This window comes from Adiantum capillus-veneris, chromosome 29 (genome assembly GCF_014529385.1).
Source record: "Adiantum capillus-veneris isolate H3 chromosome 29, ASM1452938v2, whole genome shotgun sequence".
Taxonomy (NCBI): Eukaryota; Viridiplantae; Streptophyta; class Polypodiopsida; order Polypodiales; family Pteridaceae; genus Adiantum; species Adiantum capillus-veneris.
In genome coordinates, this window is record NC_140959.1 from 126,398,616 (window position 1) to 126,470,380 (window position 71,765).

General features: G+C 43.4%; 3 protein-coding genes across 4 annotated transcripts; 2 read left to right on the forward strand and 1 right to left on the reverse strand.

Moving 5' to 3' along the window:
- The first annotated feature begins 7,113 nt into the window (after nt 1-7,113).
- LOC147419898 (uncharacterized) lies at nt 7,114-9,351 on the forward strand. Of its 2 annotated transcripts, XM_086505879.1 has the most exons (6): nt 7,114-7,513; nt 7,592-7,983; nt 8,077-8,232; nt 8,359-8,456; nt 8,867-9,009; nt 9,128-9,351. In XM_086505879.1, exons 1-6 carry the CDS (start codon nt 7,243-7,245, stop codon nt 9,271-9,273), a joined length of 1,206 nt encoding a protein of 401 aa, XP_086362005.1. In that variant the 5' UTR covers nt 7,114-7,242; the 3' UTR covers nt 9,274-9,351. The 2 variants fall into 2 exon arrangements, with proteins under 2 accessions (XP_086362005.1, XP_086362006.1); XM_086505880.1 differs by lacking the exons at nt 8,867-9,009; nt 9,128-9,351 and adding an exon at nt 8,601-8,854.
- An 11,893-nt stretch (nt 9,352-21,244) lies between these two features.
- Nucleotides 21,245-51,550, reverse strand: RAB18 (RAB GTPASE HOMOLOG B18). The gene is made up of 7 exons (XM_086505572.1): nt 51,387-51,550; nt 23,406-23,592; nt 23,249-23,317; nt 22,366-22,431; nt 21,962-22,083; nt 21,739-21,867; nt 21,245-21,623 (listed from the first exon to the last, which is right to left on the reverse strand). Exons 2-7 carry the CDS (start codon nt 23,539-23,541, stop codon nt 21,519-21,521), a joined length of 627 nt encoding a protein of 208 aa, XP_086361698.1. The 5' UTR covers nt 23,542-23,592; nt 51,387-51,550; the 3' UTR covers nt 21,245-21,518.
- Nucleotides 36,493-40,900, forward strand: LOC147419900 (uncharacterized). The gene is made up of 4 exons (XM_086505855.1): nt 36,493-36,579; nt 36,915-37,129; nt 38,369-39,771; nt 40,698-40,900. The coding sequence occupies exons 1-4, from the start codon at nt 36,493-36,495 to the stop codon at nt 40,898-40,900; spliced, it is 1,908 nt and encodes a 635-aa protein (XP_086361981.1).
- Nucleotides 51,551-71,765: the final 20,215 nt, after the last annotated feature.

Below are 71,765 nucleotides of genomic sequence, written 5' to 3' on the forward strand. Positions count from 1 at the left end.
TTACAACTAAAAATTTGTAAATTGTCCTTTATGAAAGAATTCCCTCACAACAAAGAATTGTACATTATCAAAAAAATATGAATTTCTGATTAAAAATTTGTAGATTGTCCTTAAATGAAAGAAATTCTTCATAGCTAAGAATTTTTTTCAACTTTTGGTTTTAATATGCAAATTTCACTTTGTTACTTTAGTGTAACATGTATCATTATTAGGGATTAGATTTAAACATTCTCAATATTGATAAAATACATTTCAAAGCAAAAATCATATATACATGTCACATGTAACACTTAATCAAGAGAATCATGCAAGAAGATAAATATGTCATTAATTAGTGTTATCTTCATGAAATATTAGTATTATTAACTTATATTTTACACAAAATTACTTGAACTCATCATTCCTTCAAAAATGTTTCTATAATCCAATGATTGATCATACTTTGATGTCATTTAAATGTCGATATTAACACTAAAATCCCAACCTATATTGAAACAATCACATTAGCTTCTTTACACGGTTCACTACTTTTGCCATATATCTAGTACTCCCTTTATAATATACCCTCTCTACAACCTTTCAAAATATTTGTTGAAAAAAAAATCCACAACCACAACCCTCATCTACTCTTGCATTACATTTCCTTAGCAGACCCACGTGATTCTTCACCTTGTTTAGCTTGCTACCATACCGTAAGTTCACAATTTTTTCCTAGCATCATACTCTTTAATGCCTTAGTAGAGAGAGAACCATGGACTACTTGAAGTGGCTAGAGCACACAAGAATTGGAACTAAGCTAGTCAACAACATTGCACAATGAAAACTACTCGATTTTAGTGTGATTGTGATAGCTTGTTATTACTCTCCCCCCCCCCGCCCCCGCCCCCCACCCACCCACGCACAAAAAAAAAATAAAGTTCAATATAGCGCGTGAGTTTAAATCAAAGGGTTTTTATTAGAGAATAAATTAAAATTAACAAAATTACATTCATAAAAAGAGATTCACATTATACTTTGAAAAAAAATAAGTTTCTCAAGAAGAAGGAGTCGTTTTATTACCTCAAAGCATGTAGATATAGGAATGTATCTAATACCATTTGAACCCACGTGGTATGTAAGTGATTTTTGTATGTGACGACGACGACAACAACAACAAAACACACACACACACACACCAACGAGCTATAATACCCTTGAATTTTGTTATGGTGTATATTGCCCTAATTATTGGAGGACTTCAACATCATCTTGCTGACATCATAACAACATAGCAAAGTAATTGCACACTATTCTCATATAGAACCAAAAACGATATTGCAATACAAAATCTCTAATTGGAGAGAGATCTAAATTCATTATGAAAGGTTTTATCAATAGTCTCTTTAATATGCTAAATAAATGTTGAGACCTTTGAAGGTTGAGAGCTTGCACCCCTCTCATGGCAGCAGGAGCAGTTGGCGCACGGTGGCCCTCTTAGCTTCTGTTTTTGAATGTTCCTATTTGGCTAGTGATGGAGTTGGATCACGGTCATGTTGTTTTGTGATGGTCTTGTTTCATATTCAATTGGTTATGGATATGATTGTAACGGTTCTTGATAGGTGACTGAGTTGCTAGGCTCCCCCCGGTATTGTGGATGTATGTCTTTGTGTAGTCGGTGATTTTTTTGCAGGGCAGCTCCCTTGTTAGACTAAAGTATGTGGTTTGCAAAAGAGTTTAAGCTCCATGTAAAGCCCCCCAGTATCATTGGTGCCAATGACTAGTAACAAATGTGATGTGCTTTTGATGTCCATGGTAGGTCTCTACATGGGCTCTCATGTAATGTGTTTTTAATTCTCTAACTTTTACATATTTTGAAATATTGGGTCATATGCAAGGGCCAGCCTAAGACTTTTGGTGTAAACTAGAACTAAGAAAGGCAAACATGGTCCAATATTCATGAGCCAAGAATGCAATGCGCAAGTGCACAAAGAGAGAGAGAGAGGGGGGGGGGGGGGGGGGGGGGGGGGGGGGGGAATATGCAGAAGTTATGGTTGGATCTTTGTACTCGTAGAGAGATTGTCCTTGTTTCTTGCTATTGAGATAATGAAATAAAGCTTAATCTATATTGTTAGTGGGCGGCTATGTCATAGTAGACGATGCGGAAGTGTAGAGCAATGGGGAGAATACATGAGAGAGAGAGAGAGAGAGAGAGAGAGATTGTTGAACCAACCAATTGGGCAATGAATTAATGATAATACAAGGGGCAAGGTGGTGCTTACATACTCACGTTAGCAAATTTTCCCACCCCAGATTTGATAAATAAGTAAAATAAATACATAAAGCCAAGATAAATATTGGGATCACATTGGGCTATTAACTTGAGATGCTATAAACTTTAACACCCTCCTTGTAGCTCATAGTGGACATATGTAGGAAGACCAAGTCAATGACGAAGCTACCATGTACACTCCAGTAGAGGATCCTTCCACTAGATACCTCCGTTATGCAACCTTCAATTTTTTACCTTAGAAGAATGCCATCTTGATGTCCAAGAATACCCATTCGTGAAATGTGAACACGTCACGTCCAAACTTTCCTAGATAACTAATTTTGAAACACATAATGTCCATAATCTTGTCAACAACGATGGACTAGCGTGCACATCCATAGTGGTTCTATACGCCGCATTGGTCCCTTTTCAATACATGTACATTGAACTCCGAGCCACGGGTTCAAACATCGATAAATTAAAGTCCAGCACATGGGTTCAAATCATTTGTAGGGAGTTTCTTTTGCCCCTTTTTGCCACTCACAAGCATCTCCTTGGCTAAAGCTAGTTGCAATAACCGCCACTTGACTAGAAATGATGCACGTGTCCATTGTGGCTACCACCAGGTGTGCCATGATGATCTCCTTTGTCAAATCTCTATCACTCTTATCTATGTCCAACTTGCCTTTGCCTTTGTCTTCTTGTGAGTTCCTTCTTTTGCCATTGGTTTTGCATTCCCAAGCCAAACCAAGCTTCTTCTTGCATTTATAACAACATCTCCCGGACCTTGTGGGTACGTGGAAAGCTATTTGAGCATTGGTTGTGTGGTCCTTGTCAAGCTGGATTTTACCTCTATCCTCTAGCTAAATCGTACGTTTGCTTTTGGCTTTGCAATCTTGAGCCAAAAAAGTCAATGGATTTTGTGAGGATTTCATCCGTGAAAAGGCCGATATTGGGTGTTGGCCTGTGGGCGTTGGCCCGATACACTTTCCATAGCTTTTAGTTGGCCTTGGTTGTGGTCACGGGAGGACACCCCTTGGGAAAGACCTTTCTTTTAAGCTTTTCAAGAAAACATCCAAAAAGCACCAAAGATGGCATGTAAGGAGGCCTCATCATCATCCAACATCTCAAGATGCTTGCAAGAGAAGCTCCCCATTTTCGGCCAAAAGACCATAGTCGCAAGCCACATCATTTTAATACCCAACGTAAATGGCAGTACAAGAGCCAGTCAATTGTTGTCGTCAAGTTATGAGATAAGCCTTTCAAAACGCAGAGGTTACATAGGGCTAGCAACAACATTCCAAAAAAAGTCACATTTAGGCCCTTTAAAAGGCCATGCTATAGAGCTACAACTATACGCTGAATAAACACCTAGCTCCCTAGTGTTTTAAAGCACTCACGAGGCGTCCACTAGGAAATATGTAAGATAGCACGTGCAAACAAAATAAGGGATTTATAATTAGGTACATTTACAAAAACAATGTACCTACATAAAGGGTTTTTTTAATGAGAAAGTGAAAATTTTCATACATAAGGGCTAGTTTTTTTACAAAAATGCAGTACATATAATACCTGAAAATATACAATTAAGTATTATTTAAATACCTCTTGTTTGCACATGCTATATGCGGTTTTTACATAGTGGACTCCCCGAGAAAACACTATGCTTAAACGAGAACAAGATTGCCTCCAAAGGCTCTATGATGGACAATTGCCACCAATGGTACTCCTCAAAGAATGCTACAATGTGGAAGCCCATTTGACCTTGCTTCTAGAAAAAACACTAGAAAAAATGCTTTGCACTCCTTCGATGTTGCTTCTACTTCTTCATGTGCTGGTTCTCCCGCCACAGCTCTGATACCATGTCAAAGTCGACGATGCAGAATTGTAGAGCAATGGGGATAATAAACGAGAGTGAGAAAGAGAGAGAGAGAGAGATATAATGTTGAACCAACCAATTGGGCAATGCTTTGATGATAAACAATGGGGACAAGTGGTGCTTATACAAATCCATTTTACATACTTTCCCTACTAGTCCTCTAACTCACGGACATTCCAGGAACAAGTGGGGTAGATCCTCCTTAGCAGTTCTGCTACCCGAACACCTATTGGGGCCAATACCTCGAGCTAATACCTTGACACTTGTTGGCAGGGATCCCATAATACCTTCCACAAAAAGATCTTCATGTACAAGGGAAGTTGAGGGTTCCATATGTTCTTAGTAGACGCCAGCCATCGACCCTATGGCCACTGCTTGCCCCACTACATCAAGCCTCAATAAATAACCTTGGTGTGGGGTTTCAAAAAGTGACTTCTCTGTGGCCATCCCGAGGCTTTCCACTCAAAGTTAGGAGCACTAATGGGCATTATTGGACTACCCACGCTATCTAGAACTTTGTTAATTAGTAGCTCTCTGTGTCATTAAGGTAGAACTGGGTAGTCACCAGGTCAGGTTTATATCATTTCATAAGTGGGTAAGACGTTGCACTCCTTTATTGTTCACCTTTCTAGCAATTTCCCTCCAGTAAGGATTTAAAAGTAGCCCAACTACCCAAGAGAGGCAAGGGGACCAGAGTGATCTAGAGTTTTGGAAGTATTTGGTAATCCCCCCCCACTCCAAGACCTTTGTTGCCCTATTGCACTTACGCATCATCTCTCTCGTAGTGCCGCTCATCTTCATGTGAGTCCACTGAGGGGCAAGACGTTTTTCATGAACTTCGATCCCTTTCCACCTCCCCCCCCCCGTCTGAGTAGATCTTTGCTTGGTGCATCAAATCATGGGTCATAATAGCCCATGCCTGGGTTTTTTTCACAATGGAGACCACCAACTTGGCACGTAGGGCCTCCGCATGAATAGCCGGGTTGAGGATCCCTACCCCATGTCTAGAGACTACGTCCCATTTTTCCCATTGCCAAGGGGTCGAGGCTTTGGTGTTATTTTTCCATAAGAACCTTATAATTGTTTTCAAGAACTCTTTCCATTTTTACTTTTGGCTATTTTTGAGGAGCGGATTGACAAAGGCAATGTAGGGGATTATAAAGGAGTTGATCACTTTGACGCGGCCAAGGAAAGGAAACAACACATACTCCCATTCTCATCTTGCTCTTGACCTTTTCTAGGACCCACTAGAATCTTTGACTATGCATAAAGCCCACCCCCAAGGGAGCTCCGAGATGTCGAAAGATCTTATTTTTGGAGACAGTATCTCCTATCCAAAAAAATAAGTCGAATGATTCATTCTCTGTCAGCAAGGAAATCAGCCTTGATTTTTCAATATTGCACTTTGACCCATCATTTGTGTGAACCTTAACAAGATCTCAAGTGATGCATGGCCCGGGAGTATCCTCTTTTGAAAACCACATTCTAAAAGCATTTACCATGCATTAATGCACGAGGCTAATTGGTGTAGCCCCCTCAACAAATTATGGAAGAGGCACTGGACGGAAAAACGGTGGGAGGGAGTCATGGAGAACATCTGGAAGCCAAGGATGGCCTCAGTATATGAAGATATTTCTGTGGAAAGTGATGTGGGGTGCTCTGTCGACGGGCGTGAAGATACAAGAAAGAGGAATCGGGTCCGATCGTTGCTCGAGGTGCAGAATAGCTAGTGAAGACTAGTCCACCTTTTCATGGGATGCCAGGCAATCAGTAGCATGGCTAGGAAAATATGCAAGTGGATTCAAAGGACATGGAAAATTAAGTTCTTCAAGAATGATCTATTCTTTGGTAGTAATAGGTTGGGAAGTCCTTCTCCTTCTTGTCTGCACTCAAATAATCAAGTACTACTTCTTTCACCATATTTGGCAAGCAAGAAACCGCGCCGCGTGTTTGAGGGGGATCTGGCTGTGGCAAGCTTTTGTGAAATCATACAAGAGAGCAGAGTGACGATCCACATGATCGGAGGCAAACAAGCCTAAGAGGACTGGTCTAGAACAATACATGACATCTTGTAATAAGTAAAGCCTAGGAGTAGTTGTGGTTTCTCTGTCAAGCAGAAAACTTGGTATCCTTTGACCCTCAAGGCTCGGTCTGAGCAGGAGGTTGGTGTATATTTCTGATGTTCTTAATACTATCCACTCACAATTGTGAGTTTTGCCAAAAATATATAGATATATCTCAAGTGATGCCAAAGACAAATTCCTTTATGGAATGGCAAAGCTTGAAGATGGAACCCTATGAATCTATTCAAAAGTATGTGGATAAGTTTTGGGGTGTTACATCTCAAAGCTACTATCTATTGCCTTCCCTTTAAAAAGAGTACAAAAATAGCATCCAGTCACATACTAACACTCAAACAACCAAGGACTCGATTGGAGATTGAGGCCATTTATCACATACAAGTATAACACACATGGCCAAAAAGGGGCAACCTGGCTAGGTTTAATCAAAGTCGCAGATAGCAGACAAATTGCTATTAAGAGATCCAAGGGATTTAGGCAATTGAGGCTGATAGTCCACCTGAAAGTGATTTAGACCTCGATTTTGACGTGATGTCGAGGGTGGTGAGCTCAACTCTTGCTGATAACATTCGTGCCGAAATCTTTGTTGGACATATTTTGCAATTTCCAACTCTTGGGCAAGTATTGCCCGACCTGTCAGATCTGTGACATTGCAGACAACCCAGGTAACGCCTTCCATACCAAGTGTTGGCCACAATTCGCGAGAGCAAAAGGGTAAGAACTACCGCGTGGGACAACAATTAGCATTGGGCCAAAAGAGCAGCCCACCTCAAAAGGGAGTCCTAATTGTGTAGGAAGGAGAGAATGGCAAGTGTCTAGAAAATTAGTTTGACAAGTGTCAAAATAGCTCGTGTTGTAGGCTCGCCAGCTGCCTCTCCAAAACTGCTGCTTCGTCTTCATCGCGCTTATATAACCCACAACATTTTCTGTTCTCTGTTTTCCTCTCTCTCTTTCTCTCTTTCTCTCTCTCTCTGTCTCTCTCTCACACGCGCGCGCACACAACACGCACACACACCCACATACAGAGGGCATCCATGGTGAAGCCTAGAAGTGCAACCAGAGAAACACCCGTGGATGCAGCCATTCCAAGCGCATGCAGGAAGCTGCTGCAGATTAGGCCCAATGTCCGAGCACAGTACAAGAGGAAGAAATCTTGGCTCCTGCAGTCCGTCCTCGAATATCTTACATCAGATTCGTTCATGTATGGGCCTCTCCTCACGCCTCCACCATCACCCATGACACCTGCCACGCTTAAACCTAGAGAAAACTGCGGCAATAATGGACAATCTGCCTCTCAGATTGAAGGTAAGAACCCAAAATTTGGGTTTTTTCTGTGTATAATAGTATCTTTGCAAGAGCCCTTATCTTTAATATTCTGCTCAGAGCATGCGGGCTGCTCTTCTTTGTCCACTTTGCACTCGCCGCCATCAACGCCCATTTCGCGCCTACGAACCATGAGCACTCTCACGAGAAGATTTTTAGGGAGATCAGCAAGCCCCGGCAATGAAGAAAACACGCACGTAAATACGGCTCCAGCATCAGTAGAGGTTCCTCACAAGTACAGAGAGGACTCATTTCTTCTACCTTCTCTTAAACACAAAGAAAAGCTGTCTGAAAAGGATGAGGCAAATGGAAATGGTGTCCTCACTGGTAAAGGGGAGGATGCTGACGAGGATGCTAATGCTGATGATGAGGACGAGGAGTCATCCAAATCCTACACAGAATCGCAAAGCGAATCTGATGTCATGCCTCTCCACAAAGATCCTGCTATGGAGGTATTCATGTGTTACGCTTGAGTACTTCAGGTTTGCCCAAATTTCTTATGAGAGATGGCATGGAAGTACGTGATCGTCATTCCTTGATTTCAGCTCGTACGTAGACTTGTTAGAAAGGTAGGCGGGCGCCTTTCAAAAGAGCTCGGAATCTTTGTGGATGTTCGGGATTGCGAAGTGGAGCGGTGGTTTTTGGCCACTACGTTCTTGAGTTATCCATTGGAGTTTGAGCTGTCGAAAAAGATGTCCAAGGTTCTCTTTTGAGTCTGTGGATGTGCATTCTATGCTTGATTCATGAGTGCATGTGCATGCTTTGCGAAGGGATTCTAGAACAAAATTATCTCATGGGTGTTGCATATTCTCCACTTTTTGAAACAGAAATTACAGAGTATGGGCATTTCTAAGATAGTGGATGTGTTGGGTATTGACCAAAGTGAGTTGGAGGAAGCTTTTCAAGATGTGATGCACAATCACAGGTGAATTTTGTGAAGCAATTTAATGCTTCAACGCACTTAAATTCGTCTCAAACTACGTCCTGTGCTTTTATTGGACATATTAATAGCTCTATTTGTGTATTTACGAAACATTCCTTTTCAATGGAAAAATTCTGTGTGTTGCAGAATAGCCTCCCGACTACAAAAAATTGCACTTGCTTTGCGCACTGAGCATGGTGGCGGGATATGCACTTTGAAGCTCATTCCAGATTATGCAGAGCTTAAGCAAGAGCTAGAAAACCTTCCTGGTTATAGTAGAAATGCCGCCCGCACATTTTTAAGGCGTGTGATGTCTCTTTGTCTTGTTTTGCTTATGCGTAGTTGTGTATGATACCGGAATTTGCTCTTATATCTGGGTTTGATGTGTGCATGTGCCATGGTGAAAATAACAGGGAGATGCGGAGTGTATGGCCTGGTGCTAATCCGGATTTTGGGATGCGCACAAGAAATGCGGCCAAGCATTTGCATTTGCTGTCATCTAGTAAGGATGGGCCAGATGCAACATCGAATCTAGTGGAGATGGGACAGGATGCTGGTATGTTAGTAGCATTGGTTTTATGAATTACTATAAAACTACATGCGCGATACTGCCTGCGCCTGTTGTCATTTGATTCTTTATAACATTGTCATTTGTATTAATGCTAATTTGTCAGGATTGGATGTGAGAGACTTGGAGTTGGCTCTTCTGAAGCTTTCATATCAGCATGCTCGCCATTATCGAAATTGCCCAGGAGGCCGAGAATGCGAGTTTGCAAGGATAACATTGTCAGATGTAGATCAATTAATAGCCAATTTGTAAAGTGTCTTAGTTGAGGGTGTTAATTCTGTAAAAATTGAGTTGATATGCACCCTTTCGTAGTGGTGGCGTTCTAGTACTCTCTCTCTCTCTCTCTCTCTCTCTCTCTCTCTCTCTCTCTCTCAGTTGGTTTAGTATGTTCGATTTAATTAGCGAATATGGTTTTGGTTTTGTATGTTTTGGTGGTTCTAAACAAGCAAGACAAATGCTTTGTCTTGCTACCTTCAGCTGAATAAATATTTCAGAGTGTGCATCCTTTTTAGCAAGACAAAGCAAGAGGTGCTTAATAAATATTTCAGAGTGTGCATCCTTTTTAGAAGGTAGAAACTTTGCTATTTTGTTAAACCTATGTACCTATTTTCCTGGAGGAATATCCAAAGGATGAATCAACTTTCCAACCTTGAGTCCATGTTTTCTTGCATTCTATCATAAAGTAGGCATCCACAAACAAACTAATCCATTGAAACTGAGTGGGAGAAAGTTGTGCAGGTAAAGTTATTCAACAGCATGCATCTTGGCAAGGTCCTATACACCATGGCCAGAGCGTCTTTGCTACCTCTAGTATATAGGAAGTCCATTACAGAGCCAATCATCTCCTTATGTAGTCCTACGACCATAGGATATCTAAGTTGAAAACCATACAACATGAATTGTGTGAATCGTAACCAAAATATATGTTCAGAACCGTTGTAAGCGAACTCTAATTGTGGTAGGTAATCCTCCCAGTTGTTTGTTTTGCTTACACGAGCTTTATCCTCTAAAATTTGATTTTGACTCTCTGACCGATTGTGAAGGATCAATTGCACCAGTTCTCAACTTTTTTGAGACTTCCCTCCAAAAGTGCTGGTTGCACTCTCTATTCCTATTTGATACTACGAGTGAGACTCATTACCGCCTCTCGCGGAAGCGCATGAATATCGTTCTCATCAAAGTACACAGACTTGATTGTAGCTATGGAAATCGCTATTATGGCCAGTAGATAGACATAAAAACGGAAATTTGAATGTAGGTTAGGGGGAGCTTGCTTGCATTGCCTAGGAGGTGGTTTGAAACTTTGGAAAAGCTAGGTTGCACTCAAGATGACATGTTTGAGCTTTGTATCTGGCTTTGTACTTGGCCTTCAAGGTTGAAGCCTTGGCTGAAGAACTGGCATAACTTCCAAGTGTTCATAATGAAATGCGTATTCAAGAACGTTAGTCCCCTGCTTGTGTTATGTGGGCCTTGTTCTTTGGGCAATGACTCCAGTGTGCCATGTGCCTTATTCTTCGATGTATCCACAACATTGTAAACCTTAGCCTTGGCTATCCAATGTGTTGGGTCTATGTGGTTGTGACTTGGCTGCATGCCACTTCCACCATCAAGCAATGCCCTTGCTATAGCAATGTAATTGCACATTAGTTGGAGCACCACCAAACCATCATTAACCATCCTCCTCTCCTTTAGAGCTGGCACATGACCACGTCATTAACACTTCGCTTGTGTTCTTAAGATTCCTTGTGTACCAACTCTCCTTTATATGAGAGAGAGATAGAGAGCACTAAATCAACTACTTACTAATGTGTAGTTACCTTTGTTTACCCTTGCCTACTACAACTTCAGTTCCTACCACTAAATACAATATATCATAGTTCACAGTTGCTATTGATGTTGTTTGGATTGCCTAGCTCGAGCTTAGTTTTAGCGGATTTGAGAGAGAGAGAGAGAGAGAGAGAGAGAGAGAGAGAACTTGATACTACGTTGACCTACATCTAGTGGCTCGACAAACCCTCGCCCCTCGCACTAACCATGTGTTTGCACACGAAGCCGATCGATGGTGAACATTGATGATAGCTTGGAGCTCATGTAGTGATGACTTTGGTGCAAGTTGCAGGCAAAAGCAAAATGCTCATCAATTGTTGGCACCCTTTGCAAGACTCGTATGAACTCTTCTCTTCCCCCTTGTTGAACGTCTCTACATTCAAGGGAACATGATGAAGGAGAGAGAGAGAGAGAGAGAGACCAACCTATGTTTTCTTGATTGAAAAGGCATTTTTTTGTGGAGTGGTTGAGGCCAGTTTGACGCACATAATCAGGACACGCACACACTCTAGAGATGAACTAGCCAAGACAAATTAAGAGAGGAGTGTGTTGCTACTTGTGTGAAGCAGGCGTGAATAGAAATTCAAATTGTGCACGAGAGTACTAGCGCTGGCGAAAGGGTCAGAGCATTAATGGGTGCCATGGACTTTGAGTTGCAGTCATTAATGATAAGAGTTTTTGACGGCCCCAAAAGTTGGATCACTGGTTCGGGTAGATCTTGCATGAGTCGTTGAACCACAATTTATTTTATGAGAAGTTTGGGCAGTAAGCAGAGAACCACTTGCCCCTAAAATTTATGAAGATGGAAGTATGCGCCTCATGTGCACCTCATTAATGGTGCCTTGTTGTGAGGTGTCCAGTGCTTGGATGGTTGGATGGCCGATCGCTCGTGTTATTCCACTCTTTCGTTTACCTACCCGAACTCTCTCTCTCTCTCTCTCTCTCTCTCTCTCTCTCTCTCTCTTCAGGGATTTCATTGACGGGAGCACGATCGTGTAATTACGTTAATAACATCAGAAATTACACAAGAAAAATACATGCACATTAATTATTAACGTGATCTTGATGATGACCTGCAAAAACCAATACAGTCGGTTAGCCCATTGGATTTTATTATTTTTTCTCTGGGTCCGTCAATCTTTTCAATTTTTCCTCCTAGCCCGTCGGGAAATGTCCTTTGCCCGATGGGCCCGCCAAGAAAATAAAAAAAACTGACGGACGTAACTATATAAAGTAAAATCTCTTCTAACCTCTGCACTTTGACTAGGCAAATTTCTTGGGAGTGTATCTGAGCGTCGGGTACAATCATCTCCTTGTGAATTGACCTAAGGTTACAGTCACAGGTCCTTTTCTTTTTTGTCGAACGTGATTCTTAATTCGGTAATCAATTCTAAAAATATTTAAATTTTTCACCGAACATAAAGATAAGAAGCCGAAACAATTGAGAAGTTGGAGAGTCGTGCTCATTGCGACAAAGTGATTGGTCCATAAAAGGGTCCAACTTGGTTTTACAAGATGAGCATATGTAAATGAGGAGTCGATAATCAAGGGCCGGATGCCCTGTACAAGTGGATTGGGTATATAAAGATCCTTGAAGTCTTGCATTTTTCACCATTATAGATTTGAGTTGATATACATTGTCACTACACAATATGAGAGCTATAATCCTTAATTGGGTGAAAATAGCTTTATATATTGAATTGGATGCATATGGGAGCTACAATCCTTGATTGGATACAAGTAGTCCTCAATTGTATAATTGTATTGAAAATTTCATTGTTTTGTTTTATGCATTGGTTTATATAGGGAGTGCATTGTGTATTATGAAAGATTGTTAGTGCATGACATGATCAATCATAGATATTATTCCTTCATGTGTTTTGTAAATAATTATCATCATTTCAGTGTAGAAATTGATTATGCTCACAACATATGCGGTCGATATATGGAGTGGCAATGTAATGTCAAGCAGTGTTCTTTTTAAGCGTCACGTGGACTTGGGTAAATGCGTCAAAAATCATTGCATCAAAGCTTTTGAATGCAGTCTCTAGAAGAAGCACAAACCGTACCCATCAAAATGTTTTTTTCATTGAAAGTATAGTCATAATAAACAGCAATCATTGAAAGGTCGCATGGAAGAAAATCGATGAGTTTGATCGAAGATTTTTTGTCCCTTCATATCACACAATACGAAACGATCTTTTGAACAAATGTTACATCGAAGTCAAAGAGCCTGTTTCCAAAATAATACTTAGAAATATTTTGCTTTCAAGATGCACAATTGTGAGCGCTAGCTGGTCTAATCTTCAAAGAAGACTACTGATCAATGTAATGTTGGTTTGTCCAAGAGGAGAAACGTTCATAAAGGCGATCGACAGTTCTGGTGCAATCAAAAGTGAGAAATATATTTTTGAAGTCTTGATTAATGTAATTAAAGAAATCTACGTTGAACATGTTGTTCAAGTAGTCATGGACAATACAAAGAACTGTAAAAATGCTAGCAAATTAATAAAAAAGTACTTTCCGTACATTTTCGCCAACGGTTGTAATACGCACAGTTTAAACTTGGTGATGAATGAAGGATTGGTACACTAATGAAGAAACCACATGGTTCGCCAAAATAATTGACACAATGCGACAAATTGTAAAATTCATTTTGAAACTACAGAGTGCTCGATTTGTACAGAACACGCATGTCAGTGATGTTGAAACTTCCTGCTAAAACTCGGTTTTGCACGCGCTTTTATACATTAAAATCACTTCTCCACAATAAGTGGGTTGTGATTGACACTTTAAACTACACGGCCTTTGATGAATGGTAGCTTGAGCAGAAAGAAAAAGTGAAAGAGAAAATTAAATGTTTACATGGGTACATTTTTGAAAACGGGAAGGAAAGTTGACTCACCATAAGGATACTAGAGGGTACGCATTACCAACGTAGTACCCAGACAGTGATCCATTACTTACAAGGACACCATATTCCATGCGTAACCAAGGTGATACCCCGTGGTAAGCACTATTCCGTACAACAGCTTTCACACACACTCACATTGTGTGATAAGGTGCCTTATGACTGTCGTGCAATACGACAAAAAGCACGCTACCACACAAGGCACACACACACACACATAACACACACCCAAGGCGTATGGTTAGTACTCTGCTGTTGTCGCACATTGCGATGCAAAGCATCCTCCCACACGACCCCCTCTCTCTCTCCTCTTGATGTACCTACAAAGGCGGTCGTCTCTCTCTCTCTCTCTCTCTCTCTCTCTCTCTCTCTCTCTCTCTCTCTCTCTCTCTCTCTCTCTCTCTCTCTCTGTGAGTGGCTCAAGAAATGACACCCAAGCGGGCTCGCCAGGCATTAGGGTTTTCTCGGCAAACCAGAGGGAAAACTGAAGTGCCCACTTGGCTTTTTGTGGGTTTCCAGGTTGCTCTCAACCACTTTGTTTGTGATCATGTTGAGTGTGACTATATAAATATGTTAATAAGACCTTGTGATCACACAAAATTTAAGGTAATTACATAAATATTAAATCCTTCACACACAAACACACACACACACACACACAAACTACAAACAACCATTTGCGATTGATGATGAAGCTATGCCCAGCATGAAGAAACAAAGTAAGGTGGGGAGGCCACGTCGCATCATCTCTCTCTCTCTCTCTCTCTCTCTCTCTCTCTCTCTCTCTCTCTCTCTCTCTCTACTTGTAATTGTTGATTCTTCACCTCCTAGGGCCAACGGTTGGTCACCTTCCACGGCCATTACCTCCTCCCCCCCTTGGCTCAGCGCCTCAACGCTCCTAGCTATAGCCACGTAACATTGTCTGAAAAGGCTTCTCCATAATAGAGTAAATAGATTCTTCGAAGCCTCACTAGCTAGAGTGACACCTTATCACTAGACCAATAGGCTCCTTCTTTATGGTTAGGCGCCTTGCAATGATAATTTTTTTTGCTAAAGCATTGGGGGTTGACCTTTCCCCATAGAATCTTGGGTTTGCTAGTGGTCTCATGATTGCCTCGAAGGATCTCTCTCTCTCTCTCTCTCTCTCTCTCTCTCTCATATGACGGCACTTGAGAGGATCTCCGATTCACTTCTTAAGAGACACCACGCTATTTAGGGGGCAAACATACACAATCAATCCCTTAAAAGAAATTATTCGTAGGAACTTTCACAAAATTGGCCATACATTTCCCCATGTTTGCACTCAACTTCTAGAAAATCAACTATGTATTTCTCCGTATTTACACTATTCTCTCTCAAATTTGAAAGGGATGAGTCAGCTTTTTGAAACCATAGCAACTATTGCCAAAGCATTGGGGGTTGAGCTTTCCCCATAGAATCTTGGGTTTGTTAGTGGTCTCATGATTGCCTCAAAGGATCTCTCTCTCTCTCTCTCTCTCTCTCTCATACATATGACGGCACTTGAGAGGACCTCTCATTCACTTCTTAAGAGCCACCACACTATTTAGGATTTTTTTCAAACACACACAATCAATCCCTTGAAATAAATTATTAGTAGGAACTTCAACAAAATTGGCCTTTCCTTTCCCCATATTTGCAGTATTTTCGCTCAACTTCTACAAAATCAACTATGTATTTCTCCATATTTACACTATTCTCGCTCAAATTTGAAAGAAATGAGTCATCTTTTTGAGACCATAGCAACTATTGGCATCACAACCCACACTAGCTATCATCGTTAGAATAGTGATTATGATCATTCCCGCCTCCACCATAGATTCTCTCAAGCAATGATTGATCGTGTGTTGGAAAAAATTGTGGAACTTAATTTGATGGATGCACTATATCAATAGGAAGGGAGAGCTTCCTTTTCTTTTTGTGCCTTGAGATCCTCAGCCACATTTTCATCCAAGCCATGTATTCTCCAATATCGGTTGTTGGAGATGTGCACCATGAGGTAGATGATGAGCATGTTGGCGTAACTTTCGATGGCAAGGTTGGTCAATAATAGCAAGATTGGGACTTCACGTAGGGAATGAGGTGCCTCACTATTAACCCACCACTACAAATGCCATTGCAGCTTCAATGAGTACCACTAATTATGCCAATGGATCCATCAAACAAAATGATTCAATCCAGATTAAGGGATTTAACTCAATGGAGTTTGCCATAGATAGAATGTTTAATTGTTGTCAAATGCACTTAGATGCAAGCAGTGGCCAAGATTTGAGCACAATGTGCTCAACATTATTGTTGTTAATTGCCTTTGCAACGGTAGCAAAACTCCTTCTATGAAAATATGGCAGGCAACCATCACCATGCCCAACGGGATATTCACCACACTCATCATGGTGTTAGGAGAGATGTTGAAGGCGTGTAACTTGGTGTCCAACATGGCAAGCGCTTGCTCCACAAATAGTATACTCATGCCTCGCAAGAAAGTGGTCATTGCACCGTTCTCTCATGGAGGTTTCAGACGATGGAAAGAAGAGAGAGCTCACATTGCTGCAGTAGGGTTGAATGATAAAAGAAACGTAATGGCCATGGAAGCTCTCAAAATTTAAATTTAAATAGTGGCAAAAAGGTAGTAATCTAGCAACAACGTAATTGGTATATGTGTTTCATAGAGAGAAACAGAGGTAGGGGATGTATGGTACCACCCTAGCAACATGGCCATGGTGCCATGTATGCAAATCTTGACGCTAGTGTGCACTACTCACGCCGATGTAGCATCCATAGATCGAGAGAGAAAAGTATCGCCTATATTGGACCTGACTAGGGTGTTGAGAGCCATCACAACTTTACCCAGAAACAATCATAGAAAATAAATGCAAGTAGAGAAAATGGTTGAGGAGTTGAAGACGTAGTGTGCCGTTCACACAATCACGGAGAGGGAAAGTTGAGAGAGACACAAATGGAGAGCGAGTGCCCAACGGCCATTCAATCAAGACTCTAGATAGTGAAAACTTGACGGACTTGTCGTTTTTTGTCACACATCCTTCTACGTCTTACCAAGATTACTCTCTCTCTCCTCTCTCTCTCTCTCTCTCTCTCTCTCTCTCTCTCTCCCCCTCGCAACAACTCTTCAGCTCCCCAGTATTCTCGTAGGTAGTTTTCCCCATGTGACCTACCCCTGCATGCTTATTGAGCCACCTGGGAAGCCGGAATTTGGTCCCACTTAATAGAGTAGAATAGATATCTGCGATATAACTTGTAGAGGTGCTCACTAAATATTTAATTTTTTTAACATCGTTTTTAGTAGATAAAAACTTTTCTATTTTGGTTAATCTATCCACCACTACCCAAACCAAATCATTTCTTCAATTCGCTTTAGGAAATCCTATGATGAAATGCATGGAAATGATTTCTTATTTCCCTTGAGGAATAACCAAAGGATGAATTAACCCTCCAACCTTGAGGTGTTCATGTCATTGTACCACAAAGTTGTAGACGTCCTGAAACAAACTAATCCATTAAAATTGCCTCCTAACTAGGCTAATGCATGGCATCTCTTTCTGAAAGGGCCTACACTCGGGCTATTGTGGCTCTCACCAACGGCCTTGGTTAATTATCGGCCAGCTTGCCAACTTAAATCTCTTCAGCATAAAGCCTAAGTACCTTAACGTTCATTTCCGATTTTATTGGCAGAGGAGAAGGATGAATCTATGCATGTGTGCATTAGCTATCGCGATTCAAGTATCCGCTGAGGGTGGCCAAGTAGTTCAATTAACTACAATGTATGTATTATTTTTCAAGAATTCTTTTGTGCTAAGTAGGCAATGTCAACGTATTAAGGCACCATTACAAAGCACACTTTGGCATTCTAAGTTTTTAAAAATATAGTCATTTCTAGTGCTTCAAAATCAAAAACTTGGGAGCATGTGTGCGATGTTTTTGAGTTGTGCAACAAGCACAAACTATATGCTAAAGAGGGAAAGGGTGACATATATTATCTTGCACATTTATTTTCCGAGCAAGGTCTCTAGACAAAGTAAGTCAAAGCCAAAACATCTTTAAGTGACCACATCTCACAAATCTAGAAAACCATAGAATTTTCCTAAGAGGGCATGCTACTAAAATAAGTTAATCAGTAAGTATACAAAGATTGAGATATCCATTGAAAACTAATCAAAAACCAAGGACATAATCTTAAATGGAGAGAGGAGCAGCTATATGACTGGTTTGTTTTGTTTTTTTCTAGCTAATTGTATACCCTCATAAGACATCTGTGTTTGAAAGAGATGCAATTCACAAAGCTATTGTTGCAAGGCTACATTAAGGAGATAGATTTAGCTACTACTCTTGTACTAGCTATTCTTACGCAGCCAATGGTGCTATAGAGGCTTAATTGGACGTTGAGCCCATTCAGCGAGGTGTGAGCTCAAGGTTCAAGGGTGAGATTCACGGTTCAAGAGCTCAGGGTTCAAGGGTTAGCGATTGTACATGCTCTTAAAAAGTGGAACTACATGTATGGTGCCACTTTTGGGATCCATATGAACCATGAAATTCTAAAACGACTTTCAAGTCAAAATGAGTTGAAAGGTAGAAAAGCTCCGTGGATGAAGATCTTGTAAAAGTATCACCTTCAACTCCATTACCAATGCAGAAAATATAACGTGGTGGCAAATGCGTTCAGTCACATGAGATTAACTACCTGAGTTTCCCGCTCTTCAAGAATGATTTCTTAGAGTCTTCACGTGGTTTATGTAGGTATGATATGTCTTTCAATGAGTTCTGGCATGTTGTGTGTGTTCGCACTCTTATTTTATAACAATCATGTCCCTCATTGGAGATATATTAGCCCGAGCTACTAGTCAAAGAAGAGGAACAAGCGTTAGTCCAAAGCGACTAGTCAAGTCTCCTAGGTTATAAATTGAGCCGACGAGCTCAAGGGTGGACCATTCACATTCTTTGAGTAGTGCATCAAAGGACTAGTATATCATTGTCCCCTCCCCCCCACAGACAAGTTGGCCACCCATGACAACAAAACAATGGGATAGGGTGCATGTGGCCTAAGCTGGCTAGGCTGCTTGGAAGTTGATGAGACCTTTACACTAACAAAAGAACTAGAATGTGGGACACCTCCATGGTTAAACCTCAACCCAAAGTGGTTCACTTTCTTTCAAGTCTAGCCATGCCTTTTGAGAAGTATAAACATCCTACCACATTGCAAAGAAAATTTGTAGAGCTTAAAGACCTTTGATGCTTGAAATTAGAAGCACGCATCAGCCAAACCAATCGAGAGATGCTACAAACCACCACTTTATCATCCACAAAATGTAATCCTCAAACACAATTCCAAAATTAAAGTGTCTATTCAACCAAAGACGTGAAAAGCAACACATTCTCACACTGCTTGCTTAGAACAAATAGCAACATTTCGAGTATTTTTAAGAAGAATGCGAATGGTTTTGTGGAGGTAGTGTACAGTCACTCTCGTGAGGATTGCATTGAGTCTTCTTTTGTCAAATATGTGAGGGCTTGTCTGAGAGAGCTTAAAGTGCCATGATATAAGTGTTTACAAGGTTTGCAGGAGAAAGCAAGGGTTTTCTTCCAAACAAGGTGGAGCTTTAAATAATTTTTTGAAGGGTTAAAATGAGCAAGGACCAAGAAATTTTGCCAAAGCAGACAGTGAATATTAAGTTATCTTCATATATGTTAATCCTCCATTCTCAATTTCAGATCACCTCAAAAGGCATTTCTATCCCCACACAAGATTCCACAGATAGTCAATGATAACACAGGTTGAACTTCGTAGTAGCATCAAGTAAACCACATTGCACTTAATTTTTCTTCTCCACTTCTGTAGATATTCCAATCTTGTGCCCCAATCCGAAGGCGTCACAAGCCACCCCCATAAAGCTTTATCTATGATACGACTACTATTCTCTCTCTCTCTCTCTCTCTCTCTCTCACCATGGTGCACCGAGGAGGATTCCCTCGAAGAATCCATCGTCAAGCTCAACGATATTCTTCAACCAATCAACATCGAGCCTGACACTGTCTCTTGGATCAACGACACACATAGGCATGTGCCTCTTGGAGGGTGCATCCTCACTTTCAAAAACAAAGAACGGACGAGGTTGCTGCACCAATCGTATCACCTCAAAGGGACAAAGCTTTGGATTGGCGAGGAATTGACTACAAACCAACTCAAGCACAAAGCAAGCCAGCTCAAAAAGATGCATGAAGCTCGTAAACAAGGTAAATGGGCAGTCTATCGTGGCGGTAAAGCCATCATTCAAGAGTTTCGAACTCCCAAGCCAGCTCCCCCTCTGCCTGACCCACCCTAGGTTTTGTTTTTTGTCTTGTATCCTTTCCTTTTCCTTTACTCCTGATGGACCCTCAATCCCTAACTGATATGTATCCAACGCTTCCACCCCAAAAACACAGATGTAATGTTTTTGTTTTGGTCCCATGGGTCATATCTGACCTCCGTGGACGATAATTAAATATCTCTCTCTCTCTCTCTCTCTCTCTCTCTCTCTCTCTCTCTCTCACACTCACACACACACACACACACACACACACACACACACACACACACACATAAAAACAACACCTACCCAAGGTAACATAGCTATCTCTAGCCCTAACAGAGATATGGTGGTATTAGTGCTGAGCAAAGCCCGCTCGATGAAAAAAACCCCTACTCTGCCATAAACAAAGCAGAGCCCACTACATGAAGAAAATCCTCTGCCAAATTTCTTCTTCACATTACAGTCAAGACGGATACACCAAGGATAATATTTCACCAAAGAGGTATGAAGTATCACTATTGGAGTAGGGCTTTGACCATTATAATGCATCTTACCCTCACCCAACAGAACTCCAAGGCCCCTCCCTGTCTCCCAAAGATATGGCCAAACTCAGGACCAAGTAGTGTGAATGCAACAACAAGACCCTCGCCTAGGCATGAGAATAAGTTGATGTACTGTTAAATAATAGTACATAATGCTTAACCTAAACCCACAAATTAGAAGACTTTCATACTCTTAAAATCTAATCGCCGAAATCCTGACCCTCAAATCAGCAATTAGAAGATTAAATCAGGTACTTAATACACATGACCACACAAAAACCATCTGAATGAGGCTGCAAGTTGCGACTTCAAACAAAAAAGAGTATTGAGATCTGCTGCTTTAGAACAAAAGCTTTGGAAAGAAAAACAACTAACCGTATCAACTTCAGAACAGACCATAACGAAATTAAACCACCGCAGCACCCTACAGTCTCAACACAACTGCTAAAGGGGTTTAAGAAACCACACTTGGGGTCCACCGCAGCACCCTACAGTCTCAACACAACTGCTAAAGGGGTTTAAGAAACCACACTTGGGGTCCACTACCTACATCAAAATCTGCCTACTGCGTTGACCCACATTACAAGCAATAACTCCTTTCAAAAGCAGGAACGACAACTGTGTGATGTACAATGATGACCATTTTATTAAAAATCACATCATGCATTAGCAAAGTGTGAAGGCGCTCTTGAATGGAAAATGGCTGCACTGGAAGCCCATAGTAACCGCGTAGGAACATTACAATGTCATAACACAAGAAAATAAGGCCATCCCTCTTGATTGAGCCATTTAGAAGTACCATTGGTGCCATTACATTCAATATGTATACTGATACACCTTAATCTGAAAGGCTTCAAACCAAAACAATTCCTTCTGTCGTTTTCGGAAGTGCCCCTTTCAGCAGCATGAACTACCCTCCTGGTTACTCTCAGGAGAAAGTCCGGGCCGTAAAATATTCTTCCGTGCCGATGTATCATTTAGCAAGGTAGGTGTGTCTAAGATCTGAAAGTTCACAAAGAGAGCAGTGCTAAAATCAACCTTTAAAAAACTTGAGATTGATCATCAACCTTCGAAAAACTTGAGATTGTCAAGCAGAGCTGTTAAAGCTTTTACTCACTTTTAGAACCAGCTCCTCAAAGCAGTGCTCGACATTGATTCGGGTCTTGGCACTGCATTCAAGAAATAGACATCCATACTGGCGTGCGAACGCAATACCCTCTTGCTTTGTTACGACTCTCTCAGAATCCTATCATATCATTCAATGTCAGAGTTCATACTCTGGATATTCAAGTTTTTTAATCGCATTCCAATTTGTCAAGATGGAAAGCAGACATTCTTGCCTTGTCGACTTTATTTCCTACGAGCATCTTGATGCAATCCTGGTTTGTAGAATACATATCCACTTCCTTTAGCCAGACATCAGACAGATTTGTAAATGTATCCCTTCTTGTCACGTCGTATACTGCAAATTTACCAAGATTTAGTACAAATAAGTTTGTGGCCCTCGCTTTAGAATGTGAGACGCACAACCCACCATCTGATAAGAGCCTAATGGACATTGCCTAAAAGTTATAATGCAGATAACCCTCTAAAAAACAACAAAAAAATCACGAGTAATGCCAAAAGCACCTGTCATATGATCCAAGAGAGATAGAAATTCTCACAATACAAGGTAAGCTGGAAACCATCCATGCATGCATCAAAAGATATCTGACAAAGTGGCAATGAGAGTGAGAGAACTTGCCAAGAATAATCCCTTGCGCTCCCCTGTAATATGAACTTGTCAAAGTACGGAACCGCTCTTGGCCAGCTGCAAGGTAGTACCATACCATTACCATCAAAAACACCAAATGAGCCAAACTTTCTAAGACTTGAAAAAGCCATTGTTCTTCATGTTTGGTGGAGCTTAAAGTTCTGTTGTTATTATGTGCCTTCACAAATTTCAAAGAATACGATCTAGCATATCATACTGGTGCCAAGATTGAGGACACAAGAAAAGGCATGGCAGGTCAACTGAAATGGGTACTCAACCACTGCAAAATATGCGCCAAAGTGTTGGGTGCAAGCATGAGCTGAATTATGCTTTTGCACAAGCACAATATTTCGTCATTGATTACACGTCTCAAAATCCTAATATTAGACACTCCCTCCCTCCCTCTTTGTGTCTCTCTAGCACAGCTCATGCACTCCCCCCCTTGTGTTCCACAAAGAGAATATATACAAATTGTTAATGAAACCACTCTACAATTTTACAAGACATCCTTATATATCTGTTTTGATGCTTCTAGTTTTGCTGCCATAAAAAGTATAGGATCAAAGAGATGGGACAAGCAAGAGTTCTTACTAGCAAGGAACGTGATACGGCTCTAAAAAACAATTTCAATAGCCATGCTAGGAAGCATCATGATACAAAATCTACTGTTCCTCTAAAACACATTTGCCAATGTTGACATGCACAGCAAAAAAAAAAGCACTTGGTGACCCTGGTCAACTTTTCCCACCTAAAGAAATCAGCGTGTTGACTTGTCTTTACATGTACAAACAACCATTTATGATAGATCTTGTCAGCAAGAAAGAATAGTGTTGGTGCAAGTGGTGAAGAATTCAAAAGAAGAAAAGAGGGCCACCTGTATCCCATATCGTGAGCTTCAGCTTCTTTCCTCTCAAGGTCATAAGCTTTAACTTGAAATCGACACCTTTCATCACAAAAAGCACATCCATCAATAGTAACCAAAACAGCTTTAGACACCACCAAGAAAGTCATGGAGTGGATGAAGCACTAACCAATGGTAGGGGAAAGGTCATCAAATGTATCAGATGTGAAACGCAGCAAAAGGCTACTCTTTCCAACTCCTGAGTCTCCTATCAGTAGTAGTTTAAACAAGTGATCAAACTCGATTTGGCCAGGTCCCGATGCCATGAGACAGTATTATGCAGGTTCAAATATACTGACAGCTTCGTTCGCTGTGACCTGAACAATTCAGAGAGATAAGGAATTGTGTCTAGCAATAAAACAGACTCGCAGCATAATAAGCACTTGACTGCAAGGCTATACAAAGTTGGGAGTGTTCCAAAGTCTCATGCTGGATACAGATCGACTTAGTGCCTGCCCGTCACTTTTAGGGACGGGCAGGCAGGTGTTACACACATTAAAAGGAAATAATTTTTAAAAACTGAGAGGACTGTCAGCTCGTAAGCCTAGCCTATTGGTTGAACGCCTGGCAGCAGTTCAATACGCACCCAAGTTTGGGCAGGGAGTCTCCGCAGCCTCACATTTTGCCCGCTGCCCAATTCATTCCACGAATGAGATTTTGCCTGCTGTCTTCCACGTCTGCACGCCCAAGTTTGGGCAGGCAGTGTGTAAGCAGCCTCACATTTCAAGCATTCGGGTCAACTTTTCTGGTGACAATAACAATTCGTTTCAACAACTATACAATTTGCAAACTTTGATCAAAGCACCTAGAAAGCTAAAGAGAGTTGGGAACTCCATATAGTAGCTCCTTTAAGTTTTCGCACCTGTTGCCAAAAGGAGCCTTGGATAGTTCCACAAAATCAGACTCCAAAACCCTACACTTTCTTGGGATGATCCATTCTTGGTGCCAAAGTAAACAGGTTGTTACGTCTAGGGTAAGACCGGCCGGGCCAAGGGCCAGGACACACATGCGGTACAGGGGAACCTATATTTAGTAGGCCAAGGGTCTATATTAGGCATAGTGGGTGGAGAGTTGCATGTGCTGGTCCCTAGCTTCCATATTAGTATCAAACCTTAGGGCAGCCATGGAGGAGAGGAAGAAGCATGTATTTTTTTCTCCCTCGGTGCTTGCCTTCTCTGTCTCTCTCACTCTCGATACTTCATGGCGGGCTTTGTCACAAACTGCTGACGTGTCAAGTCACTGAAGAACGGAGCCAACCCTCAGATCTTGGAGGAGGGGACTAAACCCTAACTGAAGAAGCAGAAGCAACAGAAGAAGTTTTACCAACTTGCAAAGTCTTGCCAAGTGGCCTATTTTTAAAGAAGAGTTCCCACCAACTTATGGGACCTCGTCCGACGGGGCCTAAGTGACCTAGAAAGATTAAATAAAGAGGAGCTCACACACATACTGTCACGTGACACATCCAACCCTATGTGTCCGTGGACAAGCTACAGCATGATCAGGGATCAGTTCAGTCCAGTCAGTCTAGATTAGAAGTGATATGGAACCTTTGTGAGTCTATTCGTCGACCGTGCATGCCCAGTCACCTAGCATAGATGAATATCCTCTGGTTGCACACAGCATGATCATCAATATTCCCATCAGAATCCATTAGAATCAGTTAGGAGAATTTTCCAGTGCATTTAGCCTATTTTCCCTATTTTTGACATTTTTCACTTATTATTTTTAAGTGACTTTCCAACAAAAGTAGGTAGGGCAATTTTGCTAAGTTAATATATAAGCAAACCCAAGTTAGCACTCAATGGCAGAAGAGGCAACAAGAGCTTCCCGCTCAACAGGCACCTTCTCAACAAGAACCCCCATCAGCACCCTTGGCGTTTTTGGTCTCCATCCTCGCCACAGTTACCCTAGCGTTTTGCATAGCGCCAGCACTCCCCCCAGATCCCTGGCGTTTTCAGTAGCAGATCGCCATCAGCAGTACCAGATCCCCTAGCATTTTCCAGTTTGCTATGGCCGGAACTTCCCAGACAGCCTAACGTTTTTGCTAGCGTTTTTCAGATGCAGCAGCGTTTTCATTTTCAGCCATAAATGGAGCACTTGCAGCAGCGTTTTCAGCATTCCCCACAGTAGCAGATTCAGCCCTTGAAGCATTGCAGAAGACCCCCATTTTCAGCCCTCGAAAACGCAACCAAAACAGTCATTTTCAGCCACCGAAACAGCCCCGAAATTCAGCAGATAGAAGACCACAGAGTTCATCCCTAAAGTCGTCGTCATCATCACCGTCGTCGTCACCGACATAGTCCCAAGTTGCATCAGTCCATTGCATCGTCATCGTACCACTTTGTGCAATCATAAGCAGACCACTCTCGCCGACGAGAGTGGGACCTTCGGAGGAGGGTTTTACAACCTCTCTCGTGTCGTATCTCTCTTCTCTCTCTATCTCTCAGTCTCATACACTTGCACGCACAGTGTCCATTCACTTTGTTGTGATCATAGCACTTTCCATTAAGAACGGAAGGCTCTCCCTTCCATAAGAACAAAAGGAACCTTGAGCACAGTTCGGAGCACTTATCTTGAGCAAAGCACAAACATTCATTCCGCTGCACCTAACATTGGTATCAAAGCTTTGGCAGCGTTCTGTATCACTCAAGGAAAGAACCACAAGAACCACAAGAATTTTTTTTGCTTGTTGAGGTCGCACGAACCCAAGTTCGTTTGGGCGTGTCGATTCCTAATCGTGTTTTGTTGAAGAGTGACAAGAATCCCAAGAAAGAAGGGCTTGTCCAGCCTCCCCTTGTGTCTCTTTTCACTCATTGAGAGCGGACCGTGCACTTAGCGGCCGGCCAATCGACGTGAGGTGGGAAAAAGCAACCTTGGTGTGAGCGCAAGGCCGCCAAGGGGTGCGCCCGCAGAAAAGAATAGAACTCGGGTGAAGAGAAGATCCTTCTCAAACGCGGTTTGCAAGCGAAAGAAAACCTCAAGAACCCAAGTTCCTCGTGAACTAAAGAACCCACGATTGCATAATGGTCATCACTCGAAGCGGAATGGATACTTCGCTCGGAGGTGATGAGCATGAGAGAGGCGAAGAAGAATTTTCCCCACCAGGAGGTTTTTCCGACCCTCCCTATCTACGACATCGATTGCACTAACTCCAATGGAGGAGTTGGAGCTGTTGTTTATGGAATAGAATTTACAACGCGAAGCAAGAAATGCAGCAAGAATGACAGCCATAGCGTGTGAGCGCGAGCAAGCACGCTTGGAAGCCAAAGAACCACAAGCCAAATTTGATCGTGAATACAAAGAACGAAAAGCAGAAATGGAACGCAGACACGCAGAAGACGAAGCAGCAAGACAAGCAGAGAACAAAGCAAGACAAGCAGAATTTGATCGCGAGATCAAAGCAAGGAGGAAAGAGTTCTTGCGACTCTTTTCTCAAGCTCAGGAACAGATGCAGGAGATTCGGGAAAAGGAGACTCTCTCAGTCTCTTCTTCTCCACAGCATGACACACAGGATTTGCATGATTGTGTGAAGCATGATGATGATTTGATTGACAATGACTTGCATGATGTTTTGAACGACAATGATAAGCACAATGATTTGCATGATGATTTGAATGACATTGATTTGCTTGATAATGATAAGCATGATGACAAGCATGATGATTTGCATAATCAAGATGTGATTTCTCACGAGCATGATGATTTGCATGAAGATGATGGGATTGTTCACAAGGATGATGTGTTAGTTTATGCTTTTTCTAGCGAAGCTAACCTCGTTGTAGATTCGATCAATCACGAAGAACCGATCTTGGCTTTCGAGTCGAGGTCCAAACAACCCCCATAAGACGATTTGATCATTCAGGAAGAAGCAACGATCTTGGCTCTCAAGCCTAGGTCCAAAGAACCCTCACAAGAAGTATTGTGTGTTCGCATGATTGATACGTTCGAATGTTTCATTCGTGATCGTTTCCTGTATTTTAGTCAACATCTTTATGTGATCCCTTTTCCTAGACATGACATATTGTATGTTGAGCACGTTTCTCACATGGATGAGCACGAATGTATGCGGATTTTTCATGAAAAGCTGAAAAGTATGCATGTAAGGAAGTCACATTCCATGTCTCTTCCTTGGCATGACAGTTTCCGACCGAGCACATGAAAGTATGAGCACCAAGCATAGGCATTTCCATTGAGATTTGCCACAGTTGATTGATTTTGATCAAACAGAAAAGATTCGATCTCATTGTTTGCGTGTGTGTGGTGAACGGTTTGGCACTCCGTCTCTTTGTTCATCTACATTGCATGCACAATCTTTGAGGAAGACAAGATTTTTTCCACTCACTTTACATGAAATAGGTATGTTCATGGTTTTGTGTTGGAAATGGTTTCAGGAATTTTCAGCCATGGAGATTCTTGAAGATAAAAGAAGCACGACACTCGACGAAGTTGAAACATCGAAGGATCCACAGAAGACTTTGTGTCGCTTTCGGCGTGGTCCAAAAGAAGCAAGCGTTGCAGACCTTTATGAAGTTCAAGTACCGCACGACCCACACATCAGAGTGGGCCGGCGAAGAGTCCCTTCCAGGATTCCGGATGCTATTGGCGATCTCTCTCGACGCCATACAGTTCGGTACCAGTACCTCACTTTGATAAGGAGGGGATGTCACGTGACACATCCAACCCTATGTGTCCGTGGACAAGCTACAGCATGATCAGGGTTCAGTTCAGTCCAGTCAGTCTAGATTAAAAGTGGTTTGGCACCTTTGTGAGTCTATTCGTAGACCGTGCATGCCCAGTCACTTAGCATAGATGCATATCCTCTGGTTGCACACAGCATGATCATCGGTATTCCCAGCAGAATCCATTAGAATCAATTAGGAGAATTTTCCAGTGCATTTAGCCTATTTTCCCTATTTTTGACATTTTTCACTTATTAATTTTTAAGTGACTTTCCAACAAAAGTAGATAGGGCAATTTTGCTAAGTTAATATATAAGCAAACCCAAGTTAGCACTAAAGGGCAGAAGAGGCAGCAGGAGCTTCCCGCTCAACAGGCACCTTCTCAGCAGGAACCCCCATCAGCACCCTTGGCGTTTTTGGTCTCCATCCTCGCCACAGTTACCCCAACGTTTTGCATAGCGCCAGCACTCCCCCCAGATCCCTGGCATTTTCAGTAGCAGATCGCCATCAGCAATACCAAATCCCCTAGCGTTTTCCAGTTTGCCATCATCGGAACTTCCCAGACAGCCTAGCGTTTTTGCTAGCGTTTTTCAGATGCAGCAGCATTTTCATTTTCAGCCCTAAATGGAGCACTTGCAGCAGCGTTTTCAGCATTCCCCACAGTAGCAGATTGAGCTCTTGAAGCATTGCAGAAGACCCCCATTTTCAACCCTTGAAAACGCAGCCAAAACAATCATTTTCAGCCACCGAAACAGCCCCCAAATTCAGCAGATAGAAGACCACAGATTTAAAGAATGTCACGTGACATCCAACCCTATGTGTCCGTGGACAAGCTACAGCATGATCAGGGTTCAGTTAGTCCAGTCAGTCTAGATTAGAAGTGATCTGGCACCTTTGTTAGTCTATTCGTAGACCGTGCATGCCCAGTCACTTAGCATAGATGCATATCCTCTGGTTTCACACAGCATGATCATCAGTATTCCCATCAGAATCCATTAGAATCAGTTAGGAGAATTTTCCAGTGCATTTAGCCTATTTTCCCTATTTTTGACATTTTTCACTTTATTATTTTTAAGTGACTTTCCAACAAAAGTAGGTAGGGCAATTTTGCTAAGTTAATATATAAGCAAACCCAAGTTAGCACTCAATGGCAGAAGAGGTAGCAGGAGCTTCCCGCTCAACAGGCACCTTCTCAGCAGGAACCCCCATCAGCACCCTTGGCGTTTTTGGTCTCCATCCTCGCCACAGTTACCCTAGCGTTTTGCATAGCGCCAGCACTCCCCCCAGATCCCTGGCGTTTTCAGTAGCAAATCGCCATCAGCAGTACCAGATCCCCTAGCGTTTTCCAGTTTGCCATGGCCGGAACTTCCCAGACAGCCTAGCGTTTTTGCTAGCGTTTTTCAGATGCAGCACGTTTTCATTTTCAGCCATAAATGGAGCACTTGCAGCAGCGTTTTCAGCATTCCCTACAGTAGCAGATTCAGCCCTTGAAGCATTGTAGAAGACCCCCATTTTCAGCCCTTGAAAACGCAGCCAAAACAGTCATTTTCAGCCACCGAAACAGCCCCGAAATTCAGCAGATAGAAGACCACAGATTTCAGCCCTAAAATCGTCATCGTCATCACCGACATAGTCCCAAGTTGCATCAGTCCATTGCATCGTCATTGTACCACTTTGTGCAATCATAAGTAGACCACTCTCGCCGACGAGAGTGGGACCTTCGGAGGAGGGTTTTACAACGTCTCTAGTGTCGTATCTCTCTTCTCTCTCTATCTCTCAATCTCATACACTTGCACACACAGTGTCCATTCACTTTGTTGTGATCATAGCACTTTCCATTAAGAACGGAAGGCTCTCCCTTCCATAAGAACAAAAGGAACCTTGAGCACTGTTCGGAGCACTCATCTTGAGCAAAGCGCAAACATTCATTCCGCTGCACCTAACACATACATTTAATTGCATGGAGCCATGACGACATGGCAGCTGTAAGGACAGCTCGGAATTTGCACTAACATGCTGACGTGGTAGACAGTACGGAATTCCCCATTTTACACTCCAGGTGCTGACGTGGCAGCTGTACAGGTTTCCGTAATCTGAGCCCGCAGCTTTTAGGGCCAGATGCTTTTAGAGTTTAATGTTGTTCATGTAACTGCTTTTCAAGGCCAAGGGCCTTTAAATATGTGCAGAGGGCTCAGTCTCTGGCACTCTTTCGGGTGAAGGTGCAGAGTGCAAGTATTAGCATTGTTCTGAGTTCAAGCAATATTAAGAAATACCGAAAGGGGCGCCAACATTTGGGGCCAGTGATCTCTTGGGTCCATCACTCCCGTGTTGTGTCGTGCATCTCTTTCAATTCAGTTATTATTTGAAGTGCTTAAAGTTGTTCATTCTGTTCTTTTCCATTGGCACGTGGTGCCCGTCCCTGTGACAGCTTAGGGCCGTTAACAAGTTGCATGGGCAAGTTCTCTTGCAAGGAAGGATGCATGGTCGTGCATCCCTCGTTCTCAAGCAATGGCGGGTGGCCGGCCGCTTACACACAAAGATGATGAGTAGTTCTGTGAAAAAGCCTGCACAAGTGAGCGCAAGGCTACGGTGATTGTTTCTCACTTCATGGGTGAGTGCATCCGGGCATGACACAAAACTCTGCATCATTTTTTTGTCAACACCGGCGTGTCCCCTGCAGCACGTCATAGCCCGAAATTTGTTTACATTTCAACGCCCTTTGTGGGTTTTTTTTTGGGGGCCACCCCTTCTAAGGGTTTATCCCACAAAGCCGAACAGACATCTTCACTATGGGTAACTCGCACCAAGACTTGGCAAGCAAGGCTTGTGAATCTAGTATAGTTAGGAGGGTGCATAGAAATTTTTTCCGACAGCCGGTTGGCGTCTTGGAAAGCAAAGTGAAGAAAAGGACGATAGGATGTGCAAGGGTTCAAGCTTGAGCAAAGTGCGCCTTCTTGGAGAAATTGATATGATCAAATCAACGTCAAAATCTACAACATTGACGCTTTCTTGGGATGGGAATACCACCCAAAATTGGGCTACAAATCGGGACTTATGCTGAGCTTATGCAAATGAGCAAGGCAAGTTGACTACCAGAGGCACCCGAAATGTTCGAAGAGGATTTTCCAAAGTCAGGGAAACAACACGTGCGAGGCATCATGCAGAGCAGATTATCCAACAAGGACCATAAGGTTGGCAAATTTTATGATTATGTGATTTTTATGACTTCATATATGATTGTATATTGCAAGAAGCATCCAAAAGGGTTTTCCAGAGTCAGGGAAACTACGACACGTGCAAGGCATCATGCAGAGCAGATTACCCAGCAAGGACCATAAGGTTGGCAAATATTATGATTATGTGATTTTTATGACTTCATATATGATTGTGTATTGCAAGAAGCATCCAAAAGGTTTCCAAAGTGAATTTTGGATGCAAAGGCAAGGCCTGTTGCTAGAATGGAAAAAGAGCCAAAGATGTTCAGCATGGCCAGCTCTTTGCTGGTCACACAGAGCTCTCTATGCCATGCCTATGCTTGACAAAGGAGGCAAACATGCTCGGCATGGCCGGCTATTTGTTCCACTTCACGAAGCCGGTAAGGGTCTCTCTTTCCTCATCTCCGAGTTTTGGGGTTTGAATATTTGATAGGGCATGGTTCCTAGGCAAAGTGTTTCTGCACTTGAGTTGATCAATTGTCTTGATACGGATTCCGATGCCAAGGTCGGTTATTCAAGAATGTCGATAAGCAAATTAAATTTACAATTTACAATTTGAACCCATTAAATTTTGCAGAATTTTCTCCAAGCCAGCTTGACAAGCAAAAGTTGCTTTGGTGACAGAGTTTTACAATCAAACGAATATTTTTTTTTAATATTGGGCAATCTAAGGATTCTCATAAGGCGTACAATTCGACAATGTCGATTCTCTATGGGGATTGGTTTCGAGCGAGCTCCAAGATGAGTTTTTTTGGGATATTCCCTAGATATGCAGCCTTTACCGAAAACCCTTGCTCATGAAGCGATTGGAGCAATCGGATCGAGCTTTTGGAAGAGAAAAGCGGTAAGAGATTTTCTCTCTCCCTTCTCTCGCTCTCTTTTTTTTTGGAAAAAGTCAGGGCTGTATATTACTGAGTACAAAATAATCCCAGCGGATGCCAAAATAGCCTATCACGTGGGGTGTATAAGCTGAATGAAAGGAGGAGAGCCACTATAGTGACTACTCGACTAGAACAATCTCACGGTGGTCGGTGTGAGGAGCAAAGGAGAAACCACTGAGGAGGGGCATAATGCCAAGTAATCTGACCACCTGTCAGTGTGAAGAAGAGTGGGGATCGTGCCCAACGCCGAAGGAAGGCAAATCGACGAGCCTCGGCTGCTCTAGATGTACCGAAGGAGGAATTCCACTGCCAAATCAGGGTGTGAATGGTGTCTAGCCAAATGGAAGTGAGGATATCCTGAAGCAGCTGTGGAGCCGCACTGAGAATGTGAAGACAACAGGCTCTCCAAATATTCCATAGTGTAATACTAGTGATGACTGAGAAAACTGCATCACGTGTCTGCGTATCTCCCTGCCAAGCAATCTGTGGTAGCATAGCCAAAGTCCCTCGTCGATAACCAGTGGAGGTAAGCATGAAAGCTGGATCTGTGGCTGAGCCCTCGTAGAAAAGATGCGGGCCGGGCATCGACATCAACCATGAGACAGATCCCCAAGTAAGAAATCCATGCTGAACACCTGATCTGCTGAGTAGAGAGCAAACTGCAAGCCACATTACATGGGAAGCTGAGCATGACCAAAGACAGTGAGCAGGTGACTCAAGTTGGCACAAAGGGCAGCGAGTACATAACGGATCATGACCCATAGTAGCTAGCCAAGTCCCAACTGGTAGTCCCGCATGAGCAATCATCCACATGAAAAAGGAAATACGACGAGCAACATGTAAATCCCAGATCGCGAACCAAAACTGCTACAGATAGGCATGAGAGAGGCCTGAATGTAACCAGAAACGCATTCGAGTGGGCTGCTATGGTTGCTGTCTCACCAATGCTAATCTTCCAATCCGGACAGTGTACTCAAAGAAGGATACAGGTGCACCTATGGGATCTGAGTGAGGCCAATGCCACTCTCCTGGGTCCCAATAAAGTTGCGATAGGGCACGGCCCTCCCACACCCAAAGCCTCCAGAGTGCAGCATCAACAGAAGCAAAACGAGGGTCAACACAACGACGCTTCCCGCGTGAGCCAACTACTCGTATGGCCTCCCATCGGGCGCCGGAGGAGATAAGTAGTGGAGACGTGGCAGCGTATGTCAATCGAGCATGGATCCCCGGAGAGTTGTCAGTATCAACTGTGAATAGCATGGTGTCCAAACGAATTAATAAGAGAGTGCTGCGGTCAAAGAGGCCTTCCCAGCCACAATGAGGAGGCATCTGAAGCGTGCCACGCATGACTACATCCCACTGTGAAGCAACGGCAGAATCGATCTCAAGCAGTCTGTCTGGCACCCCGCGACCAATGTCATAATGTTCTGCCACAAAATCTGCATCCAGCATACGTGTCTCATAAAACAACCGCATAGAGGCTGCACGGCCAGAGTCCCAAGCAGCCCAATCAATGTGAGTCCTCTCTCCAAGCTGACGAGGTGGATTACCCGAAGAATCAAGAACTGTAGCATTCCAAATGAGAGGCTCACGCTCAATCTCCTCACGACATGAGGGAGGTGAGCGTACGATAGTCCGTCTCATGGAAACCCAAATCTGAAGGAGCGATCGGAGAAAGGGTGAGAGAGTGGAAGTGGACAAGGGAGCATCCGTAAAGAGAAAATGATACCCTGAATGCCAAGTATGACCGTCTACAGTGCCGAGTCGTGGAGTCACTGTGCAAAGAGCAGCTTGAGGAAGCATCTTCCAAGGTTCTTGGCCAGGAAAAAGACCCAGAACAATAAGCTTGGTAAGAAGTGCGCGGCTCTGTAACTCTGGATCAATGATGCCAAGGCCTCCCTCTGACCTAGGACGAATGATCGTGGACCAGCGAACTCTAGCACGAGTATCAATAGTCCCGTCTGTGCCACTCCATAAAAAGTTCCTTACTAGTCCCTTCTCTCTCTCTCTCCCTCTCTATCTCTTCCTCTCTCCCTCTCTCGGGGCGGGGAGAGAGAGAGAAATGAAATGAAATGAAATGTTATATTAACGTCTTCAAAAGGCCAAAGTAACCTATGAAACCAAAAAGTTACAATGTGGTGGATCTAATACAAAGTCAGAGTAACAAAATGACAAAACAAATATACTATGGAATCCTGGACTGCTAGGTGTGAGATGAGCAGCTAGTTGGGGTAGCTAAATCACAGGAGATCCAACATCGGTCGCTGGCGGATCTCATCAATCTCCTCCATGGTCAGTAATCTAACCGGGCGTCGTGCATGTCGGGCCAAAGTAATCCGAATCCTCTGATGTAGCCTCCGTCGATGCTATGTAGTCCTCCGTAGTCGTGGGCGTCTGGATCTCAAAAAATTCGGTCGCCCGATCGATCAGTGTGCCTCTGGTGTGAGGCAGCGAGCTCTGCTGCGGTGGTAGCTCCTCCGGGTGTCCATTGTCTACTCTAAAGAAGTCTGTGATGTGTCTCTGAGACTGGCTAGCCTCTCCTCTCATCAAGCTCTCTCTGTGTCGGCACAGCTCGAGCAGAAACAAACCCAGGCATCTCTGATCCTCGTACTGCATGACTTTGGAAAGTGGTCCAAAGCCCTCTCTGAACAAGCAGTGGAAGCGGCCTCGTATCTCGTAGTAGAAGGGACAGTGGCATGTGTAGTGCAACTCTGTCTCAGGCTCCATGTCACACAGGGGGCACGTCCTGGCCTCTGCTGGTACTCCACTGTATCTCCCAGTCTCGATCCGCAGCTGGTGCGAAGATGTGCGTATCTGGCCAATAGCACATCGTACCCCATGAGACAAGTGGGTGTCCATGTACCTGGGCCTCGTCACAAAACCGTCCTCTGTAAGCTGGAGAAGATGCTCTCCGTAGAAAGCCATCTTCGTGCCCAGCTCTTGTGCTGGCTATATCCATGTCCTCCTAGTGTCTAGCTGAGTCAGGTCCTGGCGGATGAGCCTGGTGATCTCGAACTGTGTAAGAGTCAAAGAGGGTGCATCCAGTGAGTACTGGAAGGGAGGCAATCTGTCTATGCTAAACCCATGCGCCTGAAACCATGATGTCATCTCCCCATACCAGCATGCTATATCTCCCTGCATGGCTAACTGTCGAAAGGACTCAAGTGCAAGGCGAGCATATATGTCTCTTGGAAGTCCCCACATGCGGTGTATGAAGGAGACAGATCTGGTGAGCGCCTCAACCACTAGTAGGGGGGCAGCTAGCTCTGCTCGGACAATGGCATGTGGTACTGAAGCCTTGGCTCTAATGAGCCATGAGATCATAGAGACAGTTCCCCTGTGAATTGGACGAGTTCTCACGCTAGAAAACTCTCCAATCTCACAATCTTTCGCGATGGAACTGTGCGTACATGTGGGGGTTTAGCAATTAGCTAATCCAGTTCCTATACAGAAGGCTCTTGCCTTGGCAAACGCGAATAAACCCCCAGATAAACCCCCAGAACTGTACATGTTCATCTAAGTAGCCCAACTAGTGGGGCATTACCATATGTGCCAAAGGGGAGAGAGAGAGATGCACGAGAGCAAATCATCACGCTACATGAGACAGAGGAGAAGGCAAGCTTTCCATTAAAGTTGGAGACCTGCACCCACTACTCACACACACACTGTATGTTTCTTATGAGTCATATCCACCTCCTCTCTCAACTTGGGCGCCCCCACTTGCTGATGGAAGTGGCAATTTTCACCTGAAGCCGCCATGTGTCCAGTTTGCCCCTTCTGAGTTAATTTTCTAGTTCCCAGTGACTTATAAAGTTATAAGTGACTTTCCAAGTGGCCCAGACTTCATTTGGTGCACACTGGCTTCCATACTGATCAGAATTCAGTGCTAACTGGCCCAACCAGTCCCAATCTGACTGACCCAGACTCTCGATGTGATAAACCTATTCAGCCGCAGCCGCTTCACACTGGCCATGCAATGTCCACTTGCACCTTTTCAAGGGTTTCGAGAAAAACAAGTAAGAATAAAACTAAATAAAAATATCTAGTACTTATTTACGGAAGGCCACAGGAAAAATACACCTCCTGGTAACACACCCCACCCTTGCAATACTGCAAGCGACCTCGCTTGCATGCCAATAATACATGCGAATATCTCCCGATATCACATACATTCTATGATGGGAATCCAAGATATACATGTGTTGCACATTTTTTTGGCCAAGGACATGGGGATTTTGACAGAGAAAGAGAACATCTGCATGAGATTTGAGTTTTGAAGCGAGCTTGAAAGATTGTATTATTATAAATTTCCATGATGATGCTCTCACTTGATTTGCCTTAAGGAGTTGTTTTGACAGATTATGACGTGTTTGGAAATATTGCTATAAAGCCCTCAACCTTGACAACTAAAGATCGAGCTCAATCACTTCTAGAAGCGTACCATGGAAGCCGGTCAAGAATTTGAAGAGGATGGTCACCAATGGATGCAAGACCACGCCGAGAGGGGCGAGCCTCTGCCTGTGCCGAGAGTGAGGAAGGGAGGGCAAGGCCAAATAATGAGGTTGCCGAGAACAAGAGGACCACGACGGCCGAGAGGGGGTCGCAATAGGTTGAGGGATTCCCCTATGTGTGGTGCCCATGAGGAGATTGAAGAATGAAAGAGAGCCGGGGGAGTTGAGAGAGGCCGTATGTGAGAGAGAGGATGAGGATTGGCTACGAGCCTCGTTGTAGGCCAAGCCGGGTGTGAACAAGAGTGTTTGAGAAGGCTTGCTTAAATTGGAAACGGTGTGAGAGAGAACGGGGGGATTTGCTGAAGAGGCGGCTCTAAACGCCAACCGGGATAGAGAGGCACCGCGGGTTGCAGGGGGTTCTTCAGGGCAAGGAAGCAAGAGAGCAAGCCAGGCCAAGCGTACCTTCGTTTTGGTTACCAGGCCATGATGAGGAGAGTCCGAGCGAGGTTGCCAGCATACAGAGAAAGGGCTCAGCCCTATTGACAAACGAGGGAGCACCATCGTGGTTTGCAGGCTATTCAGAGGATGAGGCCACGACCTCATCGTTTATGAAAAGAGATATGCATTGGTTCGTCCTTGCAGGAGATGGGAGAAGGGAGATCATGAGGCCGAGAAAACCATAGTCAAATGAGGCTCGGGCTACGCCGAGAGCAGAAGAGGAGGGGAGACTTTGCTGGCTGCACCATGAACTAGAGAGAGATATCTCTCTGTGTGCATAATCAAAGAGCGAGAGGGTGCTGCCCTGTTGCGAAGCAAGAGAGAGAGTGTACTCAGCACTACTGAGGATTAAAAGAGTGAGGAGAGAGAGATCTCTTGGTGTGGGTAACCAAAGAGAGGGCAAGCGAGCCTCTCTAGGCTACCGAAATCAAGCAAGGGAGAGAGGATTGTTGCCAGATGATGACGAGAAAGAAGAGAACTCTCTACAGGTCGTGAGTGAAAGAGAAAGATGAGATGGCTCAAAAATGGTTGCTACCGAAAGAGAGAGTGAGAGATGCTTTCTTCCTTCGAAGCCTTAGGCTTTATTAAAACCCACTAGGGGGTGCTCCCATAGGAAGGTATTCGAGGAGGATTGAAGAGAGCGATTTGTTGTTCCTGCAAGTCGAGCTAGAGAGAGAAAGAGGATGCTTGGGACGCCTGTTTGGGGTGATGAAAAAAATGTTGAGAGAGAGTCAGTGAGTTTGCCATGAGACTGTTGTGAGAGAGAGAGAGAGAGAGAGAGAAGAAAAATTACTGCGCTGCCCTATTGGGTGTAAGCCTGTTGTCGCGCTGCCCTAAAGGGTGTAAGCCCTGATACCTTCAAGCAAAGTGGAAGCCTACGAAGCTGCATCGACGAAAGGTTTTGAAGCCAAAGATAAGTTTTGTAAAGCTTGCTGTAAAAACAATATTTTGACTAGTCAACTTGTTCATAATTTCACAATATCTCGTTCTCGTCTCGATTTTCGTCTCTCTTTCAAACTAAAGACAACATTCTCTCTCTTCCTTTTTGTTGAACTATTAAGTGATCATGTTCGTGGATAATCATTGATACAATCTGGCATCGAGACTGCATTGCACATTCCTTGGCAACAGATTTTAGCAGCACATCTCCAGCCATAGTTCCTTGTTGGTGGGCTTGGGTTGGGAGTTTGTCTTTTTGTCTTTGCTTGGTTTTTCTTGTCCGGTCCTGCTCCATGGCCCAGGCATAGAAAAATATCCATCAGTGGCACGCCCGGAGAGACCCAGCTTCTAGCGTTCTCGCTTGAGCGAAGTACCTACAATTCTCAAAGATGGAGCTAGTTTTTCCTTTTCGCTTGTATTTGATTTTTAGGCTGGTTTCTTTCCTCGCGGCCATCTGGGATGCATTCATATCTAGGCGGGGGGAGCCCAAAAAAAGGGTTATTTTGCCGTCTGTTACTACCCAAACCTTGAATATTGATGATGATGTTGGTGAGCGTTTAGGCTTTTATAAAATTTGGGATGAGTTTTTAGCCCATTTGAGCGATGAAGTGGATGAAGACGAGGGCATTTCCCTTGAGGATATTGCTTGGAGCGAAGCATTGAGAGAGAGTGCGACTCTTGACGAGTGCATATGGGATGGCTTTTTGGCTAATGTAGTGGATGATGCCACTTTTATTGAATGTTTTCTTACAGAGGAGAATGTTGATCTACCTCTTGTTCTTTCCCACCCTCCCACCCTTGTTGAGGAGGTGTTGTATGGAGTGGGGTTTACACATTCTTCTGAGCATATCGATGATGATATGAAGCCTTTAGAAGGGGTTGGGTTTGTAGCAGGGGATACGCCTGTGATTGCAGCCACACATTTTGACGATGTTGTCCTTATTGAAGATGTTTGTGATGGTTCTAGTGTTAGCTCCCTTGATGTTTTTGATGACGATGTAGTTCATACTGAAAATGTTTTTTCGAGAGAGCAGCATGATTCTCTAGTTGCAGATCCCATGGTTACTAATGCTTATGATGCTTTTAGCCCACCACCTATTCCCCAAGCTAGGGAGCGACCTATTGACCAGTGGATTGTGAAGTTGACACCCTTTGATGGCGGTGGGGTTGTGACAGCTGACTCCCATTTACTGCAATTTGTGCAAGCTTGTTGGTTTGAGGGTTATGACATGCCTGAAGATCTTATGAGGTTCTTTCCTGCTTTTCTCACTGGGGTAGCTATGCAATGGTACCTTAGTATGATGCGTCATTCCCCACATTTGTTGCAGACTTGGGATGGATTGTGTAGAGCTTTTGTTGCCAGATTCTCTCCTATTTTGCCTTCTTGTTTAGTCTTTGGCAACCTGTTAGAATTCTTCCAAGGGGAGGGTGAACCAATTCTTGATTATATTCATCGTTTTCAAAATTTCAAGTGGAAGCATTGTGATCCCTATTGTTTTGATGAAAGGGTTTTGTTGGAATGTTTTCTTACGGGTATTTTGAGGGATATTCAATTTCATGTGAGGTTGTCATATCCAAAGAAACTTGATGATGCATATGCACGAGCTAGGGTTGTGGGGGAGGCCTTTGAAGCTACCACCCTAGCAGTCCAATGGAGGGTAAACTTTGAGGCTAAGCAAAACCACAGAGAGGGTTGTTTGAATGCTATGCCATGTGCTTCTAATGTTCCTATTCCACCATCTCTCACTCCAACACCTTTGCAAACTAATGAGGCACCTGCTTTTAAAGATAACAATTCTTCTCTACCACATTGGGTACCACATGTGCCACAACGTGAGTTTGTTTCCCATCCAAGGGGGTTTTGGCAAGATAAAGAAAAGAGGGAAAATAATAGAAAAAGGGTAAAATTTAAATGGAAAAAGAAAATCCCAATGGACAAGGCACTGGTCTAACCGGAAATTTTGGGTTCACACTAGCAGCCTAGTTTTCCCCGCAGGACGCCACTGTTGCACTTTTTTTTGGCCAAGGACATGGGGATTTTGACAGAGAAAGAGAACATCTGCATGAGATTTGAGTTTTGAAGCGAGCTTGAAAGATTGTATTATTATAAATTTCCATGATGATACTCTCACTTGATTTGCCTTAAGGAGTTGTTTTGACAGATTATGACGTGTTTGGAAATATTGCTATAAAGCCCTCAACCTTGACAACTAAAGATCGAGCTCAATCACTTCTAGAAGCGTACCATGGAAGCCGGTCAAGAATTTGAAGAGGATGGTCACCAATGGATGCAAGATCACGCCGAGAGGGGCGAGCCTCTGCCTGTGCCGAGAGTGAGGAAGGGAGGGCAAGGCCAAATAATGAGGTTGCCGAGAACAAGAGGACCACGACGGCCGAGAGGGGGTCGCAATAGGTTGAGGGATTCCCCTATGTGTGGTGCCCATGAGGAGATAGAAGAATGAAAGAGAGCCGGGGGAGTTGAGAGAGGCCGTATGTGAGAGAGAGGATGAGGATTGGCTACGAGCCTCGTTGTAGGCCAAGCCGGTGTGAACAAGAGTGTTTGAGAAGGCTTGCTTAAATTGGAAACGGTGATCAATGTTTTTTTTGGCATGCTGATGAGAGAGAACGGGGGGATTTGGTGAAGAGGCAGCTCTGAACGCCAACCGGGATAGAGATGCACCGCGGGTTGTAAGGGGTTCTTCAAGGCAAGGAAGCAAGAGAGCAAGCCAGGCCGATCGTACCTTCGTTTTGGTTACCAGGCCATGATGAGGAGAGTCCGAGCGAGGTTGCCAGCATACAGAGAGAGGGCTCAGCCCTATTGACAAACGAGGGAGCACCATCGTGGTTTGCAGGCTATTCAGAGGATGAGGCCAGGACCTCATCGTTTATGAAAAGAGATATGCATTGGTTCGTCCTTGCAGGAGATGGGAGAAGGGAGATCATGAGGCCGAGAAAACCATAGTCAAATGAGGCTCGGGCTACGCCGAGAGCAGAAGAGGAGGGGAGACTTTGCTGGCTGCACCATGAACTAGAGAGAGATCTCTCTGTGTGCATAATCAAAGAGCAAGAGGGTGCTGCCCTGTTGCGAAGCAAGAGAGAGAGTGTACTCAGCACTGCTGAGGATTAAAAGAGTGAGGAGAGAGAGAGATCTTGGTGTGGGTAACCAAAGAGAGGGCAAGCGAGCCTCTCTAGGCTACCGAAATCAAGCAGGGGAGAGAGGATTGCTGCCAGATGATGACGAGAAAGAAGAGAACTCTCTGCAAGTCGTGAGTGAAAGAGAAAGATGAGATGGCTCAAAAATGGTTGCTACCGAAAGAGAGAGTGAGAGATGCTTTCTTCCTTCGAAGCCTTAGGCTTTATTAAAACCCACTAGGGGGTGCTCCCATAGGAAGGTATTCGAGGAGGATTGAAGAGAGAGCGATTTGTCGTTGCTGCAAGTCGAGCTAGAGAGAGAAAGAGGATGCTTGGGACGCCTGTTTGGGGTGATGAAAAAAATGTTGAGAGAGAGTCAGTGAGTTTGCCATGAGACTGTTGTGAGAGAGAGAGAGAGAGAGAAGAAAAATTACTGCGCTGCCCTATTGGGTGTAAGCCTGTTGTCGCGCTGCCCTAAAGGGTGTAAGCCCTGATACCTTCAAGCAAAGTGGAAGCCTACGAAGCTGCATCGACGAAAGGTTTTGAAGCCAAAGATAAGTTTTGTAAAGCTTGCTGTAAAAACAATATTTTCACTATTCAACTTGTTCAATAATTTCACAATATCTCGTTCTTGTTTCGATTTTCGTCTCTCTTTCAAACTAAAGACAACATTCTCTCTCTTCTTTTTTGCTGAACTATTAAGTGATCATGTTCGTGGATAATCATTGATACGATCTGACATCGAGACTGCATTGCACATTCCTTGGCAATAGATTTTAGCAGCACATCTCCAGCCATAGTTCCTTGTTGGTGGGCTTGGGTTGGGAGTTTGTCTTTTTGTCTTTGCTTGGTTTTTCTTGTCTGGTCCTGCTCCATGGCCCAGGCATAGAAAAATATCCATCAACATGCTTCTGAAAATGTAGCGTTGGATGATTAAACAATCCCACCAACCTGGCTACGACAATATATCAAGCATAGAAATCTTCTAGTGTATGCTCGAGCACAAACTTCTCTAGCTAAATTCTATATGGAAAGAGTAGATACAATTGCTTAACTACTCTGTTGAGCATCATGAACCATGCTCTTGCCTTGCTCCAAAAGGCTACATCAAGTCACTGTGGGTTCCATTTGAAAGGCTTCAAGATACAATTGTAATAGCTAAGGTGAATCAACCAATTCAGACTCTTCCATCCATTTGGCATCCAACGATGGATAGTTCTTGAACTTCACCAAATAGCGTCTTGCAACCTTTCCTCTAACCTTTCTTTCTTTATGTGCCAATATCTGTTCAGGAACAAGGATCTCATCCAATTCTTCCACTTCGGGTTGTTCCTCATCAAGCATATTCTCTGGCACATCACCAACAAAGGGTCTTAGAAGGCTGACATGTAAGGTGCAACGGAATGAATGTTGTATTTTCTCAAGAGTAGTGATCTTTATTGCTCAATGTTCCTTTTAGTTCTTAGGGAAGGAGAGAGCCTTCCGTCTATGGAGAGTACTATGATCACGAAGAAAGTGAGTGGATATTGTGCGTGCAAGTGAATGAGACTGAGAGAAGGAGAGAGAAGAGATACAACACCCGAGAGGTTGTAAAACCCTCCTCCGAAGGCCCCACTCTCGTCGGCGAGAGTGATCTACTTTGATTGCACAAAGGTGTACAATGCGTATGCAATGGACTGATGCAATGGGACTATGCCGATGACGACGACGGTGACGATGACGACGACTTGATGGCTGAAATTTGTGATCTTCTAATCGCTGAATTCGGGGACTGTTTTGGTGGCTGAAAATGACTGTTTTGGCTGCGTTTTCTTGGCTAAAGTTGGGGGGACTTCTGCAACCGACTCGGGGCTGATCTGCTACGGTGTCATAGGCTGAAATCGCTGTGAATCTGCTGTAGATGAAGGCTGAAAACAAAGCGCTGCAGCAGAGCAAAAACGCTAGCAAAACGCTAGGGCTGATCTGGGAAAAAACGCTAGCAAAGTTGGATCTGCTAGCGACGATGAGAACCTGCAGTCGCTAGGGTGTTGATGTTGATGGCGAAGGCCTGCTGTGGAAGGAAACGCCAAGGCTGGGGTGAAGATGCAAAAACGCTAGATGGTGTGAGGGGGTACTGCTGAGAAGTTGCCTGTTGAGCGGGAAGCTCCGGCTGCCTCTTCTGCCAGAAAGTGCTAACTTGGGTTTGCTTATATATTAACTTAGCAAAATTGCCCTACCTACTTTTGTTGGAAAGTCACTTGAAAATAATAAGTGAAAATAACCAAAAATAGGAAAATAGGCTAAATGCACTGGAAAATTCCCCTAACTGATGCTAATGGATTCTGATGGGAATTCCGAAGATCATGTTGTGTGCAACCGGAGGATATGCATCTACACTCAGTGACTGGGCATGCACGGTCTACGAATAGACTCACAAAAGTGCCAGATCACTGCTAAATCTAGAGTGACTGGACTGACTGAACCCTGTTGTGGTGTAGCTTGTCCACGGATACATAGGGCTGGGATGTGTCACGTGACATGACATGAAAAGCATTATGTATTTTCTAGCCTTCTGGTAGCTTCAACCTGTAAGCTACATCGCTGATCTTTTCCGAAATCTGAAAAGGACCATAATATCGCATACTGAGCTTAGGAAACAAACATTCCTTGCCTTTCCTTTTCCTTAACCTCGCCTTTTCAAAGCGCAAAAGCACCCAATCACCAAGTGAAAATACAAGTTCACAACGGTGACGATCAGCAGCTTTCTTTTGCTTAGCCTGAGTCTTCTCAAGAGCAATCTTTATCTTCCTGTATGTTTCATCCACGTCTGCCTCAAATATCTTGTCCTTAGTCTACAAAATGGGCAGGACTTTCTTCCCTCCTTCCACTATCTCAAATGGTGCCTTACCTGTTGACATATGCACAGTGTTATTATAAGCATATTCAACCAATGGGAGATGGTGTTCCCAAGTTGCCTTGTGCTCTGACACATAACATTTGAGCACATTGAGGACAGTAGAATTTGCCTCTTCTGACTGTCCCATCAGTTTGCGGATGAAATGAAGAAGAGAACTTTAGTGTAGTGCCCATATTCTCAAACAATGCCTTCCAGAAAAGACTCGTCATACGTGGATCCCTGTCACTGACAATTGACTGAGGCATCCCGTGATATTCAAAGATATTGCTCATGAATATCTTGACCATGTGTTTTGGCTTTATCGTCTTCCTCACAGGAATGAAATGGGCCTGCTTACTGAACCTACAAATGATAGTCCAAATCCCATCATTGCCTGTTTGCGTCCTTGGAAGATCAAAGATAAAGTCCATTGCTATGCTTTCCCATGGCCTATCAAGGATCGGCAATGGCTGCAACAATCCCGGTTGCTTTTGCCTGTCAAATTTGACTTTTTGGCAAACTAAGCATGATCTTACAAATGTGTCAACATCTTGACGCAAAGCTGGTCAGTAGAAGAATTCCTCAACCCCTTTCACTGTCGCATCAATTCCACGATGCCCAGCATAAGGTGGAGCATGACTTTCCATCAAAATCTTTGGCCGTAACTGTTTAGTAACGCATAACTTTCCATGCATCATGAGAAAGTCATTCTTAAGCATATAGTGTTGATGATGTTGCCCATCAACAAGCTGGTCATAGATCCTTGCAAAATCTGAATCTTCAGCATACTGTGTCTTCATCTCGTCTAGTTCACAATGGTATTGAATTGACAGCTGAAATTTGGGGCTTTCGTGACAACGCATCAACCACCACGTTCTTTTTCCCTTGCACATGCACAATCTGAAAATGGAACATTGACAAGATGTTTGCCCATCGCATGTGCTTCTCAGACAACTTCGTCAAGGTTTGATGATCCGTTTGGACAACAATATCAGCCCCTAGCAGATAGTGTTTTCAACTAGTGAGAGCATGAATTACTGTCAACAATTCTTTCTCATAGACTTGCAAGTTCCTTTCAATCCTCAAAAGAATTTTGCTCTCATATGCGACTACTCGGCCATTCTACATTAGAACTGCACCCAGACTATGGCCACACGCATCACACTGAACCACAAAAGGTTTTGAAAGATCTGCCAAAATAATTACCGGATCTGAAGTTCTCTTTTAAGTGTTTGAAGGCTAAAATTTCCTTGGTTGTCCACTTGAAAGTAACTGCTTTTCCTTGCAGTGCATGGAGTGGAGAAGCAATCTCAGCAAAATTTCGGATGAACCTCCTGTAGTAGGAACATAAGCCTGACAAAGCTTTGAATGTCATGTACGGACTTCAAGTCTGGCCATGACCTAATTGCTTCCACTTTGGCGAGATCCATGCGTACCCCATCCTTTGAAATAATGTGCCCAAGGAAGTGAATCTCTTGCAAAAAGAATTCACTCTTCTTCGCATTAATGAGTAGCCTGTTCTTGCGTAGCTCATTGCTCTATAATCAGAAGTAATGTGAAATTTTATTGATTGTCCACCTTCCTTAAACTCTCAAACTTTCTTGCTTTTGTCTTCCAAAAAGTCATACTGATTGGCTTTGTAAAAATTCTTCTTCTTTGCGTAAAAGATGCTGTCATTAGAGTCCGAACTATCTGAAGACGAGTCCTCTGTAGAACTGTCAACCACGGGGCGAGATTTTGGCTTCTTTGCCTTTTTCTTGCTCTTTCCGAAGCTTGCTTTTTGCTTCGCCTTTTACCTTTTCTATCTTCTTCGCTGGAGTCAGATGAGCTAGAAGAACTATCAGAAGAAGAAGAAGAAGAAGGAGAACTGGGTACTCCTTCAAATTGAATACGCTGCTTCTACTTTCTTGCCTTTTCAAAAGTAGACTGACGACCTAAATAACACGGGAAGTCAGCGCCTTTCTTATGCTTTTTTTCGTGCTTTTTAGCTTTGTTTTGCGCGTCAAAAAGCTGAGCAATTCGTGCATCAACCACCTCTTCTAATTCTTGCTCTGAGTACATCCTGGGCGTAGGAGGTTTCTTGAGACCCGGTTTGAGGGGTGGCTCTGTGGTCTTCTTCCATTGCGTGTGCACCTCATCGAAAGAGGTCTCGCTCATATATTTTGCAAATTTTGGGTCCTTCGCAAAATTGAGCATCATCTTTGTTGCATCGCCGATCAATCGTTGACGCTTCATCTCTTCGAGCTCCGCTTCAGTAGGCCGAGGCGGGCCATACTCCTCGCCTGAATCTTCGTTGTGATCTCTTCCCGCATCGCTGGATGCTAAGGAAGTCGACTGATCTTTGCCTGAAGCCATAGGTGCCGTGAAAAAAAAAGATCGAATTTCCCATAGAAGAGAAATCGATCGTGCTCTGATACCACTGCAACAGACTTGGACACTCCAAGTCGAGAATCTACCACGACACCACAAATAATCACTTCAAACAGTTCACAAATCACAATTGATTCGACACTGGCCCAGCGGAGTTCCGTGCCTAGAGATATTGGCCCCAAAGACTGGCATCCCTTTCAGTATTTCTTTTTTTATTAATCTATGTTCAAAGTACAAGAGTGCGGGCAGGCCCTCACACTCAGACTCTGCGTCCAGATGCCCTGAGTTATGAGGCATGCTCACCTATTTAAAGATTACAAGGGATGCCAAAAACAAAGTCCCAAAAGCTGGTAAACTCAAAAGCTTTTAAAAATAAAGCAAAAAATCAAAAGCTTTTAAAAATAAAGCAAAAAATCAAAAGCTTTTAAAAATAAAGCAAAAAGCGTTTCTCTCTCTCAAGCTCTCTTCAGCCCCTAAATAAAGCAAAAGCTGGCTCTCTCTCTCTTGCAATTGCATAGAAAAGCAATGCCCAAAAACAGCACCAAATCTGCCGCAAAAAGAGCCAGACTTCACGGAATTCCGTACGGGCTACCACGTGTCATATGTTCCGCAATTTGCGGAGCTGCCGTACAACCAGCAACGTCAGCATTTCAGCATGTGCATTTCCGGGAGGGGCTCTGCCACTGCAAGAGAGATGTGTGTTAGGGTTATGCCACGTCACCATTTTTGTGACACCACCTCGCAAGAAGTTAGTTCCTGGTTGGCTCTAATCTACGGTTTCTTCCTTTGGCGTCCCGAAGTTACCAGACTCGCCAAACCCTGGACAGCCTCAACGTTCTGCACGCCTCAAGGACAAGCAAGTTTATGATGGCGTAGAGTTCGTGAACTTTGCACTCATGTCTCAGATTCAGGCTTCACCAGTTGACCTTCCTCGGTGGAGGAAGCACTCCAGCATGATTGCTGGAAGCGTGCCATGCAGACAGAGATGGACGCTATCAAGCGGAATAAAATCTCAACTTTGGTTCCCAAGTCCAACAAGCGGAAGGTGGTTTCTACGAAATGGATTTTCAAGACAAAGTACAAGGCCAATGATTCCCTCGACAAGCACAAGACGAGACTTGTTGCTCGGGATTTCACACAACAATTAGGCGTGGACTTTGACGTGACCTTTGCTCCCACCCCTCGCATGACTACCATACGCACAGTGTTTGCTCTTGCAACCAACTTTGGTCTATCTTCCAGATGGATGTCAAAAGTGCGTTTCTGAATGGAGATTTGGATAAAGAAGTTTATGTGGAGCAACCTCATGGGTTTCGTATACCAAGCAAGGAGGATTGGGTCTATCAATTGTGGAAAGCATTGTACGGACTGAAGCAGGCTGGACGACAATGATACCTCACACTTGACGAGTTTCTTGTGAAGCTGGGGTTACGGTGTACCTCATCAGATTCCAACTAATATGTTGTCTCTGATGGCTCTTTGGTCGCGATAGTGATTGTCTATGTGGACGAGAGTAGGAGGATAATCATTATGACTTGCGGTTTGCTGGCATTGTCTCTGTGGGTTGTACTTTGGTTGACACCAAAGGATTCGAGGTAGGAGATACACACATTTTGGCACAAAGATCTTGATCTAGCCACCCCTCTTCTCGAGGATGACTTAGGTGCAGACATCTTTGTCAAGTCATCCCTCTTCTCAGAGGACGACCATAGTGGAGACTGGTTAGTCTCGCTTGGAGGACACTCAGTTTGCTGACAAGACACGGTCTGTGTGGTCCTTTGGTGATTGTTGCAGCATATCGTCAAGTTTTTCAATGCACAACCTACAGCTACTCCATCCTAGTGCCACACCTCAAGGACTGCCATCCCATACCACCAACCCCACACCCTAGCTTGGTTGTTTGTGTTGGGTTCAAGCCCTCTTTCGGTCAACCCGTGAGAACAAGACTCAAGGCATGCAGCTATAGGCCATCAGATTAGTTGAGTTTGCATGTGGAAAAGGTGTGGTAGACATCACCTTGCAAAAGCTATGTAAGGACTCATTTTTATTAATAGAGTGAAATAGAGAGTAGCGTGTGTTTTTCTCTGCATACTGTGTCGAGTTCCTCTCTCTCTCTCTCTCTCTCTCTCTCTCTCTCTCTCTCTCTCTCTCTCTCTCTCTCTCTCTCTCTCTCTCTCTCATCCTTCTCTGCACCAACATGGCTCCCTAGCTCCAACCACAACAACTGGTATCAGAGTCCTATCGGGCCTCGGCTCTCGGCTCTCGGCTCCCGACTCAAGCTCGCGGGTACAGCCGCCTGCAGAGGGAAACACAAAGATGTCGACCTGCTCAAATCCGACCAAAAACGGCATCAACCTGATCGCCCTACTGTTGTAAGGCTTTTTCAACACATCAGCCTCTGCTAAAACACTCGCCATCGCTCGCTGTGAGCTTCCTTATAATCGGCGTTGTCGCCTGCAGAGAGCTCGCCATGACAGTTTGAGTTTTTGTTATTTTTATCTAGTTTCACACTTTAATCAAGTGGCCAATGTCCATTAACCCTTTAAGCAAAAGGGATGTCACACCCCCGTGCTCGCAAAAGGGATTTCATGCTCAATGCTCAATGCTCAGTTTTCACGTTTAAGCTACTGCAAATAGGCTATTGAATGCAATTCAGTTGTTGCCAACTCTTTCAAGCAGTGTTGAAGGTTTGGCAAAAGGCAATTCAACATTCTATTAACCAAGGTCGACGATCATTATTTGCAAGCATAGCAAACAAGACCAAGATATCCTTGACATATCGAATATGGCCTCAAAGGTGGATAAATTCAACGGATCTGGCTTCCACACTTGGCAAATCAAAGTTAAAGGCTATTTGATGCGCAAAAATTTATGGAACGTGGTTAAGCCTCTCGCAGCCGACGAATTCGGAACATCTGCTGCAGTTACAAGGGCATTATCTGCCGAGCTACAAAGAAAAGACGAACAAGCTTTTGGTATTATCCTAACCTCCTTAGAAGACGATTTTATTCATTATTTGGACGATGTTGATTCTTCAAGTGCTGCCTGGATAGAGTTAGAGAAGCTTTTCGGTGCCAAAGCTAAGTATTCAAAAATGAGTTTAAAAATGGAATTATATTCCATCCGCATGCGTGAAGATGAAAATATTGCAGCTTTAGCCAATAGACTGAAGAGTATTAGAACTCAACTTGTTTATGTCGAAGCTTCAGTACGAGAAGAAGATCTCATAGCCATTTTGTTAAAAAGTTTGACTGACAAATTTCATCAGATTGTTACTATTTTAAAAGAGAAAGATCCGCTGCCCTCCTTGGATGGTATCATCAATTCATTGCAGGAAGAAGAACACAGGGTACCTAGTACCAATTCTACTATTATTCCCAGTGCATATACAGTCTCCAATGCCGTACCCCCCACCAGTTCTTCTGATACTTCCAGTGCATATGCAGTCACTAAATCTGCTACTACAACAGCTTCATCTCAACCATTCAATGGAACCAGATCTAGTGCCATTTGTGGGCGCAACAATCATCAGACGAAAGACTGTTTCAAGAAGAATCCTTGTGTTCACTGTGGTAAAACAAATCATCCGTCAAATAAGTGCTTTCAAAAGGGTAAAACTCAAATTCATGTGGTTGAGGGAGACACTGAATCTCAAATATATTCTGTTGATGAGGAAATTTATTAGATCAACTCTTTTCATGTTGTTTAGTCAAAATAAATTGTACGCGTTATAGACACTGCCACAAAGATAAGTGGTAAGACCTCCCAATTTTTATCAGCTCTCAGCCCATTTTTGTTGCACTCTCATGAGGTTATTGGGTACACCATAAACCCAAGGTTTGGCAGTGAACCAAAAACTCCAATTTTGGTAGCTAACTTTTCTGACCTACACCCTATCTGTTCAAGGGGGGGTTATTGATCTAGCACCAGGTTATGTATAAACCAGAAATCCTTGGTTGTGAGAGAACCTAAACCTCACGATTGACGAGTACACCAAAAACTCGAGGTATCATGAGTTGCTTGTCTAGTTCGGGCTTGAGGAGGGGATTGTTGGGTTCAAGCCCTCTTTCGGTCAGCCCGTGAGAACAAGACTCGAGGCATGCAGCTATAGGCCATCAGATTAGTTGAGTTTGCATGTGGAAAAGGTGTGGTAGACATCACCGTGCAAAAGCTATGTAAGGACTCATTTTTATTAATAGAGTGAAATAGAGAGTAGCGTGTGTTTTCTCTGCATATTGTGTCGAGTTCCTCTCTCTCTCTCTCTCTCTCTCTCTCTCTCTCTCTCTCTCTCTCTCTCTCTCTCTCTCTCTCTCTCTCTCGTCCTTCTCTGAACTGCCATGGCTCCCTAGCTCCAACCACAACAGTTTGTTGAAGCAAGGGTTTGTAGTCTAATGTGGTGATCATACAAGATAGCTCACAAATGAGCCCAGGGTCTTATTTATAGGACTTCATATCTGCCCTAACAAAGGGCCTACTTCACACCGCCAAGAAATAACTCAGGCACCCACCGTAATGCTAAGGGACATAACACTCATGATAAATATCGGGGTGCTCAATTGCACGGCGCTTTAGGTGACCAAAGGTCCTGGTCAACTTTTTCTTTAGAGGCCAAGCATGTGTTCAAACATATCAAACATCAATGTTTAAGCATGCATCCCTATTAGACAGAACACGAGTATGTGTAGTGCTCTACAACTCTCGCTGCTATCGGTGAGGTAGAGGGTTCCAGGTCCCTAATATGACAGATGGGTGCCCACTGCGTTTTGATTGAAGCCAGTCACATCCAACCAGCTGGAAAGGGGGGTATCACAAAGGCGAGAACCATGAAATTTGTCTAAGACCAACATGTACTTTGCCAATGTATGATCTTCTAGTAGGCACCAAACCCAACAGACAAGATGGTCAGAAACGGCAGCAGTGTTACAATGCCTCACTGACAGTACGCAAATGACCTAAGAACTGGATCTATGGACAAAGGCAGTCCAGGACTGTAATGTTTCAAAATGCAATAGGTCACAAACCGACTTGCGTTTACTACTACATTTATTGGCAGAAATAAGGAGGGACGTACCAGAATCCTCAATGCAAAGTTCGCCCTCGATTTGTGAAAATCTGCTGCTACAGAGCTGCAACTGGAGCGAGTAGAGAATGAAGGGCAAACGTGCGTCGGCACAATGTTCGTCCTCCTGGAGTCTAAGGGGATGCGTTGATGCGTGTAAATTACGTATGAATGTATGCGTGACACGAGCCTTCAAGAGTATTTTCTTTTTTGAAAATCGTTGGTCCTGGACACTTATTTATTTGTGTTGAATGGTAGGGTTTGTATTTTTAGCGAAGTGGATGAGAGAAAAACTCACTCTGCATGCACACACACGCACATGCCAATTTGTAGACGAGACAATGAGTCCTAGGTACTTCAAGATTGGGTGCGGAAGGAGAGATCTGCAATGAGTGGCTAACGGAAGCAACAATCAACAATTGTGGTTGCGGCAATCAATATTTGTCATTGCTTGTAGGTTGGCAAGGGGCATAGCGATGTCAAAGATGTTTGTGCTTTAGGGGAGATCGGGTAGGTGTCGGGATTTTGGCTATGAGTAGAGTTAAACAAGCTCTGATGTGATCAAAAGCTAAACACTCAAGAGAGTATCATGCTCAGGCTCACAAAATTTTTGGGGACATAAAGTGCATAGTCAATGAGACTCTTCGTAGATGCCCCAATGCCCTGCCTTGCATCATAGAGAATCATAGCTAAGTTGGATTGTAGAAGGTGAAAACTGACTTCTAGAGATGCCTTGCATGGGGGCTTTCAACAATTTCTAAAGGATGTAGCACGAAAACTCTTAACTCTATGCAAGACATATTTCAAATTTAAAAACCAAAGAATACCCAGTATGACTACTTTCTTTTGAGTTTTGAGAATCTTTCTCTTATTTCAATGGGGAGTTGTTTTCGTGATCCATTGTAAGTACAATTCCAGTTTGACAGGATCTTTTGCTTATTCTTTAGAACCGGTCATGTCTATAGGAGCACCATTTTTTTTGGGGCATGACCCTGCTTGTGAATGATAAATCACTTAGTAAGTCTTGATGGTCACTTCTTAGACTCTTCATACGTGTTTTCAAGGAAATAAGTTCTCAACGGCCAAGGGGTTGTAGATAAGTTCCCTCTACCAATTTGCTTACAATCAGTACTAGTAGCAAAGGTAGCCAATGATGGTACCCATCTACCTATTGGTTTAAGTAGTTTACTTTTGGAATATGAACAAGGGTTTTAGGTTGCTAGGACAAGGCCAAAAGTGCTTGGACATAAATAAAACCAAGGACTTTTCCCAGTTGCGCAACAATGTTGCATAACTTGTTTTGATGCAAGTGACATAGTCATGCATAGTATTCGGTAGCAGTTAGAGATCAAAGTGCCAGATACCTCCTCTGATATTTTTCCTTCCCTATTAATTTTCCTAATGATGGAATGGAGGGTCCACTTTGGGTCTTATCTACTCTTTGTGTGGTCATCTCTCTGAAGATAATCAGAGGCCTACAAGGTGGCGATCATTTTTGGCACGTGTTGTCAGCCACAAGGTGTATAACATGGTTTAGGAACTCATGGAATTTTGTTTGGCCAGTGTAGAGCAATGTTTATGAGGGTCCCTCTCACTGCTAATGCTAAGTGTTTCATGTTACCTCCACACACAGGAACTTCTCATACTTGACGGCTGTCATATCATAGTATGAGACATATTGTACATGTGGAGAATATGAGTTTCTAGGACTAACACTGGTGCCTTTTTCTTAATTATGTCTTGCGACAAAGTTCCTATGTGTTGGAAGCTACACGAAGATACAAGAAGTATAGTGAAAAGACATGTCAGCAGGTCACTTTCATGGAAAGTCAAGAAGAGGTCTTCTTACGTGTTCCAAAAATTTAGAAAGCCTAAAAATTGGTAACCCATCTAGTTACCTCTTAGGTGCCGTGATCCATTTCCAGTATTCAAGTGAGTTAGAGATCTAGTGTACACGCTCTTGTATTCATCCGGTCATAGGGACAACATTATTGTCGATCAAGATGTTCTTGTTGATTTCATTGAACGTCCCACTCAACTGCATGACCCCAAACATATTCTTGACTATCATGGTTTAGCTCAAGGGGAAAAACATTAGTGTTCTTAAAAAGAAACACCCCACTTTTGTTTTTGAGGACAAAAACGCTTCTCCAAGGGGGGAGTAATGTAGGGCCAAGGGTAGTTGGGTAGGGCTCAATGGGAACATGGCACGGGGGCTCAACCTAGGAGGAGCATTTTTCTCCCCGATGTAAAGGCCAAGCGTAGATTGGGAAACAAAATTCTCCTCCCATTGTACCTCTTCCCTATATATAGGGTTGAGCCCCCACGACATGTTCCCATTGCGGCCTACTTGGCTACCCTTGGCCTTACATTACTCTCTCCTTGGAGAAGCATTTTTGTCCTTGAAAACAAAAGTGGGGTGTTTCTTCTTAAGAACACTATTATTTTCCCCTTTGAGCTATACCATGATAGTCAATAATATGTTTGGGGTCATGCGGCTGAGTGGGAGGTTCAATGAAATCAACAAAAACATCTTGATAGACGACATTGTTGTCCCTATAACTGGATGATTACAAGAGTGTATAGATCAAATCTCTAACTCACTTGAGTATTGGAAATGGATCACAACATCTAAGAGGTAATCAGATGGATGACTAGTTTTCTTACTTTCTAAAGGTTTAGGAACATGTAAGAATACCTCTTCTTAGCTTTCCATGAAAGTGACTTGCCATCATGTCTCATCAGTATACTTATTGTATCTAGCGTATCCATATGATTATGGATAAAGTCCTTGAATGGCTGAATTTTCTTAATAGCCAACCCCACCGGAATTGGTGATCTAGGTTGAAAATTGTACATAAGAATGAAGGGACTAAACCTACTCATAACATGCTTCACACTATTATAAGCTAACTCCGAAATAGGGAGATAATCATTCCAATCGGATTTCTTTTTGCTAGTGTATGCTCTTAGCATATCCTCTAGCACTTGATTAACACGTTCAGTATGTCCCTCCATCTCTGCATGATCCACATTACTTATATTGAGTGTTACTTATATTGAGTGTGTTCCTAGCTGATTAAATACAGTTAAACTGGGAATCATGACCACTCACAAGAGTTTGGGGAACTCTTTACAGATTGTCAACAAACAACTTGTTTAACTCTAGAGTCATGATAGTGGAGTTGGTTGGAATAAACTTATAGAGTTTAGTCAACCTATTTACAATCACCCATACACAGTCATGTTCTTGTATGGTGGTTGTTAAAATCCCATAGAGATACTACATGATGTGACTAAAAATCTTCATAAATTGTGAAATGCATGAATTTGCATGCCACTAGAGATATGCCTTAGCTAACCACTAGGGTCCATAACACCTAATGTGCATGCATTAGCAAAAACTTATCCGAGCCTACATTTTTGTGATTGGAGTGGTCTGTGCTTGCCAATGCTTATGGCTTAGTTTATGCTCATAGCATACATGAAACTTGAGGGAATAGAATTGTAAATGCTTCTCACCTTGAACCATAGCAATTCATAAGAGGCTATAAGAAGCAATTCCTAGATAGTCCCACTAAATTTTTTGGACCATAATAGAATATAAAGATAAACCACATCTAGGTACAACTAAGGAAACATTTTCATGGACATGACATAGCCTTGCTATGTGCACCATAGGTGTGCAGAGTTGTAGGCTAAAAAGATGAAACAACCATCCATTGATGTTGTTTATAGTACTTGTTACATTAGCAAGTCTTACTAGATATCCAATAATTTATGGCCACTAAAATTTGCAGCCTAAAAAGTTGAAACAACCATGCGTTAATGTTGTTTATAGTACTTGTTACATTGAAAAATCTTACTAGATATCCAATAATTTTTTGTCACTAAAATTGTTCTCTATCGCATGCTTGAAATGGTCTAATAAACAGATTCGACCAACACATAGGGACTCTATTGCAACACGTAATTAAGAAACATGTGCAATGTCAGTCCCAGAAACTCATATTCTCCACATGTGGAATATGTCTCATATTATGATGTCAGTATATATGACATCCGTCAAGTACGAGAAGTACTTGTGTGTAGAGGTAATTGGAAACACTCAGCGACAAGAGTGAGAGGGACCCTCATGAATATTGCTCCACTAGATAAACCAAACTCCACGAGTTCCTAGACCATGTTGTACACCTTGTGACTGACAACACGTTGGGGCTCTCGAGTGAATGAGAAACGCACCTAAAACACACAAATGTGCCCCTATATAGCTTAGGGTATTCACAACACCCCATTCCTCTCATAAACACCTTTAAAAATTCAATTTTCACTAAAAATTTGATATTATACACAACCCACCAACACGCACAAGCTCATCAAGATCACCGCTTATCACATGCACACAACACCTCTCTCTCTCTCTCTCTCTCTCTCTCTCTCTCTCTCTCTCTCTCTCTCTCTCTCTCTCTCTCTCTCTCTCTCTCTCTCTCTCTCTCTCTCTCTGGTCGAACCAGCTTGCCAAGAAACCCTAGAGGACATCAACGTCGCACCAAGTGCAGGGTAGAGCCTAGCTGGGTGGTTAGCCTCAGCCCCGTCCTCCCCCATGCCAGCCCCATCGTTGCGAGCCAATCCCCAGCTGCCTACGACCTGCTCTGCTGCTTGCGATCTGCTTTGCAAACACAAGAACAACTACGACATACTATGCTGCCTGCGAAGTCTGGAACATAGTGAGCATTCAAACTTAGCAACTGTGACTTGCTCTGCTGCCCGCGACCTGCTGCCTGTGATGTCTCGAACACAGTGAGCATTTGACGAGTCTCCACCAGTGGAAGTTAGGGCCAGTGGAAGTTAGGGGTGGTTCATAAACACCGCCAGTGGAAGTTAGAGGGTGGTCATAAGCCTCTCGATCGAGGCTGCTCGCCCGGCTTCTCAAGTCTACAAAGGACAGTCAGAGGCTGTTCTTGCGAGCCATGACTACTCGAGCCTCCTCTCGAGGCAAACCTTCTTTTGTAGGGGTTGTGGCAACACCCCCGATGCTCGACAACCACACCTGCCTTCAACATGAGGTCAAGAGACTCCGCAAGGAGAATCAAGACCTGAACAAAAGCTTGCAGCAATCGTGGTCCGCCTCGTCGTAGTGGAGAAATGCAAAGATGAAAAAACAAAAAATATAGAAGCCATGCTCACTAAAACCAAAGCGGAGGTGGAAATCACTCTCACAAAGGAGGTCAAGGCTCAAGTGCAAGAAGTTGTTTCTCACAAGATCGACGATCGTGTAACATTAACGTTACGCGAACGACAACGACAGGAGGACATTGCTCTCAATGTTCGCATTGGTGGTCTCCCAATTGATTGGAAAGGGGAGGGAGACATCGAATTCAAGAAGGCCCTTCCTCAAATTCAAGCGGCACTTCCCATGGTACAATGGGATGAAGAGGCAATCACCACAATTACACACGAGCACCGAACCAACCATGCCATCCTCACTCTCAAGACTAGAGAGGATCGAATCAAACTCCTACAACAATCAAGGCTTCTTAGAGACACTAAGCTTTGGCTTGTAGAAGATCTTACACCCACTCAACTCAAACAAAAGAAGACAGAACTTCAAAAGATGCGTGATGCACGAGCAAAAGGAAAATGGGCGTTTTATCAAGAAGGTAAAGCCATCATCCAGGAGTTTCGAACTCCCAAACCGTCTCCCTCTCACCTTCCCCTTCTTAGGTTGTCCTTTTTGTTGGACCCTCAGTCCTTAACTGAGATGTATATGCGCCCCACTTAGCAAACCCGTTGTACAGTTTTGTTTTTGGTCCCATAGGTCATATTTGACCTCCGTGGACGATAATGCAATCTGTGTGTGTGTGTGTGTGTGTGTGTGTGTGTGTGTGTGTGTGTGTGTGTGTGTGTGTGTGTGTGTGTGTGTGTGTGTGTGTGTGTGTGCACAACACCAATGGCCCGGGGGGCACATGCACACACTCCGCCAGCACCACAAGCACAAGAGAGCAATAGAAGAGAAAAGGGGGAGCGGAAAATGACACAGGGAATCGACAGTGATAGCTTGATCTTGTTCAAAAAACGCATATATAGTCCTCTTCCTTAAAAAACCATCTTCTCCTTCTCCAAGCACTAACCCCCCCCCCCCCCCCCCCCCCCCCCACCTCAACCCAAAAAAAAAAAAATGATTCCAAAATCTCCATTCATAGTAGTGGGTTTTCATTTTTAGTAACTTTTTTCCAATCCTCCACAAATCCAAAAAAAAATAGCATCCTTTGCATGGAAATACACAAGAACCACTAGTTGGGAGACCCTTGGGAGACAAGCCACCCTTTTGCTCTTCTCTCTTACACGAAAACCATCCCACCCCCTTAGCACTACTAATATTGCTAGTGGGGTGGGGTTTCTCCCCAACAAAAGAGGGGTGAACTTTGGCCCTGTGTGAAACGGCCCCAGGCTCACCGCCCATCAATGCTACGCTAGTCACTAACCGCCCACCAATGCCAATTACAATGCCCACTTTTACTTATATACCCTATCATACTCGTTCTGTAATGCATATGTGGGTTTAACCATTGCCACATGGCAACACCATGGCGAATGCCCTCAATTCTGTTGGAAAAAAAACCCTTGGGTCTCCCAAAAAATGTCTTCTCGTGGTGCTACTTAGAAAGTTCCATAGCTTTTGGATAAGCATCTTGTAAAATCATGGGAAGACCCCATGTTGCTGACCTCAAACCCCAGTTTTACCTTCTCATTTTGATGCTTTTGAGGCAGTAGACCGTCGCTCCAAAAAACAGCAAACAACATCTCATACCTAGTTACCACTGTAACTTGTCGACTTTGACCAGACATATCTCATTATTTAGAACTTCGATCGACATTCTATAACTTCTAGTGTGCTTTACATGCTACATATCACCTTTGAAAGCTCCAGCAAGCTTTGATAAAGACCCCAATGGCACACTTTTTGAGGTTATCAAATAAGTTTAGAGCCGGCCCTCGACAAATCTTCATTTGCTTATAACTTGACTATCTGGTTTTTGATTACAGATCTGAAAAGACTGGCATGCACCACAAATTGAGCACTTTAATCCTATCATCACACATATGCCTTCAGCCATTGCCACACCTGTTCCACCTGGTACAGATCTATAAACCATCTTCTTCTTCAAACACAATATCTCGATCATTGTAGCTCTAGTTAGCTAGATGTCTAGACAAGCCTAGAGAGCACTCTGAAGGCTGCCTTATGCAACTTTATCTTTGCACTTTTAGAAGCTTCTAGCATTCATATCCATTGGTCCTAGAGCATGACTTCTCAGCCCAATAAAACACAAAAAACATGCAGCTTTGGATACATTTGACTATATTGGCTCTTCATACCTGTTATTGCGCTTTGGCATGCACTTGTATATGACCTTGGCTTGGCTTATATCCACTTCTAGCTCTGACTCCTTTTGGTTGCACCATCATTGCCCAGCCCCCTAGTTGAGCACTCATTTTCAACCATAATAGTGTGTATATATCATGAGATTGCATAAGAAAAAGTAATATGTATTAACTATATAGTTAGGATAGATATATAAAGAGAGAAAGTCGTCATCTACACACTCCCCCAGGGTCAAACAGATTTCCATGGGATCTCCCACCTTTGATGTGAACCCATCTCCTAGACCCAACAGATGGGAGTGACCATAGCCATTCACAAGTAAAACATGCAAACTCAATCCTTTTTTTCCACCAGTGAACCAAAAAATAAGCCACTCTTGCAACTTTCCATAACACGGCCTCTTATTAATTTGTATCCATAAGCCTTCTTTGTACACAATATAATAATGTATACCCAACGTTTGAAGCACTTGCTGAAGTCGCGGAGCGGAGCGTGGGTCGACTCTCTCTCTCTCTCACACACACAGTGAGCTTACACAGTACAGTACGCAGAGATCTGTTAGAAGGGTTATCTCCCAATTCCTTAGTATTCACAAAGAATATGTTAGTATATACAAAGAGTTAGAGGTAAGTGAGTTAGGCGGCCGGCCGGCCATATCCGCATAAGAGGCCACTTGGGCTTTAATCCCAACAACCTCCCACTTAAAGTCCAATGTGGCACTTTAAGTAACTGTAAATCTATGAACATAAATGTACAAAGATTTACATGGCTGCCATCTATCCAATGCCCAATAACTCACGACAATGCACAAAGCCCTCTCCTGGAAGTCCCTTTGTGAGTAGATCAGCAGGATTGTCCTTGGTGTGGATCTTCAGCAGTTGTATCTGCTTGTCTTCAAGTACTTCCCTAATGAAGTGATACTTCACATCAATATGCTTAGTCTTCGAATGGAACACTGGATTCTTTGCCAATTGTATAGCACTTTGACTATCACAATATAACTCTGGCATATCTGCATTGATTCCCAAGTCTGCAACCAATCTACCAAGCCAAATAGCTTCTTTGCATGCCTCATTTGCTGCAACATACTCAGCTTCTGTAGTAGACTGCGTAACACAATCTTGTAATCGAGATCGCCATGATATGGCACCTCCAACCAATGTAAAGACATAGCCTGATGTAGATCTCCTTTTATCCAAGTCTCCTGCATAATCTGAGTCAGTGTATCCTCTGACACTCAAATCCTGACTACCATAGCATATGCGCATACTCTTTGTATGTTTTAAGTATCTCATGATACCTTTCACTGCCTCCCAATGTTTCTTGCCGGGATTTGACATATATCTGCTAACCACTCCCACTGCAAATGCAATATCCGGACGTGTAGCAATCATTGCATACATCAAACTACCCACTGCAGACGCATATGGAATCTTATCCATTTCAGCCTTTTCTTCCTCAGACACAGGACAATCTTGTTTGCTAAGTTTCACATATGGTGGCAATGGAACACTCAATGCCTTTCCCTTCTCCATATTGAAACGGTGCAAAACCTTGTCAATATACTCTGTTTGAGATAACCAAATCAACTTCTTTGATCTGTCTCTCTCAATGCGCATACCAAGTATATGACTTGCCTCACCCATGTCTTTCATGTCAAACGATTTTGCCATCTTTGACTTCAAAGCTGAAATTTCTTCCAAGTGTTTGCCAGCAATCAACATGTCATCCACATACAAAATAAGGATCAGCCAACTGCCATCCTTAGCCTTCTTTGTATATAGACAGTGATCGAACTCACTACGTTTGTAGCCTTGAGAAAGCATAAACTGGTGGAACTTATGGTACCATGCCCTCGGTGATTGTTTTAAGCCATAAAGACTCTTTAACAACTGGCATACCAAATGTTCCATGCCTTTCTCAACAAACCCTTCTGGCTGCTGCATGTAAATTTCCACATCTAAATCACCATGCAAGAACGCTGTCTTGACATCCATTTGGTGCAACACCAAATCCAATATAGCAACCAATGCAAGAAAGCATCTCAATGTAGTCATCTTAACCACTGGAGAGAAGACTTCATCAAAGTCAATGCCTTGTTCTTGCTTAAAGCCCTTGGCAACAAGCCTTGCTTTGTACTTTGGCTGACTATCATGAGCGGTGATCTTATACCTGTAAACCCATTTACAAGGTAGAGCCTTTTTGCCCTGTGGTAATTTAACCAACTTCCATGTCTGGTTTTTATGCAGAGCTGTCATCTCTGACTGCATGGCCAACTGCCATTTTTTCGAGTCAACCACTTGTAATGCTTCCTTGTAACAAGATGGTTCTCCGCAATCTGTGAGCATGACATAATTTAGAGATGGCACATAACGATCAGGTGGTTTGGAGACACGCTCAGAACGTCTCGCCACAACTGATTCTGCCTCTCTAGCCACTATAGGCTGTTCCTGAGCCTGACCATGCTGTCTTGATGTGCTAGCACTAGGTCCATCTTCCCTGAAGACAACTCTTCTGATCTCCTCTGTCTTCTCTGGCTTAGCGTGAAACTTGGCTTCATTGAAATGCACATCATTGCTACGAATAAGCTTTCTGGACTCAGGATCCCAAAGCCGGTAACCCATCTCGCCCGATTCTCCGTAGCCAAGAAATATACACTTCTTGCTCTTTGGTTCTAACTTATTTCTGAACTCCTTAGGAATATGGCTATAAGCTTCACAACCAAAGACTCTGAGATGCTTATACGAAGGTGCCTTGCCTGTCCATAGCATCTCGGCCACTGCACTCTTATCCAGAACCCTACTAGGAGACCTGTTGATCAAATGGACTGCTGTAGCCACTGCTTCCGCCCAAAATCCATCAGGCAACTCAGCATTTGACAACATGCTTCTGACCTTCTCTTGTATGGTCCTATTCATACGTTCTGCAACCCCATTCTGTGAAGGATTATATGGTGCAGTAAGTTCTCGCTTAATCCCTTTTGCTTCACAAAAGTCTTGAAAAGCTTTGGAAACGTACTCTCCACCATTGTCAGTTCTCAAGCACTTCAGCTTCTGACCACTCTGATTCTCCACCAGCTGCAAGAATGTCTTAAAGACCTTGAGCACCTCATCCTTGTGCTTCAAGAAGTAAACCCATACTTTGTGAGAATAGTCATCTATGAATGTACAAAAGTACGCTGCTCCCCCTAGTGACAAACTAGGCATTGGTCCGCATAGGTCACTGTGTACAAGAGCTAACCGTTCGTCCCTACGATTCATCTTTGATCTGTGCGGTTCCTGTGTTTGCTTACCATAAACACAATGCTCACAAAACTCGAAATTTTGAAATGAAAAGCCAGGCAAATAACCATAATGAGAAAGTATTTCCATTCCTCTTTTTGACATATGTCCCAACCTACGATGCCACAGTGACACACTTGGCTGCTCAATCACATTAATTACATGGTTTTTAACCTCTGAAACATGTAAAGTGTACAGAGTTCCTGACTTTCTGCCATGTGCTACAGTCATCGAACCTTTGGAGATCTTCCAAGCGTTGTTCCCAAAAACTGTCACATAACCCGCATCATCCAACTTCCCTGTACTAATCAAGCTCTTTCGGATTGCTGGAACATGTCTGACATTCTTGAGCCATAAAGAAGAGCCATTCTGAAACTTCAACTGCACATCTCCCACTCCAAGTATGTCACAAACCTGCTCATTGCCAAGTCTGACATGATCTTTAGTAGCCACATATGATGTAAACCACTCTTTGTGCGGAGAAACATGTAAAGATGCCCCTGAGTCGATAATCCAATCACTCATAGCATGTCCATCCTCTGCAGTCAAGAAAACAGAATCAAGATTGCTTGTAAGGAAGATGTCACCAGCTGCTATACCAGAATCACTGTCTGAACCAGATCCTGTGACATTCACCTCTTCAATCTTCACTGAACTCTTCTTTTCATCTTGCTCAGAACTCTTTGTTTTGCCTTTTTCTTGTTTCCACTTCGTACAGTTTCGCTTCATGTGACCCTTCTTGCCACAATGGTAGCATTCTATGTCATCCTTTGACTTCGAATCACGAGACTTACTTCGGTTTTGTGCCTTCTTACCCTTCTTCTCTTTAAACTGTTGTCTCCCTCGAACGACCAAAGCGCTATTGCCTTTGCCTTTGTCAATGTTCTTCCTGTTCACTTCCTCTGTGAGCAAGCTGCCTTCTACATTGGCACTTGTAAGACCTTCTGGCGCGACAGAATTACTTAACGCTGTACGAAAAGTATCCCAACTGTCTGGCAAAGTGATTAAGAGAAACATAGCCTTCACTGAATCTGGAAAGACTATCTCCTGTGCTGTTAACTGGCTGAAAATTGAGTGAAATTCATTCAGATGATTTGACATGGCTGTCCCTTCCTTCATCTTCAAATCCACCAATTTCTTGAGCCAGTAAATCTGAGAAGCAGCACTTTGTTTCTCGTACATATCACATAGCTTTTGCCATACACCATACGCTGTAGTCTCTTCTGCTACGTTGAAGTAAACATTTTCTGCCAGTGTCAGCATGATTGTGGAACAAGCTAACTCGTCAAGCTCTTCCCACTCATCTTGAGCCATAAATTCTGGTCTCTCCCCTTTGAGCTTCAATGGCTTCACTTGTTTTTTCTGCACCAAAACCTGCCAAATCTGCTTCTTCCAGAATGGAAAGTTTGTGCCATCCAGCTTCTTTATGTTGTAAAGAGTCTCACTGTGAGAAGATGCCATATCTGCCAAACTGTTTACTCCTGAGAAAAATCCGGCAGAGTTTCCCCTGTAAACTGGCCTCTGTACACAGTAAACAAGCTGTAATCAACAAGCTGAACACCTCTCCTCAGGAACTGTCAGTATTTTTGAAAATTTTTGACAGAGTCTCCCCTGTAAACTGAGCTCTGGGAACCAAAAGATAGCTCAAAAAACAATCATAAATAGCTGACCAGTGACAAATCCTGTAAGCATACACTGTCTCCTCTCTGGGCGATGACAGAACCTGTATCTGTCTCAAGACTGAACTCTGAACAATGCCTCAACGGCCTGACGCATAAGATGCAATCCAGTGTCTACACAAAGTCATACATCCTAAGGGATAAAAGTCGCCGAAGAAGATGCGTGTAGAGGGGAACTCCAGCAACCTAATCCACCTCACACTGGGTAACCCAGCCCCCAGTGCTTGGCTTCAAAAAACCTCACACACGACCCTCTCAGATGGCTCAGCAAACTGCCCAGAACTAGCATACATCCTATAATAGACCAATCACTGTCCTATGACCGCTGCGGCGGTCTGTCTGCTAGCGTGACTCACAACTAGCAGACCCACAATCACAGTACATCAATCTGCAATACATGCCAGTGGTGTCAAGCCGTCGTATGGCCACACCTCCCCTGGAACCTGGCAAGCACAAGAAGTAGCAATGCAGACTGCAATATATATATCTGATGATATATATGTGTACCTGGTCTATAGATGATGCTCTGAAGACGAATAAGTGATGTATGTCGATGTCGATATTGATGTCGACCACCTCCTGCTTGCCAATCTACACAAGACGGATTTCTTTGCGGCTGAAATCTATCTTCTGCTGTAGTGCTCAGAACGAAATTCTGAGGGCATAAACGGCTTCGAAAGGGGGGTAAAACCCAAGGTTGCCTGATGGAAACGCTCCCGGAACGCCGAGTGTGAATTTTCGAACTCCGGATCCAGAATCTGCCGGAAAAGTGCGCGCGCGCGCGATTGCGCAAATCCGCACTGAACCAAGGCTCTGATACCAATTGAAGTCGCGGAGCGGAGCGTGGGTCGACTCTCTCTCTCTCACACACACAGTGAGCTTACACAGTACAGTACGCAGAGATCTGTTAGAAGGGTTATCTCCCAATTCCTTAGTATTCACAAAGAATATGTTAGTATATACAAAGAGTTAGAGGTAAGTGAGTTAGGCGGGCGGCCGGCCATATCCGCATAAGAGGCCACTTGGGCTTTAATCCCAACACTTGCATCATATGCAATTATACAGCCACCTTGTAATGCAATTGGCCTATTTAACTTGAGAGTAGCGGAAATTAATGAGAGTACTTTTGAGAAATGACTTTGTGAGCATAGCGGGTGAACATAATTGAAGATAGCAACATAATCATAGAAATTAGTTAACTTGGCATGAACAATACTTTTGCAAGAGAGAGAATTTAGAGAACATGACAACAATTGAGGACCGAATTTATGTGGAGCCGGTCCCCCCTCCAATAGGCATTTGCATTATAATTTCTCCCATTAAGAGAGACTTGTTACAATACAATCTTTGTGTTCCTTGTGACCTTGGTGATGCAATGAAGATGGAAAGTGGAATTGGAGCTGATCTCCTAAGACAGCTAATTCCAGTGTTGGAAGATTTCAGCTACTAGTGTAGGAAGATTTCAGATAGCAGACTGGACAGGAATCAGAGACTAGACTGGAATTTGGATACTGAAATAAGAATCAGACTTATGTATTGGAAATAAAGTTCAGATTCAGACTCAGATTCAGAAGACTGGACTAGAAGTAAGTATAACTGGAATATATGCCATGATTGGGATTACAGCTCAAGATTACAACGAATATGATTTACAGAGAGAAAGTACAGCCGACAATACTGCCAATGATTCTCAAGTACAAGTACAGCCAAGACGCTAACCCAAATGATAATAATTGCCAACTCGATTAGAATGTAATGGGCCCTATTTATACACTTCGGGTTTACTGTAGTAATTACCATAGTAACTACTAAGTAATTTGCTACCCATCTTCTAAGAAGACGTTCCCACATAGTGAACTATCCAGCCGTCTACATCCTTCCCTTCTTTCTTGAATTTTGGCAAGATTCCAAAATTTCTGAAAAATTCCCCTGTCTGATTCTGATGTGAGACTGAAAAATCCATCGTCTGGTTCTGATGTTGGGAATCTGGCTTGACCACTGACAGAATGGCCATACAAAGATTGCAAGTAGGCAGCTGAAAAGGCCAAGGATTGCGAGAGGAAGCTGAAAAGGCCAAGGTGGAGCTCTCATCAGGCCAAGGTAGAGATGTCATCTCCACCTGCCTGCTGAGGAGAAAAGTCGCCACTGAATTCTGAGATGGAACTACCCAGTATCCTTCCATTGGACCGTCTTCCGTTTTCCCTTTGACCTGGAGGGCGCCTGAGAAGTCCCAGTACCAGCATTCTCCTTGTGAATTAGTCGATAAATGGCCTCCTGCTCAAGCTGATCCCGCCGGTTGGTGGTCATCTCTACTTCATAAGGCGCGAGGGAATGATAGGTTTTGGTGTCAGGATCATAGAGTGTACGCCTGCCCTTGCTAAGTCTGGTTCTGACCAGCTTATGACAATGCGAAGCAGTATGGATCCATCCTTCTGAAAGAGGCTGATTAGTTTTGACTCGAGCTTTGAAAAGAATCTCAGCCATCTCCCTGTACTGTGGTGCCAGACCCGGCTTTGCTGCAATGTCTTTTTTAGGCAATTTAGAAGATTCGATCGTAAGTTGTAGCAACTGATTAGTAATCCTGGTCAGTCCTCTGACTTGAATCTTCCGCTGGCCCATACACAGCTGGATCCTATGCATCTCCTCTTTTAGTGCCTGAATATCATTGATTTGGAGAGCATCATTGAACAACATCTGCCAAGTCTTTCATTCCACAGTCGATCGCTCATACCAATCCTGAAGCTCATCAGTGATTTTGAAATATGTAAGGCAATCAACTGGTTCTGGATGTTGAGGATACAGCGCTAGAAAGAATCTTGGCAGCTCTGTTTCTCTTGCTGGAACAGTATACAAGAGAACTGGAGAATCAGGCACAAATTCTAAGAAATTGAGAACAACCTCGTTCTCTTGCTGCATCATCTTTCTGTGATTCTCACTAGCTGGAACAATGTTCGGAGAGTAGTTGCCTGTGCTCCGACTGACATTCTAGTCTGAGGTCCTTTGCTAGTGGTTGTCTGGTCCTCAAGAATGGCTTTGACTCTCTGATCCAAAACACCTATGGCAGTTTGCATTTGCACCAAAACATCCTTGAGTTGTACCCTAACATCCTTCATACATCGGTAAGTTGGTTTGTTACCCAGCTGAAGTTCTAGTTCCACGGCAAGGGAGCGACAATCTGCAGTAGACTGCCTTTGCCAGTGCGGGTTTGCCACTCTCTCATCTGCATTAAGTATCCATTTAGGGACTCGTTCCAGCAGTTGGACTGTACTGGGATGCGCAGATAAACGACAAGCTTCTTTATCATGGAAAGCTGTTGATTTCCAATGTTCTACCATTTCCCTGGCTCCAACATATAGCCTTTGAAATCTTTCCAAGTCATACAAGAGATCATCATCCTCCAGATACTGTCTGGTTATGGAGGCCTGTTGATGTCTCAATTGCCTATTCAGGGTAATGAGCTACAGTGAATGTTGATGATCAACAACTGGTCCCTCATCCTGCACATTCATTTTCCCTTTAACATCTCTGCTGAGTTGGGACTGATCGGTTGGCTGATTCCCAGTGTGACTGGACTGCTGCTCTTTAGTCTGCTGGTTACTCAACTGATGCCCTTCTTCCTGTCTTTCCTCCTGGCCCTCATTCTGGCCTGGCTGGTCTGTGGCTGTGACTGGCCTCCTTTAGTTGGCCCTGTCCCACCAGTACCATGTCCTGGAGGTGGAGATGGTGGTGGGGCATCATCATCATCATTTGTATGCCCTGCTTCTTGATCACCCTCCTCCTGATCAGCTTCATCTTCCTGGTCTTCTTCTTCCTCATCCGGAGAAGTCTGCTGCTCAATATAATCTAACATAGCCTGATTCATCAGAGCATTATTATACTCAGTCACCTTGTCGTGCAAATCACTCTGCATACTTTCCATGAAGGACTTTAAATTCTCTAAATTGAAAACAGCATTGCCTGATGGATTAAAAATTTCAGCCAAGCTGTTATAGATGTATCTTTCAGTCAAAGAGGCCTTCAGAGCTATATGGCGCATTAACAGGTTTTTTAATTCCACCCGCTTCATCCTGAGCATTGTTTCAGCCTGCTCTGCATCTCTCAGTGCTTCATTTCGTTGATTCTTGATGATCATTATTTCAGATTCAGCCTTAGCTAACTTTTTGTTTAACAACTCATTAGTCCTTTCTGAATGAGCTTCCAGTACCCTGTGTTGTATGTTCTACTCTTCCCGGGCTTTCTGGAGCTTTTCAATATGATCTTGTGCCTTCGTCAAATCAGCTTTAAGCTTTTTCACTTTATCTTCTGATCCAGCAGCCTCCATCAGTTGTCCCATACAACCGACACTGGTATTCCAAGAAGACTGTGTGAGGACTGAACATCTGTCTTTGACTGTGGTTGGATCAGAATCAGTAGGCTCATATATTGTCATTGGAGCTATTTAGAGTAAAGTTGCATAATCAACTTTGCATAGCAGAAGATGCCCTTTCAATTGTTTAGTCTGCATTTGCTGCAACTTGTCCTGTTTTACCAGTTGCAGAATGTTTTCAGTATTGGGAGTAGGAACTCCACCTGGCAGAGTCGAGGAAGCTGGACCTTTCCCCTTGTCCATTTGGCTCTTGCCTTTGCCCCTGACTGGTCTGCTATCTTCTCAGAAGTGACTGGCTTGGCTTGATCTTTTCCAGAACCAGTAGCAATTGCACTTTGTGCTAATGACTGGTTAGGTACAGTTTTCTGAGCAGATTGCTGCTCTGTCTGGCTCACTACAGCTTTCTCAGTGTTTACTGTCTTGACCTGGATTTCTATTTGCTTCAAAAACTCACTGCTCTTTGTCAGTGTAGTCTTTGGCTTCTTTGAACTGCCAGCCTGTTCTGCAGTTGCTTTCCTTTTCAGGTATGTTGAAATAGTTTGACTATCCGTTTCTTCGTCGTCTGAGGATAGCTCAATGTTCTTCGGCTCAGAAATTGGCTTCTCACTCCAAGCCTTCTTTACCTGCTCATTAACATCTGCAGCAGTAGCCCAATACAGGAATTGCCAAACATACCAAGCTTTGAAAACATTTTGAGATTTTAGCTTGGCAGTTTGCTGGAGTACATTGTGCGAGAGAATTTGACAAAGGTTATTAGGAACCTGTGGATCCAATATCTTGGCCAACAACATAGCAAACGGTTTTTCAGATACATACGTTGGGTTGTTTTTAAGGCTTACTGCTTCGGCTACAAACCTGTAAGCAGTGGAAGCTTCCAGTCCTGCTACTGGAACTCCTTGACCACTTGCCTTGCGCTTACGTTTAGCCGATTCATCCTCCTTCAGAGCTATACTTATCTGCTGTGCAGTTGCCACAGAAGGTTTGGGCTCGTTGGGCATTCTGAATGCAAATGCTATGGCTTTTGATGTCACTGACACCTTTCTACCATTTACCATGGCACTGCCATCTTCAACGTCGAAAGAATCAAGAACTTGCTTGATGATGTCTGCGTCCCAAGCAATCCTTGTAGCTTGAAACACAACACAAAGACCCCAGAGTTGTAGCAGAGTCATTGCTTGATCAGTGAATACATAACGTTGGATTTTACTGTATGGTATAATGGGAAGGCTTGCCTTTGCAGCAGCAACTATGGCCTGGGTCTCCTCAAGAGACTCCTGCATCTTCTCTGAGCGTTTCCTTCTACCCATACACTATGAAGATGATGTCAATGAAACATGCGAAGGAGAAGATGAATTATTTGTCGTGTCAAAGTCGTTTCCTGGTGTCGCTGGCAAGGCTAGTTGACAGTCAACTGTCTCTTCAGAGGTCAAGGTTTGCAACTGTAGCGAAGAACCTCGGAGCTTGGCGATGGCGAATGGTTAATAGGAGGAAAGCGTCGCGCAGGGGATTTATGAGGAAAAATGCTAACTCTCCTGACTGTTATACGTGTTCGTGCCATAAAAGCTCCACCACTCGCCGTTCCTAGACTTGTGTGCGTCGCTGCTGTCGTGGCAGACATGCATTGGACAAGACTGCGACCCATCCTTGAAATAATTACTATTGGCGTGCCATTTGACCGTTGGGTGCTTGAAAATTGGAAAGTGTGTCCCCACTGATACTGGACTGATTTCCAGTCTGGCTCTACCATTCTGGTACTGATTCTAAGGTCAGCCCGATCTGATTCTTCTGGTACTGGTTTTGAAATTGGAACTGGTTGCACATGAAAAAGTCCAAAAATGTCTGATTTTGGTATCTCTTGATCAGCAAGTTCCAGTTCCTTAGTACCTTGTTCTGGCCCAGTTTCTCTGGTTTCTGAATAATAAAGCTTGATCTTTGCCCCATTATATACTCCTGGAAACAACAATCCAGATAAATCTTTCAGTCTGACTGTGCCATTGGAGAAGACCCAGTCTACCTCAAATGGTCCTGCCCAGGCAATCTTCAGGTTTGGCTTCTTTGGACCCAGTCTAGACTGATATAGAAGCACTAAGTTTCCTTTCTGGAATTCTCGAACTTTAATTCTGCAATCATGCCAGTGCTTCCTTCGTTGTTGAACAATTTCTTGTTCCAACATCGCCCGTTGCCTGAGTTCATCTAATTGCATCAGTTCATCTAGCCGTTTTTTGAGATTATGGTTGAAGTCTAAACCATACTTCACAGTCATTCTCAGACTTGGGATCACAAACTCCATAGGAACCACAGCTTCAATACCATACACCATTCTAAATGGTGTCATTCCAGTAGTTACCTTATAAGCTGTCCTATAAGCCCATACAGCAGTCTGAAGTTTCAAATCCCACTGGTCTGGTTTCTTTTGCACCACCTTAGTGAGAATAGTCTTTATTATCTTGTTGCTACTTTCAGCCTGTCCATTGCATCTGGGATAGTAAGGAGTAGATTTCCAATGCTTGACTGAAAGCATATCCAATAGGATTTCCATAGTGTCATTGATAAAATGTGTTCCTTGATCGGTCACAATTTCTACTGGACATCCATATCGGCAGACAATGTTCTCAAATAGAAACCTTGCAGTTGACTTGGCTGTGTTGTCAGGAAGAGCCTTAGCTTCAACCCACTTGGTTACATAACAAGTAGCCATTACTATGTACTTGTTCTTCCTGGGAGTAACCTTCTTAAAAGGTCCCATAAAATCTAGTCCCCATTTCATGAATACCCCCAGTGGTTGTACTGGCATCAAGGGAGTCATATCTGCAGCTGTTGGTCGACCCATTCTTTGGCATATGTCACAAGTTTTACAAAAACTTCTGACATTAGCAATCAGTGTTTGCCACCACAGACCAGCTTGCAGAATCTTCTTATAGGTTACTTCGTTGGAAAAGTGTCCACCAGATTCACCATTATGCGCTTCTGAAATTACTTGCATTCTTCCTTCCATAGGGACACATCGTTGAAGTATACCATCAACACCCAGTCGATAAATTAATCCTCCTATGATAGTAAATTTCAGGCTTTTTATGATCAGAGCTTTCTTCTGATTCTGCTTCCAATCCTCTAGAAAGGCACCTTGGGAAAGAAATTGATAAATATCATACCATTCAGGATCCATTGATTCCTCTGCCTCTAACTGAAATAAATCAGCATCCACTGGTTCATTTCTCAAGGGTGATTCTGAATATCCTTCCGTACTTCTTGAAAGAAAATCAGCTCCACAATGGTTTTGGCCAGGCTTATGGAAAATTCTGAACTCAAATTCCATTAGGAACATCATCCATCTTATCAGCCTGCCTTGAATAATGACTTTATTAATCAAAAACAGAAGAGCTTGATGGTCCCCATAAAAAGGAAATAACTTTCCCAACAGGTAATGCCTAAACTTTGTAGCGTTGAAAACCATTCCAAGGGCTTCTCTCTCAGCAGTCGTATAGCTTTGTTCAGCCTGACTGAATCTGCGACTAGCAAAATAAACCGGATAGTCCGTTCTTCCATCTGGTTGAGCTAATATTGCCCCCATTGCCAATCCCGAAGCATCTACATGTACGTGGAAAATAATATTCCAATTTGGTTGCCTAAGGACTGGTTTACTGGTAATGGCTTTTTTAAGATTTTGGAAGCTCTCTT

Excerpts from the sequence above, each read along its gene's own strand:
- LOC147419900 (XM_086505855.1), top strand. The coding sequence starts at position 36,493 with ATGGAAGCCGGTCAAGAATTTGAAGAGGATGGTCACCAATGGATGCAA. Across the intron at positions 36,580-36,914 it reads AGCCTCTGCCTGTGCCGAGA|GGGGTTCTTCAGGGCAAGGA; the intron begins GTGAGGAAGGGA and ends CGCGGGTTGCAG. Across the intron at positions 39,772-40,697 it reads GGTACCACATGTGCCACAAC|GCCATGATGAGGAGAGTCCG; the intron begins GTGAGTTTGTTT and ends TTTGGTTACCAG.
- RAB18 (XM_086505572.1), bottom strand. The coding sequence starts at position 23,541 with ATGGCATCGGGACCTGGCCAAATCGAGTTTGATCACTTGTTTAAACTA. Across the intron at positions 22,084-22,365 it reads AGCGCAAGGGATTATTCTTG|TATACGACGTGACAAGAAGG; the intron begins GCAAGTTCTCTC and ends GTAAATTTGCAG. Across the intron at positions 21,868-21,961 it reads TAGGAAATAAAGTCGACAAG|GATTCTGAGAGAGTCGTAAC; the intron begins GCAAGAATGTCT and ends ATGATATGATAG.
- LOC147419898 (XM_086505879.1), top strand. The coding sequence starts at position 7,243 with ATGGTGAAGCCTAGAAGTGCAACCAGAGAAACACCCGTGGATGCAGCC. Across the intron at positions 8,233-8,358 it reads TGTCGAAAAAGATGTCCAAG|AAATTACAGAGTATGGGCAT; the intron begins GTTCTCTTTTGA and ends TTTTTGAAACAG. Across the intron at positions 9,010-9,127 it reads GGAGATGGGACAGGATGCTG|GATTGGATGTGAGAGACTTG; the intron begins GTATGTTAGTAG and ends CTAATTTGTCAG.